At 42.5% G+C, this 72,089-nt stretch overlaps 1 protein-coding gene across 1 annotated transcript; it reads right to left on the reverse strand.

Annotated features, from left to right (window-relative positions):
• Nucleotides 1-6,025: 6,025 nt before the first annotated feature.
• Nucleotides 6,026-47,799, reverse strand: STMN2 (stathmin 2). The gene is made up of 5 exons (XM_075140639.1): nt 47,511-47,799; nt 20,775-20,870; nt 19,965-20,137; nt 10,163-10,354; nt 6,026-7,368 (listed from the first exon to the last, which is right to left on the reverse strand). The coding sequence occupies exons 1-5, from the start codon at nt 47,668-47,670 to the stop codon at nt 7,309-7,311; spliced, it is 681 nt and encodes a 226-aa protein (XP_074996740.1). The 5' UTR covers nt 47,671-47,799; the 3' UTR covers nt 6,026-7,308.
• Nucleotides 47,800-72,089: the final 24,290 nt, after the last annotated feature.

The following is a 72,089-nucleotide window of genomic DNA, read 5'->3' on the forward strand; positions in this document are numbered from 1 at the left end:
GTAGGAATGAGGGGCTCCCCAACCCTGCCTGGGACCTGCCAGGCACAGCAGCAGCTCATGTTGGCCAAAAGGGTCCCTGGCAACACTGTAAACTCTCCATGTTCCAGAGCTGTGGAAGAAGATGTTTGAGTTATCCACTTCTTGGTAAAACGATAAGGTAGGGAAGATGATATTAGGCTCTTTTATTTTTATTGTCTCCTCCTAGTCCTCCACAACTAGGTAGGTTTGAAAGAAAAAAAATCTCTCTTCGGCCTTGATGTGGAGAGATTGGCAATGTTGGATAATTATAAAAATAATGGGAAATAATGAGGAAGAATCTCTCTAATTTCAATGTTGTACATTTCAGCTTGGTTTGCTGATGAGCTGTAATAAAGCTATGGAGGTAGCCTCCTGAGAGAAGAGAGATGCCTACCTGCCTTCAAAGGTCATCATAAATCCTTTCATAGAAAAATACTAACTTTTTTAAAACTAGTCCAAGCATTTGATTATTGCATAAAGCAGGAGGGTAAAAATGCACTGAAAAATAAAAAAGTAGTATAATTTCTACAGTCAGCTCTAATATGGAGCCAACACCTGGCCAGGACATGCAGATAATGTCTGAGGCTGATGACCTGCTGTCAGCTGGGGTGCACAGGGCCACACACCCGTGCAGCGGTGTCAGTGCTGGAGAGCATCTTGGATGGTTCCAGAATGCAGCTCCCAGGACGCCCCGTGACCCCGTGCACAGCAGTCCTTCCCACAGGACCTCTCCTGAGGTCCCAGGGCTGGGGGGGAACTCAAAGCAGAAGCAGCATCCCCAACATCGCCCTTATCTTCCCCCAACTCGGGTGCTGCTGCCACATTTTCTGCTGTCTCCCAGTGGCAGCTGGCAGCGTCCTCCTTCTCCGCAGCACCCAGGGGATGTCTTCTCCTTCCCCTAGAGCTCTGTTGCAGGCTGTGGCTGGGCAGGCAGGGACCCGAACTGACATACCAGGCTGGGTCGCGTCAGGCCCCCTCCAGCATTGGTAGCGTGTCCTAGGAGTACAAGGAAAACTGAGCTATCCCTTCACGGCGACATCTGAAGGTCTAACAGAGATTGTTAATTCAGGCACAGGCTGTGTTTTGTGAGCAAGCAGCTATGCTGCTTCCAAACCTGTCTCTGGAGGCAGAAGACATACATTCATCTGGTGCTGCTCCCGAGCTAATACCTATGTCAGGGATAATCTGCAATCCGGGTAACTGGTTCATGGTTCACTGAGCGCTGTTCATATGCCACAGTGCTCCACCAGTTTTCTTCATCATTTGCAAACGTGTAGGTGTAAAACACAGTGCAGGAAGGGAAGTCCCAGCTGATGAGTCTGGTTGCTTCTGCTCTGAGCATTACCCTTTCCTAGTCTGCTCGAAATCCAGCTGAAAAGCAGTGAGGTTTTCCTACTTCCATCCTGCGCTCAGGAGGGTTGGTTCAGACTCCCTGGGGGGTAGGAACCAGCTCCTAAACTCCAGACTAACAGAGCAGCTAATTTTAATCTGTTTATTCATATGGCTACCTTATCCTTTAGCTTATAGAATGCCTGCCCAGTGCAGTATTCTTAAGGAAATCTAGCCAAAGTAATGAATTTTGCCAGAGAAAAAGTACTATCTTTTATGTTGCATATAAACCCAAATCCAGATTTTAAGGCAAATACAGAACATGCTCTAAAGCAGGATTTCAGGATAGAGCACAGCTTGACAGGCTTTTCTAAGTAAAACTTACGAGCTGTTGCCTGCTAAATAATCAGAGCTTGCCCTCTTCTGGTCACAAGCAGTTGTACACGGGGATTTTTTGTGAACAACTGTGAACCTGTGGAAATTACTACCTAAAAGACTCTTTAGCAAATTGTATATTTTCACAGTTCATGTTTTTAAAATGTATTTTATTATGGTGTACTTGTATTCCAAAGTTTGTTTAAAAGTCTGCTGCAACTATAATAGCTAAAAGAAATTTAACTTGAACCTCGGCTGTTTCCTTATATCATGCTTGTCTGGGCTGTATGGATAATGCCTTTCACATCCTCCATCTTCAGGAGCTGCCCAGGAGCTGCCTTTTCTGGAACCCATTTGACTAAAGCCAACCTGTTACACTAGGAAGACATTTTCCACCAGCCATTTACTACCACCCGAAAGAAAGGGAGCATGGCATCACATTGTAAACATGAAGAAGGTGGATGTTTCCCTACACAGATTATCAATTATATGCATTCCTATGGTCTTTGTGGACATTTGAATAGAAAAAGGAATCTCCATTTATTTCCCCAGAGGAAAAGTTAAAGCTCAGATGCTATCAGAGCATCAGTGTAACAGTTATGAACGGCTGAAGCACAGGCATTTTATTGTACATTGGAGAACCCCCTAATCCATGGGGAGTCCACAGCATACTCTGGTTTCTGCTGCCCACAGAGCTATGGGTTACATTTACATATATACTGTAGGCTGGATTTTAGGGTCCTCTGTCTTGTGCCCTAGTTCCAAGTATTGGGGTGGGTGTGGAGAAAGAGTTCAGTGTTTTTCAAGGGAGACAGCTTCAGGGGTGACCATCCTCTCTCCTCTGCTGGGAGATGAAGTCTACTTTTCAAATGTGAGAGTTGTTTCATGGTTCATTTAGCCCCTGATCTGCTGATGGTTTTTGATGCTAGCTTTTCTTGCTCTTCCCTATACTTCTGACGATGCTTTTATCATGTCCTCGGTCTTTCTTCTGATCTGGCTGCTGTGTATTATCTGTTGCTTTCTCGACATGTTTGAAGTTTCAATAATGCAGATATTCTCATAGTCATGAGAGTTTCTGAGGGTGGTGTTGCAATAGTTGTAATTCTGGCTACTCCTTGTTCCACGCAAAAATACCAGCCCTTTTTGGTCTTACAGCTATCTGTAGTGGTGCCACTCGTGTTACAGTGGAGTTAAACCTGAAAATGTCTGGACTCAGTCTTCAGATTTCAGAGGCACCAGCTACCTTATACAAAGACCTACTGTGTAAACTGTGCAGCAGACTAGATGGATATCCTTCAGAGGAAATCCTTGCGATCCCTGGTGTATTTGGAGATGATCCCCATTATTAAGATTGACCACTGCATGGCACTATTGCACCAGCATCACTCCGGCACCGGCCCTGGGGCATGGGAAAGATTATCTAAAATTCTCCCATTACCTTCCTCGCAATATCCCTTCTGCTGTGTGAACAGCTTCCTCCTTCCACCGCTGAAATATGCTCAGAATGGGGCATGTGCTGCAAGATGGAAGTAGGACCTGCCTCTTCCCGTGCAATCCTCTCTTCTCTCCACCAAAAACCTGATGAGAGGGTTTCATTCGACATGATGGGATCTGGCAACTGTTGGATGAGAAAGAAAGTGTTTGTGCTGCCCTAAATTTAGGTTTTAAACCTGTCCCTCTCCTTCTGGGAGACGAGTGAGAAGTACTTCTCTTCTTTGTAAGGTTTAGGGTGCTGGGAGTAAAGTTCTTTCCTACACTGCTCACAGAGCCTGTCCCTCCGAAAGGACTGCTGAAAGGCAGACAGACAACTCTGTGCGTGTGTACGTAGCACGTTGCTGTACGTCAGTGACGTGTTTGGGGATTCTGGAGTGAAGGAACAGACAGACATTGCTATTTGGCTATGGAAGGGTTAGGATTTTGCTCCAGTCATTCAAAAAAACCACCTCCACGTGACAAGAAGCATGATAACAAAGGGAAAAAAGGCATTGTTTTCAAGTTCTGAATCAGTGATGACTTTAAACTCTACATCCAAGCCTCCTGACTTTGGAAATGCTTGACTTTGTTTGAGCATAAATTTTGTGGCTTCAGTAGGACTACGTGACCTGTTTTGAGTCGTTCCTGTTTGATTACTCGGGCAGTCTCCTCGTGGCAGCCTTGGCACAACCGATGGGTTAGCTAACAGAAAACCAAGCCCTACCCACCCTCAGAGGGGCAGCCCTGGGACCTGCGTCGGCCACAGCTCGGAAGCGCCTTTCTTGGTGTGCCGCACAGCTCTGCCCTGCTGCTGAGCCATCACACGCCTCAGCGAGAGGAGGGAGCATCTGCCTGGTGCAAGGCCGGCGCTCCAAGCTCCCTCCTGTCCTTCGGGAGGTTTCAGGCAGCCTATGGAAAATGCTCTGCATCTCAGCGTCAGCTGCTCAAAGCTCAGGGCATGTAGTTGGGCATCTACAGTCAATCAAAGACGGGGCCCAATTTTTTTAATCTAAAAGTCCTTAGCACTCCGCTTGTCATTGAATTAAAAAATAAACTGAGATATTTTAAGTATCCAGAATGCTAATACTTTAAAAATGGATGTTTTGAATATTTTATTACTTTTCAAGGAGATCTTTAATCTGTAACTCCGCATGAGAGACCAATGGCGCCAATACGCTTTTGCTAGCACAAGCAGGGAGGAGCTAGGAAGGCAGTACTAAAGCGAAATATAAGGGAAGAATATAAGGGAACAGGAGTAATATAAAGAAACGGCCATGCTGCAGCTCTGCAGATACTTCTTTTTGCTATTGTAGATTAAATACGCAATGTGATTGCAAACAGGCTTTCAAAATATAGCTATAACTTAATAAAATGAACTCTAGACCTACAACTGTTAAAAGATCCACGTGAACAGGAGCAGAGCATGGGCTCTGACATGGGCCTACAGCGCTCACCCTGCCTTGTTCTTCACTCATTTCCCTGGTGCAGTCTTGGTACCTGTGGAGAAGCATTTCCCAGGCAATGCCCAGGTGCGTGCTGGGGTGAACACGTGCCAGGGACCATCCCAACCGGCCCTTTGCCTGTGGACAACACCCTTGTTTGTGGGGGGAAGAGAGTTTAGCTCCATGGAGGCAAGGCAGGCTGCCCTGCTTGGCCTCACATCAGAGCTTTGTCCTCGGCCTGTTCTCCAAGCAAGCGTAGCCAGCAGGACAAACAGGAAAAGGGCTTGATCAGAGCTTGTTAAGTCAATGGACAGGGAAAACTGTAAGTGACTTGCCATTGGGAAATGAAACCAAAATCCAGGAGCCCTCAAACCAAGATCCTGGACCTTAAATTGAAATACAAGCTTGGCTGAATGACCTTTTTTACCGGGGTTTAGAGCAACATACAAACTTTGAAGGCTTGGCAACGTTGAAGCTCATGACATCCAGATTCAAAGTTTGCTATTTGGCTTCTCTGCCAGGTCTACTTCTGGTAATTTTGCTAGAAAGACAAGGAATTTAGGCAAGGAAACCCAGCTGCCATAACAAGTTGGAGTGCTCCTCTCATTCTGTGGTACAGAGCTCATTGCTCACAGAGATCTGAGCTTGCAGCCTTGCGCCTGGATCAGCTTCTGCTGCTTTTTGACTGCAGCCCAAGTCTTCCAGGGACAGAACTTGGCTCTGAAAGAAACTAGGCCGCATGGGTCAGAAATGGACTGTTGCAGATCTGGACCTTTTGGCCCATCTCTCCGAAAGAGCAAGTAAATGATTCCACCTTCATAACTTTAAATCAGAAAACTAATCCTAGAGGTAATTTTCGATCACCTGTCCAGTTCTAAATGGGGTCAGATCCAATTTTATATCTTAGCTCTGCAACTCAGCAGCTTCCCTAGCGATTTTATGTTTTTCAATAAATCCTGTAAGTGAATCCCTTTTACTCTGAAAATCAGTGTGTTAACAGCCAGAATCTTGCTGCAGCTATTGACGTATGTACCCAGGGCTACATTATTCACTTTTCTTTCCCCAAATTCCTTTTTTTTCCCCAGTATTGAGTCAGGATTACGGGGTGCATGTGCATGTGTGTGTAGCTAGCTCTCTTTTTTAATAAACTCAGTGCTAGAGGCCACATTTATAGGCCTGTATTGCTGTAATCTTTAAAAACAACCAGCCTAAGCACTGGAAAACACATAGCAGGGGTTAGTCCTGTATTAGCAGAGAAATAGGCTTGGTTTATTAATAGGTCTTATTTAAGTCTCATTTCCATGCTTTTAGGACTACATTAGATTTTCACCTCACATGGGCACATGTCCGAGAAGTAATGGGAGCAAGAGAAGAGACAAGCCCTTTTTCAGTTCACAGAACCCCAATTCTTTATTAATCACAGCTTGCTCACAATGACATACAGGAAAATAGCACTAATGAAGAGTAGAATATGCAGGCAGCAACCTCCAGGGGGGTAGGGACAACTTCAAAACTGCAGCTATTTTGGGGACGATGTGTTAGGTTTGGTGATACTGTACTTGGCACAAGCACCCTGTCTAGTCATTCCTCCTGCTTCAGCCCTCTTAGTCCTAGATGTCTGTCACTAGGTAGGGTTGGCTAACACTGAAGAGTAAAGGTCATGATGAATGGAAGTCAGCAGTGTCAAAAAAGAAGGTAACAACTGGCTCATGGGTTCCAGGTGAAATATTCGGTAGCCTCTTGTACTATTACACATGTCATGTGGTAGCATCAGATAAGTATCATAGATCATGGCATCTACAGATAAAGCCACTTGATGCTTTTAGTTGCTCCACCAGTAAATTTTCAAGTGGTGAATTAAGCTCACTTTACAATTAGCATTTGTATGGCTGTTTGGCATCATCCAGAATTTGTCATAGCTTGATGGTTACAATGTGCCTCTTAAATTTGCCTCAAACTGATCCCACTTGCTCTCATTCTGTTGCACAGCTGTCTTTGTTGCCTCTCACCTCGAAAAGCAGAAGCAACAAGTACTGCACGTGGCGATTTAACCCCAACTATATAGCCCACTACAGAGTCCTGTAGCGTTAAGTTGCATTTGAAGAAATTACATTTTAAGAGGCTTTTGCCTTGAGCTGTACGTGAAGTCACGATACCTGTGATCTAGTCACTGTTTCAACAAAGCTTATTGATGGCAAAGCGGTCTAGGTTATTAGGCAATGACTGGTCTCTAGCACCATAGAACTACTACTGACCTCATGGTGGTTGGAATGAAAGTCGCAGGGAATGGAAGTAGACGTGAGGTGCTTCAAATGAACAGACCCAGCAAATTCAACTGAGTGGAAATAGACAACATCAGAAGCCTGTTACAGGACATGTAAGATTATGAAATAACTTGCATAATGCAATACTTGTATTTTTTAACAAAAATGTAAGTATTTACAAAGTAAGATCCAAGTTTTTTAAACATCAAGCAAATCATTCTGCAAAGAGACCGCATTGTTTTTGTTTTTATTTTTGTTTCTTTTTTAAAGTTTTTTATTGAGTTCTTGATTTTTTTTTTTTTAAACCATGTCATACATTTCCCATACTGATATCGCATGATCCATAATAATATAGGCAGGGGAAGTTTACTAATGGTGGGGATGGGTCACATCCACCATTGCTGTTTTCAGCCAGACAGTTCCACCTGGAGCTCCTTGTTTCTACGGACCTCTGCAGCATGCCTCTCCTGGAAAATATCAAGAAAGGAAAAATCAAACCTCTTTCTCATTCCGCCTGCCCAGGGAGGCTCCTGATGACAACCTGTTTAGGTTGTGCATTTGATGCTTATGCAAAATGTGTTTCACAGCACAACTATCTTTAAAGGCTGCAACTCAGGAGAGGTGTCATCCACCAGACCAGCCTGAGGCATGTTTGATGCTTACATTCTACTTATGCTCTGGAGTTCAGCCTTTTACCTGATATGGCCTTATAATCCTCAGCACCTCACAGAGTTTCATGTTAAAGGCCCACATAGAGAGGTGCTCCTTGCAGCACAAAATGTGCCATGTGCTCCCATTTGCCCTTTGAATTTCTAGATGTTAAACTAAATATAGGGAAGGAGGAGTGGAGTTGAATTAATTCCTTGCACACTGTATGCAGAAGTGTTAGTTACTGTGTTATCTGTAGCATTTAGGAACTATAAATAAAGGTCCAAGAATTTAGTTCCACCAAGATGGGTCAATCTGAAAATCTCAAACATCGCCTTAGACCGAACAATGAAGCTAGCTGTCCCCTCCATTCTTTCTCTGGCTGTGATGGAGGAGGGACGCAGTTACCAAAGTCAATGCTAGGCCCTTCTGTCCACTTTCAGCCAGCTTTTACAAAAGCAGTCATAATTAATTTAGACTTATTTGAGGCACTTCTGTGGAAATGGGCCTGTGGTCAGGAACAACAGCTGTCAAATGAATTTAGGAATGTTCTACTTGGGGTGTTTATGAAACGATTATTTTTGGCAGCTTCTGGGTTTTAGGGTTTGTGGTTTATGCCTCTCTCCTTTCGGCTGTCAAACTATCAGACTTTTACCTCTTGTGTCTGATCACTGAAAAAAATCCCAGACAACCAAATGACAAGCACACGGTGACTACAGAAGCAAACATCCATCCCTAGCTGACTTATGGTCAAAAATTCACCAAAGTCAACAGTTATCTTTTTATTGTCTGAGTTGGACTATGGATCACAGGCTAAGACAGCTTATTGCATCAACTGACTCTGTAAATCACAGTTTCTTATAATTCTGAATGCTAGATTTTATATGGGACTTGTTCCTTGCTCCCATTAACTGCAGTATACAGAAGTTATCTTTGATTGTAGGTACTTCTAGATACCAAAACCTCAGGGCGTCCACAGTTTTGTGTAACTTTTGAAGATTTGGACCCAGATATCTCATTACTTCTTTTTCTGCATATTCAGGGTTCACTTTTGTGTTGGCAAAACTGTATAGTCATGCAATTCTTAATTACTGCTCTGTACAAACGTTCGCAAATGAGTTATTTTCATCCTTGTTCAGAAGCCTTCTTTGGATTTCATGCACATATGCCATCATACTGCTGTGGAAATGGAGCTTAACAGTCTGTTAACATTAACCTAGGACAGAGAGATGCTTCAGCTGTTCTTCCCATTTGCTTTTGGGCTTCAAGAATGGCTAATTGGCTTTTCTCTTTGTTTTCATAAGCTTTGGGATATGTGCCTGCAAACCAATCTAATGCAAAAATGTCAAGTATCTGGGTACAGTTCTTAAGCTCAAGAATTATCCCGTTTGTGTAGTCACTTGTAACATCATCCTTTGGTTTCTGTTGTTTCTTTCCTGCTCTCTGAGACTTTTTTCTCCAACAAAGAAGCAGAGGTGCTTATGGAGAAGGTCTCACTGAAAACTACTGAGAGCTATTTTCTTTCTGTTAGTCAATTTACTAACATGTTAGAAAGTTCATCATTGAGAGAAACAAGTGATCACTCATGCAGAACTAATTAATTTTTTCTTAACACTTCTAAATCTTTATTCGCATGTTTCCCTCTCTTGTGTGGAAGGGTTATTTTGGAGAAGGGCACACTTGGTCCTGCATGGTGGGGGTTGTGATTTACCTGTTTCCTCTGACTGTACCAAAGATCTCCAAAAGAAAATTTACTCTCTTTTAGTTGCAAGACTGATGGAAGAACAGGACCCTTTTGATGTACAGGAAAGATTTTTTTCCCGTATTTTTCGTCTTTCTCCTCTGAGAAACCAAGAACTACAGACACAGGATAACCGTTTGATTTGTTCAATGACTTTTCTTAGCAGTCGAAATCTAAACACAAGTGACCTTTCATTTGTTCACAGCACTTCTTAAAAGCTAGAAAATCAGCCTTTCTCTGGAGACAGTCCAGTGAAGGGCCATGAAGATTAAGGAACTGGAGCATCTCTCAGCCTCTCCTATAAGGAAAAGCTGAGAGAGCTGGGACTGTTCAGTCTGGAGAAGAGAGGGCTCAGGGGGATCTCATCAATGTGTAGAAATACCTGAAGGAGGGTGCAAGGAGGACAGAGCCAGGCTCTTCTCAGTGGTGGCAAATGACAGGACCAGAGGCAATGGGCACAAACTGAAGCACAGGAGGTTCCCTCTGAACACCAGGAAACACTTTTTCAGTGTGAGGATGACTGAGCACTGGCACAGGTTGCCAAGGGATGTTGTGGAGTCTTCATCCCTGGAGATATTCAAAAGCTGTCTAGACACGGTCCTGGACAGCCTACTCTGGGTGGCCCTGCTTGAGCTGGGGGGTTGGATGAGATGACCTCGAGGACCCTTCCATCCTCAACCATTCTATGATTGTGTGATTATAGATTTTTAGTCTTTTTCAAAAGTGAGTGGTGGTTTAGATAGGCACCAGGGGCTCTGACTTAAAAATTGCTCAAGTGTAGCAACTGAGACAGGAGCTACCCACAATCTCTCTTCAAAATACTGATTAGATTTTCCTCTCTAGTCTAGGGTGAGGAGTGATGGTGTGGTTACCTTTTCTTGGAGACGTTCAATAAGAGCAGCTAAATTAGCTTCACGGTTTTCTTTGATCTGTTCCATTTTCAGTATCAGCTTTTCCTCTGCCATTTTGCTGAAGTTATTGTTCTCCTCCAAAGCCTTTTGAAGCACTTCTCGCTCATGTTCTCTCTTCTCTGCCAGATGTTTCAGCACCTGGGCCTCCTGGGACTGGAAACAGAGAGACATGCAGCTGAAATGAAATACTCATGTGGAGCAAAAAAACACCCATAGGGCAACTCAGTTCACCGAGTTTGGAAACTGCGTAAAGTTGTTGCTTTGTTGTGACATGCACTGTTTGGAAAGATCACTTCTGTGCATAAAACAGATTAGCTTCCATAACAGGGGCTTAAAGGCACTGGCTAAATGTGAGGTATGTGCCTGAGGCAGCAGCAGAGAAGTGTCCGAAGCACTTCTGTTAACAAGAAATGCTGTCATGTGTTACTGCCCTGGGTTGTCTGGGTTACTGCAGTGGTTGCTCAACCTCTGACAGCTGCACTCTTTTAGCTATGAGCATTTTATTTATAGAGATATGGGATTGGGGGCTGAAGCTATGTACAGTGTTAAAAAGGAGGTTGCTGACACAGGAGAGGTGCTTTTTTCACCTAGGTTGGACTATCCTTTAATGCGCTTGAATAGTTAATAACAGGCTCTGAAGATTACTGTTGTGAAAGACAGAGGAATCAATTCAGACAACGTTTTTTTTTTCCCGTGATATTTATGTTTGGCTTCATCTCGCTGATTAGGAAGGGAGAAAAGGGTTTTATTCTACAGAAAACAACGAAAGAGATATTTTTAGTTAAAAATTCACATTTTGCAAGGAAGGTGAAAACTGCAGATAGGAATTAAATGGATGCAGCTTATGCACAATACTATGTTATTCTTCTTTGTAAACTCACTGCTCAGAAGCATAAGCTTTGTTATTTATTTTAAATCGAATTACTAACATGAAACCACTAATCCTAGGAGAGAAGCCAAAGAACTTACAGCATTGGGCCCACCCTCCAGGCAAGTCTAGTCGAAAAGGCAATATGTTTCAGAGGGGTTATTTAGAAATGATAAACAACATTGTACGCTTTTGGATAAAATAAATTAGAGGGAGCATGAGAAGCAAACAGAAAACAGGGAATGAAATATGGCTCCAGGAAGCTAAGTGTGTATTTCAGTGCAGATCACAATACACTGTTGCCATTGTTATCCATAAAAACGAATTAGTTTAAGGCCTAAATTAAGGGGTTTAACCAATAATTACAGTTAGTGATAATGAATCCTATTAAATTCTATTGTGTGGCTTTAAATGGAGTGAAAAAGGCTGCAATTCTTTTACATGAGTGAGGTCCAAGTAGGAGGAGAAAACAAGTATTTTAACGAAGGTAAAGATACACATAAAGCCAAATGCACTGATGAGGCAAATTAAACAGGTTCTAGAAAAGGCTGCAAAAGCCAGGCAGAACATCTTGCAGCCAGTCACTGGAGTAAAACATATCTGGCTTTGAAAGGCTGTAATGGCTTGCTTGAGATCAGAGGAAAAAGCTACTTTTGTCAATCTTGGCCACTTAATGTATTTGCTTTCACCTCTGGCCTGGCTGCAGTTAAGAGTTCATTTCTCAAACTGTAATCCCTGGAGCACTTGCTCATGGGAATGGTCTACTGAAATGGTCGGTACCTTACAAAGGCTCTTCCTTGCTCTTACCTCCATTATAGCATATGCTGAACAGAGAGTAATAGAGCAAGCATTTTTCAGATTTTTGACTCAGAGAAAATAACTGTTGTGCAGGCCAAAAGATGTTGCAAATGGGAGCAAGAAGTCCCCAGACAGGCGCAGCCAAGAGCAGAGGGAGTTTCACTGGTGGAGAATTGAAGGACAATAAGCCAAAGGGAAAAAGAGCTGGGCAAAGACGGAATTTTGTAGACTAATTGAAAAATCATAAAAGCCCCATAAGTTTAGCAAAAACATCAATAATTTTAATAATCATATAGTAAAAATAGGTTATTTTGAAGCAAAATATTTGAGTTCAGATACTTAGCATTTAACATTTCTTTAACTGTAGGCTATTTCAAAATATAAAAAAGTTATTTTGAAAGATTTGGTACAATGTAAAACTGAAATAATTTAACATCTTCATCTTGCTTTACCATTTTTGGACCAACTTGAGTAGCTCAGTTTGACCAGTGCTTGTGAAGTTATTCTGCATTTTCTGTTTAATTTACTGTTCAGTGGCAACCTTTCACCTAATTTTGGAAAAGTTATTGCCATTAAATTTTGGTTGCTGATATGAATTTTGTGAACCCTTTGCTTAAGTGATCTAAAAGTAACTTTGATAATCTAAGAATCTATTTCCCTTCCTGTTGGGAGTTTGAATAGAAAAGATACTATGATACTAATTGTAATGTCCTTTCCCAAGAAATGTTTAAGAAGTGACTTGTTCATTTGGACAGCTAACATTTCATGGTGTTTAAATATGTATATATAATGTGTTATAAAATCAAGCATTTTCAGATTTGGAAAACAGACATTTCCAAGGACATATCCAGGGCCCATGGAGATACTTTAATAAAAAGTAAGATTTGGACTGTGCCTACAAGCAGCATTTTTGAAAAGAACATTGGCTTTCAATAGGAGGTAGGAAAATGCCTTTGAGACTTCGGGGCACTTGCCCATTTTTCAGGATTTGTTTTTTTTCCATTCCAACCACTTGCCTTCTGGAACTACTTATTATCATAAATCCAGGAGAATAGTGAAAAATTAAAGTTCCATATCAAAGTACACACAGTTCTGGAGGCTATGCTGACAGACAACACATTCAAAGTAATTTGTCCACTAACACATGATAAGGAAGAAAATCTTTATACTCGAATTCAGTATTTACTGGATGCAAATTGCATTGGCACCAGTAGGCCCTGAATGAACGCTAAACCAGGCCTCAGGAACCGACTGCACAGCCCTAATGTGATTTTCCTTTACAATATGCCTTAAATGGCATTCCTTTTCCTTACTCAAAATGTTCAGGAACCCAGGACTGGTTCAAAATAAAGGGACACCCCCCCCCACCCCGCCACAAAACATCCATGGGGTAGTCTCATTTAGACTGAAGTCCCTCTTCTGATGCCGTTGTACCCCAGCTGTAAGTCTCGCCCGTTTCCCTGGTGTTCAGGCCATTTTTGAAATCCCCTTACGACAATTTTGGGAGGCGGTTGGTATGTTTTTGTACTGGATTGTCAAACAATTTTCTGTTTCCAACACATTTGGCAAAAGAACTTGGCCACCCTGTCTGCTCAACATCGACTACACATCCAGAAACGGCTAAATGAATGACCCCAGATACCTAGTGGGGCTGGGATTAATAGACTCCCTTTGTTGTTTGTGTTGGCTTTTAACTGCTGCGTTTGGACTCTCGTGGTCTTGATACAGGATTCCAACATCCAAATATTGAAGTCATTTATGCGGAGATAAAATTAAAGGATTAGTTTTAAGCAAGAAATGGGCTCAGACAACTGCTTTTAAACTGGGAATTTCAGCTTGAATGCCTTCACCCGACCATCGTAGTTACTAGGATGTATGAGGCACACTACCAGTCATGAGAGCTCCACCTTCATAACACATTCATTCACTGGCTGGATTTTTTAGAATTAAAATGTTCAGCAGAAGCTGCACTAACCTTGGTATTCTTCAGTGTATTGTGTATTTAAGAGATACTACTAACGGAGCAGAACGTGAAGACAGGATTAAAGGCTCCTACTGAAATGTAAATGCCAAGGTGAAGCCTAGGTATTAGTCAGAAGGAAATGGTGAGTTGAAGTAATGATGTTTTCAGAGGAAGTAATTGAGGTTGGGACTTTTTCCATGTAAAAGCAAGGGAATGGACTCAAGTTAGACCTCACTCATGATACTTGCTTCCTCAAACCTCTGTATGGTTACATCCTATTCATCACTGGGAATGATGTGAATCATTTGTATTACATTAGAATCATAGAATCATAGAATCATAGAATCATAGAAAAGGTTGGAAAAGACCTCTAAGATCATCGAGTCCAACCGTCAACCCAACACCACCATACCCACTACACCAGGTCCCTAAGCGCCTCATCTACACGTCTTTTAAATACTTCCAGGGATGGTGACTCAACCACTTCCCTGGGCAGCCTGTTCCAAGGCCTCACCACTCCTTCAGTAAAGAAATTTCTCCTAATGTCCAAACTAAACCTCCCTTGGCGCAACTTGAGGCCATTTCCTCTCATCCATTAGCACTTGTTCTGGCTGTTGTGAGGACTCGCTGTCCCAGGCAGTGTGCAAATACACAGGGAGAGGCAGTTCCTCTCCCAAAGTGATGACAGTCTAGAGAGACACGAAGAAGAGGAGTATGATCCTGCTCCATGGGGTCACAGAGCAGAGGGGTGAAATGGCTATATGGCAGGAGAGCCAGAGACATCTGAACTGTAACCGTAGGTGAGGTCCTCCTTCTACTGAAACCAGATGGTGCACAACTTTGCTTGAATTTAGATGAGAATCCTTTTTCTTGTCCGGTCTGCCAAGGGACCTTTGGGTCAGGGCTACTAAGAATGTAACGTAGACTAAAAAAAACTAAAGAGCCCATCCACAATGTGATTCAAGAAAACTCACTGTCTTTTCCTCAGCTGGCACAAAATTGCTGCTCTCAGGGTTGTGACCCATGGGGGTGAACAATGCATCACCTGAGCTCTGGTCAAGTGGTATCACCTGAGCTCTGATGAAGCGGTATCACCTGAGCTCTCTACCTGATGTTCCCCTACCTGCTCATGAGGCATTTCTTGATCTGCTGCAGTCTGAAAGTTAATGAAGATCAATGTCAGTTTGTTTTATGATTGCTCATTAGCAGCAAAGCCCATGGTAAACTGTGGGGAGAAGCTTTGCCAGCATTGGGATACATCTGTCTCTGCTCATGATCCCACATGCTCGGAGACAGACCCTGGTGCCTGTCCATGGCAAGGGGGTTGGACTGGATGACCTCTGAAGGTCCCTTTCTAACCCAAACTATTCTATGATTCTAACAGCAAACCCTCTCCTAGCTGGTAGCAAACATCCTCCTGTGGGCACATATCCCATAGGCTTACACTTTTTGGAGGAGGAGCTGCAGAGTGGCTTGTGATTTTGGCTATCTTCGGTAAAAATTAGGGATGAAGCACCACGTATGGAAACGCTATGGTGTAAATCAAGATGGGGCAGAAACACCTGGTTGCGGTGCCGATTCCACACGTGTTGCTGGGACCTTTACATGGAAAAGCATTTCATGCTGTATCCCTGCTCTGCACAAGCACATGTGCACAGCTGAGGGCCAGCAGTAACAGAAAGGGGTATCAGTAGATGGGCAAGACGGGAGGCAAATATCTCGGGCAGTGCCTGTCCTCCCTCCCAGCCTGCTCGCTTAGAAATTACAGGAAACCAAGGAGGGGAATAGGAATGAGTTGGAAGAACAAAGAAACCTCCACTTTTGCCAGTGCCTCATAGACACCAGGGAAGGTGCTGATCCCTTCTTTGCCTCTCCTCTTGCCTGGAGCAGCAGTTTTATAGGTCCCGCACAATTTCTAGGAGGGGGCATTTGTCCCCCAGCTCCGCCGTCTTCCACGCCTTGGTGAAGCCTCTTCCCCCAACAGCCTGCTGTACTGTGCCATAAAGCACGGGTGGCGTTTTCAGTGCCAAAGGAGAGATGGATCAAGAGTATTAAGAAGTGCCTCTGGGTAGGCTGCGGGGCTGGCTCAGAGGGGCAGCGAGTGGGGTGCTGAAGCCCGATGCAGAGTGCGGCCGTGATGCTGGCAGAGGAGCCCCGGGCTGCCTGCCTGCTGCAGGGAGAACAGCAAGCCTTGCCCAGGCTAGGCTGTACGGGGGGCTTATCTTGCAGCACTTCATAGTAATAGTATTAAAAACTCATGTAGCTATAAGTCTACATCCAACAGCATGAAAGTTAAAAATTATGACTGTTCTCCTGCATTCTTCGTGGCGCTAAGCACTAGGGATGAGCCAGATTCAATTTCGTCCCAATACAAAGCCATTAAAAGGATTTAATTACATACGATTTCTCTCCCATAATCCAAAGTCTAGTAGAAATGTGCATCCCTTTAGTGTTTCATTTTTATGCTAGTAAGTTGAACATGGGCAATAAAGATATATAATTCAACATATGGCTCTTGAAGTCTGTACATCAAGTGTAATAATAGCTGAACATTCAAGGCCAATGGATAAAAATTGATAAATGTTAAAGGTTCTCTAAGAAATAAATTTCTGCTGCTTATAATGTCACTGTGCTCTAATTTCTTGAGTGGGAAGGATGAAAAGATCTTTCTGATTATCCACCGAGGTGGGAAAATATAGCACACATATGCCAAAAAAATAATGGGATAATAACGACATGCTGTAAAGAGGATTCTATAAATGGAAAGGACAAATCTGTAACTAGCCCAAATGGGTCTTGCTGTGTGGTGCAAAAGGGAAAAATGCCTCAGGTGAAACGCTCGGTTTGGTCTGAGAGTATGAGGTCACAGTGACTATCAAGTGAGGTAGAGAAAAAGGGGGAGAAAAGGAAAGAGCCCTGCAAAAGCTTATAAGAGAATAAACAAGAATGATAAAGAGGAGACTGCTGAAGGGCATGTATTGCTGTAGATGTTCTCATGAGTTTGAAAATTTATTAATGAACACTGCCTAATTAACAGAGCAGAACCTAATTCCTAAACAGTGTGAAATCAATCAGTATTTTTTCTGAAAAGGCAATTCTCATCCATTAGTTATACTTGATTTTAATTGGAACTGTGCTGGAAAGACATGATCTAGAACCGTCATGCCTGACAGCTGTTGTGCATAGATTGAAAAGTATGATAACAAACGCCATGCTGGATGTCAGAAAGTCTGCCTGGTTTGTCTAGCAGCAGAAAGTGTAGATGAAGTTGGGCAAATTTGCTTGGTCCTTTCCTTGATATCTATATCTATATCTAATCTATACCTATATCTACATCTATATATCTCCCTAGCTTTCAGCAGTCACCAAGTTATGTATTTTCTGAGCCAGCAGCTGCATTCATATAATCATCTCCTACAAAGTAGTGCTCTATAAATTTTGCTATTATCTTTTTGAAATAAATAATATTTTAATAATCTCTAAATAGTCTGTGATAACAAACACAGCTTGATTAAACAATACATGAAAAGGTGATTCCCTCTTTCTGTTTTGCAATTGCTGTCTGATGATTTCATTGAGTGGTTTTTCCCCTTTGGATTGCGTGAAACAGAATATAATCGTTCCTATTCATCTTCTCATTACCATTCATGACTTTGTAGCCTTCTATCTTATCTTCCATCTGTTGTCTCTTTCCAAGCTGAAAAGTGGACTATTTAATTTATCTTCTTATGGAAGATGTTCTGTTTCTCTGATTGCTTTTTTATCCTTCTCTGCAATATACTCTTTTTCAGGCCAAAAATGAAAGCAATAGTTGACATGTGGGAGCACCAGCGACTTTAACAGTGAGGTAATGAAGTTTTCTGCTCTGGTCTTTGTTCCTTTCCCAGCAATTTCTGCTGCAATGCTAATGTGGAGTATCTTGTCTATTAAAATAACTCAGTTATATGTTCACTTAAAATGAATATAGTACCAAGGGGAAGAAATGGCAGGTGTCTGTATTGCTATCACTGATTACCAGTTTATTGCATAATGAGTTTTTCTTTAGGAAGAAATGAACAGTAATGAAATCAATGAAATGAAATCTCTGGGACATTCAATTTATATTTCCCACTAAGTATATGCATAATATCAGGCTTCTTAATTGCTGCCATTTCATTCTGTGTCCATATCTTTACTTGAGTATTTGTACTTGGTACAAAGGCAGTTCACAGATCGAGTCTTCGGGGCATATCATCATTTGGGTGTGTGAAAACTCACACTTCTGGGCAGGTCCTAGTGCAAATGTATATTCCTTTCACATAGAGTCATGTCCTTTTACTGAAACGAATACTCTGGCAGAAATATTTGAAAGAAGCAATAGTGCTAATGTATGCGCGTTAGAAGCACAGAGTCTTGTCTTAGCAAGGCAGCAGAAATGGCAAATGTGGCAACACTTCAGTGTTCACCTAAATGAATTGTTCAAATTAGTGAGGTCCAGAATAGTCAGGTTTCACTGCAAATCAAAACTGAGGGACAGGTTTTAAGACCTGTCAGTAATCCAGATCTACTGACTTTAATGGACTCATATCTCACCACACACCAGTGTCACCACTCCATTGGGTTTCTTCGAAGTGACCCTGATCTGGTCTGACAGGAGTGAAAGGAGAATAGAGCTGCTTCTGTTGGAGCTGCTCCATGTGCTATCATCTGGCGTATCTGCTGTCCCTGGACTTCTGAATACATTTTTGTCCATAGCTGGAAATGATTATGTAAATGTCAATTTTAGAAACAAATCACATGGTTTACGAGATAAATGAAAGGCTTAGAGACATCTAAGCTTGTTTCATTTTCAGATACACTCTACCAGGGACTCCATGAGCAGGTGGAAGGGGTTTCTAACTCCAATTTAACTGGTGCAGGCAGATTTGCCACAAAATAACATTGATCGCCTGGTTGAAGGACACAGAAAGTCCTTCTATGGCTCCTGAGGCTTCTCTGGCTTCTGTGGCTCTCCTTTTGTGCCACAGCAAAAGGAAACATGGATTAACCAGGACAATATATTACCACATCTTGAGTTTTTCTGTGGCCATTGCAGCCAGTCATGACTTTTCTGAAATGGTGCAACACAGCATAAACACTGGGCCTATAGAGAACACTGCTAATTTTCAGACTGGCAATTCAGGCTGGCAATGATGAGTGTCTCATTGGCTTTGCCTGTCATACTCCGACTTAGCTGATCTGGAATTTGGCCCTTTATCTTCTGGGGGAAAAAAAAAGCAGTATCTCAGCTAGCTCTGACTTAGAGCAAATAAAGATCTCTTCAACACATCAGTCATGATGAAAGCCAAATAAACAGTTAATGTGGTCTTCCTGCTGCATGCTCCCTGCATTTGTGCTAAGATGTGCTTCTTTGTGAAGAAGGTGTAACAACCCTTCCAAACCCTATGTGACAAACTTACTGATTATGAAACAGGGTTTTACCATTATGGGTAAGGTCGTAAAGAAGGGAAGACTTAGTCTGTAGATAACCCTACAAGGCCAACTTCCAGCACTATTGAGACTGTCTGCTAGAAATGCCTCTCCTTAGCAGCTGTGCTATGCTAGCGTCTTCATCCAAGTGTGTGGTGAATGATCCAGAACGCTCTTTATTCAGGGCTGACATGCCTCTATACTGCATAAATAAGACATTTTAGCTGCCTCAGGCAGGCCTTTTGAGTAATTTCCATGGGCACTACAAGGAGTCAAGATCTGGTAGCCCAGACAGTAGCTGTTTGAATTGCACATCCATCTTTTAAACTTAGACACCAGAAGAATTGCACTGGTTTTCAGCAACTGTTACAGATGCTCTGAATGAATCACTTACTTACACTCACACAGTAAGCATGCATATTTGAACCCACTTGGGCCTCCTGTCCAAAGCTATCTGTGTTTTGTGACGCATACTTCCCAAGCATCAAAGCCAGTGAGGTTTGTCTGCAAGCTGCTGAAAGAAAATAAACTCATTTGTTTCTTTAAACATGTTAGTAATTTTTGTCCATGCAGGCCACTGTGAGTCAGTGATGGCAATGGAAAACATACCAACGGACAGGACACTTGGCTGTTATTCTGTACACTAAGTCAGGTCTAATTACTAGCATTTTTTTAAGGAAAGATACCTTTCTCCTCTCCTCTGCAGCCTCCAGCTTTTTCTGGATCTCCTCAAGAGAGAGTTCTTTCTTCTTTGGAGAAGCTAAAGTTCGTGGTGCTTCTGAGACCGGAGATGGCGGCTTTAGGATCAGTTCAAAGGCCTGGCCCGAGGCACGTTTGTTGATTTGTTTCACTTCCATGTCTGCGCAATAAAGTGAGAAATGGTAAGTCCTTCAATACCTCAGCGGTATTGAGGAGAGAAGCAGCAGAGACGTTAGTGTAGGATCAGAAGTACAGACAAAAGATTTAGCATCTTTGCCTTGGGCATTTTAAATGCAATGGCAGATTATGGGCTGAAAACTGTTCTTAGGAGAAGTACATTCCATTTTATCTGTAATAGCTTAATTATACCTTAATCTCATAAAGATAAAAATGTACAGCAGTTTTGGAAGCTTATTGGGGTTCTGTGTCATTTCACACCCCCTGCCAGCAGTGCCCAAGCTGATTAATTTTTTAAGCATGCTTTCATCTTTTCTTGGTTTCCTTGGGAATTATGTCAGCTGTGAAGAGCTGTAATTTTCAAATGGGTAGCAGGAAAAGTACAGCTCAGTATGAGAGGGCTAGCTTTAAGAGTTTAGTTAGCTGCTATTAGGAACAATATCCAGCATCACGGGTAATGCACAATCAATAGAACGTAATAGCCAAAACCAGCAAATGAATTGTTAAATCAGCAAAACATCCACTGACTAACATTAGGGACTGGGACGGTGAACTGAGTCATTTCCCAGCAGTAGCACATTATCTGACCTGCAGGATGATTTCCAGTGAAAGTCACTCACCATCATATTTATAGATGTTCATGTTGCGAGGTTCAGGGTAAAAACAGGAGCAGATCAGAGAGAGCATGGACAGCTCCTTCATCTTTTCCTTGTAAGCTGAAACGAGAGACTTTGTTAGCTCCTTCTTAGCGAATCTTAGTGAATCTCTGACTGAGGTGACTGGCTGGGGACCAGCAAATCTGCTCCATCACCCACCTGGCAGATTTCTCTAGAATATTTACTTTCAACTATTTCTTCTGCATTGAGCCTTTATCAAATCACACGAGATGCTCAGTACTGCAGAGATTGCTTCTTATCTCCTACATGACCTCAGCCTTGGGTGTAACGCAGACAGTTCTCTCTGGTTTACAGAAAGTTAATCTGGCTACCAGGAACTCTATTTAGCATTGGAAGAGTGCCATGACTCCACTCTCTCCTGGCAGGTGGAGAGACATGAAGCTTTTACAAATTCTCTGACGTATCCAAATGCAATTGAGAACAGCTCTGAAACGCTGCCTGTGTGTTGCCATAGGCAGATGCTAAAGACATTATCTGTTACAAATGAAAATGTCAACCAGATAATTAAAAATAAAACCAGAAATGGGGATACATTTATCAAATCCTTTGCATAATGTCCTTAATATGCACAACTACTTGAAACAAAGCTTTTCCTTCCTCACTTACTGGCCAAAATATGTTGCTTGCATACTCAGGTCTAGTGTATATCAACTGATGCAACAAATACCCTTGTAATTTACCTTTACGGTGTTACCTTTACTGAATTTGTAATTCCTATAGGTCCCAGTCATGGACTGAGGAGTTGGTCTAGAAATGGTGGTACCAATACCCAACCATTAAACAATGATGTCCTGCATTCACCCCTTCTAATTGCTATCATCCATAGGAAAATAGTCTTGTATCTGGTCGCTTGGCAGGTCAATGACAGAGCTCAGACTAGAGCCAGCTCCTGAGTCCCAGGGCAATACCCTCGCCACTGCCCACACCGCATGAAGTATATATGTTGAGGGGAGGTTGCTTCAAAATTCATCTTGGCACAGACAAGTCCCTGCTACTATCAAAATCATATCTACAGAGGCAGACACACATTTGCTGCCAGCATGTGAAAAGATGGCTTAAAATATAACTGTGGCTGAAAGATTGTACTTAACCAATTAGACCAAATTAATCCTTGATCTTACTAAAGGCAAATCAGACAGGCCTTTGATCTTCAAATTGTGGATACATATGAAATTGTCATTCAGTCTTTCTCATGGATGCTCTTGTGCTTTTTGAATTTGATTTTCCTACTCAGAAAGGCCCCCGAGGTTGATGAGGGCTTGAGAGCCTTTGGGCGCTTTTCAAAATGGTGGGATTTGAATGATCCATCAGTTCAGGAATGGATTTCTAACTGCCAGTGGATGATTAATTAATCTAATTAAGCTTTGCATGGGGGCCTCTAATAATGGACACTAAGTAACCCACCTAAAGAACATACAACTTTTCGGAAACCATTGGTGAAAGCCAGCATCTCACGTCAAAAGTGTACTGAAGATTTTGCTTTCTGTGAACTGAGGTCGTCAGCTTGGACTTGACAAGTTTTTTAGTTTGAAACATAAGTACCAACTTTCAAGGAATAACTCAAAAATCCTCTGAAGAAACAAATCATGTCTAACTGATGTCTGTTAATAGTCAAACATAATGATATGTTCATTAGGCCTCCATCCAACAAAGCATTTAACCACATGCATAATTCTAAGCACACAGGTGTGGTTGTCCAGACTGTCCTTTGAGGTGAGCTTGCCCGCACCACCAAAATTGCATCTTTTTCAGGAGGGAGGCTGTGGAGTGGGCGCACGCGAGACCCTGCATGCTGCCTGGGAGGCTGTGTGTTCTACACAGAAAATGGATGCTGGGTTGCGTGTTAAAGACATGGCCATTGACGACACAGGCTGAAAGCTAAACGTTCTTATACAAGGTCTGCTGAATCACTGCTACAATGTATAACTTGAAATTTCTTTTTAGAAAGAGGCAGGCAAAGCAGCATCCTGGGAATCCTGCCTTTTGGGGCCTTTGTTATTATTCCTTATCTTTGCTTGACATTGAATATGTCTTGTTTTCTAACAGCATTTAAAACAATTAGAAAAAGGTGTTTGTTCTCCCAGCTTGTCATCTGCAAACCATGGCTGGAAAAAGATAAGAACGCGCTCAGCTCTCTTTCCTGTCCGCACAATAGCTGCACTGAAAGCACGCTGGCGAAATGATTTCCTGTTTCATTCTGGCCACTGACAGAATTAGGATGACTTTTTATGCTTTAAAAGCATTGCATTTTCTTTCTTCATGGTATTGGTCTAGTCTCCATTTGCCCTAGAAAGTCCTTCAACTATAGTTGGAACTTGGCTTGAATAGTCCCAGCAAGTTCTGGAGGCTGCTGCGACCCTGGGAACCAAACAACCTGCTGTGTTGACAAGTACTGTTTTGCCTCTTGGAGACTTAAGGGCTGAGGCCCTCAAAGGAACTGAAGACCTACACACCTCCTCAGGCATCCAACATCAGCGTTGTGATGACTTGTCCCCCTTGACCAGGCAAAGAACAGCTTATTTGGCAGCACTGAGTAGCAGGAGCCCTGCTTTGCCCAGCTGTCTTTTCCTTAAACTGCCATACATTAAAAGAAAAAAAAAAGCAGTAATGTTAGTCCAGTTAGCGGTCTGATTAGAGTGGCTGGACCATGTCACACAGGTTGAACAGGGAGGTACTGTGCTTTCCCAAATCCTGAGCAGTTAGTGTTTAGCCATGGAAGCCTGTTCTCTCAAAAAGAAACGTTTTTCTATTAAAAAGGCAGCACACTTAGGCCAGAAAGCCAACAGCACAGCATTTATGCAATCTGCACAGGACCTCTTGTGTTAACCGAAATAGGCACAAAAATTATCTGTCTTATAGTGGAGCTCTTAAAAACCCTTGAAGACAAGCAGTGATTGCAACAAAGTTTATTTTCCAAATGTGTTTCAACTGGCTTGCTAATTATATAGCTCCTTGTGCAGTCATGTAGGGTACATATCATTCCATTACTGTGCAAGTTAAATGAAGGAAAGTAAATGATGGTAATCGTAATACTACAAAAGCTTTGATAGGGAAATTGCTAGGAAAGAACAATGTTGACAAAAGACAGCAACAGAATCTTCTTAGTTATATGCAGCAAGATTTAAATGCTTAGATGCATTAAAACCTTCAAAGTTGAGCAAGAGCAGAACACTGATTTTTGCTAAAACCAGAAGTGATTTCAGTATTGCAATTCTTGCAATTTTGCTGTGAATATCCTAGTGTTTACAGGTTGTCTTAATTTCCGAAGCTATGAGATTATTTCAGAACCTCATCTACTTCTTTTAAAATAAATCCTCATCTTCAGAGTTGCAGAGAAAGCCTTAGAAATATTATCTAATGCCCCTAAAAGCTTTGACAGCTTCAGAGAAGATGAAACTCAGACAGCTTTGAAACTCAAGAACGCATGATTTTTTTCTGAATGAGTCCCAAATGCACCTTAATATCATTGTTTTAAGACCATCTCACCATTTTCTCAAACTTCAGGCATTATTTTTAACAGCTATGTTTAGAAACAGTGAAACCACTCCCTGTGTTGGGTGAACATTTCCATGCTCTTTCTTTGCTGGTCCAGGTAAGATCTCCCGGAGGCTTTCAAGGCGCCAGTGCTACGTCTGCACGAGCAAGTAGGGAAGCACAGCAGGACTGGATCTCTGGAGGGAAACAATTCTAAGGACTCCATGCCCATGCTGTATATATTTTGGGGTTCTTTTCTTTAGACTAGTTTGGTCCCGTGGTTTGAACAAGCATTAGTGCCTGGAGGATAGCAGACGTACTAATAAAGCACATATTCCAGTTTCATTACCTATCAAGTAAACCAGTTTGTGCACTCCGAGATTGCTCTGCAGTGTGAACCAAAGCACGGTCAGCTGGGGTGTTTTGATGATTCACTTCAAAAGTGTTCTCCTGATCTCAAATAATATGCTTATTCAGATACATCCCATATTCCTCCACTAATGACAGAAAATTAGTCCATCGCCAGTCCTGCAGCTCACTTGCCCATTGAGTGAACCTAATAAGGAGGAGTGCTATGGCTGCCATTAGAAGTCAGCAACTGCGTATTTGTTGCTGGGAGAAATAGGAAGATTAGGGAAAACACTGGAAAACCACCCTGTCTGTTCTCATCTGTTATCCAATAGCTATAAGGAATTTTTTACAGTTTACACTGTAAAATTAAGGTCTGTCCTGACTGACGGGCCATGAGCAATTTGGGTCACATTTTGTTCCTTGGCAAAGCACAGCCAGGACAGATTGCTGTGTCACAGCAGAGACCATTATTCATAAGCAAGACTATTTTTAACACATGAAAGCAGAGACATAAGTGTAAATGATGCTTACAATTAACATCTGATGAAGGCAAATCTGTTGATTCCTTTTGCCTTACTGAATCTAGTCTGCATAGAATAAAGTGTTACTGATTTTTGACACTTCAAGTCCCACTAGCCAACTACTTCTTGAAGTTCTGCACACCTGGAAGGAAACAGAAACTGGCACGTTGCCCATCGTCAAAATGGGCAACCCATCACATGGCTCAGCCCCGTGTTCCCTTGCCAGGTGCCTGTGAGACCGTCAGCTTTCTGAGACTGAACTGAAATCCTGCTTTGTCTTCTGCTTTGGAATAGACTGCAGGAGTGAGAAGTAAGATTAGGTGAAGCATGAAACGCAAGGTACAGAAGACCTACCAGAGCCATCCTTTACATCCATTTCTCACGGTTGTTATTGACAAAGCAGTTTGTTACAAATTTCACTTTGTTAATGCTCCTTTTGAAGTGCTAGAGTTTTTGGTTTGTCAAGACAATGCTTTAAGTCACGAAAAGCCATGTAATTTTGTGAACACCAACAGGCACACTCTGTTGGCCAGTATTTTTTTTTTTTTATAATCCATTTTAGTAGTGTTCTGCATCCTTTTCTGTCAAATGAAATGCTGTTATATGACCATAACTGCAATTTCTTCCCCATAGCTGGTGGGGTATTTGAAGAAGGCTGCAGATGAGTGCTGGTAAAGTGCTGAACTAGTATTGGGACTAGTACATGGGACTGGGGGAAGTAAAACTCAAGATGGTGCATGAGTGATAGGGATTCTTCATCTAATTTAATTTTTGGCATTCGTCTGAGATGTACGAGTCTGGGATTCACTTTAATTAATGCTGGCCATCTAATATCTAAGACAGCTAGTCTGCAGCAGTCACAAAAGCTTTCTTTTTAGTCATGGAGAGATAAGCACCACTAGAGAGTGACTGGTCCCATTCCAAGTGACATGTCGAAGATAAACGAATTAGGTTGTCTTAAGGCCAATGAATGTCCCTCCATTGTCAGAAAACCTAATGATGTTTATAGGCTTATGGAGTTGCCAGTAATGAAGGGAATGAAAGCAAAAGCCCCTGCAGTGAATCCATCTTATCCATCCCTTATGCTCAGTCATGAGTGACATCTCATTTTGGTGGTTCACACAGGTGGGCCTTATTTTGGGACTGTCTCTCCGAGTGCAAAACACTGTTCAACAGAGTATTTGATGTGAGTCCATCTCGTAACTTCATGTACATGTGTACTTGTTCAGTTTCCCCAAGAAAAATTAGATTTGCTTTAAATTGTACTAATGGCTCGTGGGCTCAGAGCAAAGGCACTCGAGATGAGCTGGACAGAACTGCCCCTTTAATGCCCTTTAGTGCTCATGTTTCACTGGTGGGATAGGTGGCACAGTACCCTCATTCACTTGGGGCCATTCTTTGGTGACCAAGTCTCTAAAATTGCACTCTTCATATACTGCAATGCAGTATATAGGGACAGGTATAGAGTTTTGGTCACGTCCCCTGCCCCTGAATTTTGTGATATTTCTGAATCTAGGCCATAGAGTAAGCAGGTACTATGAAAAGGAAATGGGAAACAGAAAATGAGGAAAAGAAATTGTGAATTGCTGCGTTTCCTCTGTCAATAGCGACTCTAGCATTTCCTACTATATGTCCAGAAAATGAGAAAGAACAAACTTGGACAGATCTAATCCGCTGGCAACTCAGAGTTTTAAAAAGTAGTTTTAGGCATTAATTTCTGTAGCCCTCATGACCATTCTGAAGTCACTAAAGCTACCTAGGTTTTGGCAGGAGTATTAGCAACTTTATTCTCTCCAACAAGAGATCCTTTTAACAAACGGCTTTGAAATGGCTTGGGATGGAATCAAGCATTAGTGTCATTCATAAAAGTACAGAGTGAAATCAGGGAGCACTGTAGCATCAATTCTTCAAAACACAAAAAAAGATGCAAGCGACAGATCTGATCCTTCAGCTTCCTATTAAGACTGTGTCAAATTGCACCAATAAACCCTGTCCTCGAGTGCAAGCCCTTGCATGCCACTTCTACAGCATAGTTCAGGTGATAGCACAGGATCTGGCTGGAAAACCCATCCCAAGGAATACACAAGCAGCTGTTTTCTTATGCAAAGACTGCCCAATAATGATTTTCTTGCATCTACGGTGTGTCGATGCAAACACATGCAAACATGCAAATTGGAGGCTGGCACAAGTCTGACTGAAAATTGCCCCTAAATTTACAGCTTAATCACTGATCATGGGTTTTTGGACTAAAATGGACTACTCCAGATGCTGTGTCTATGATTTTTACTTAATGTGTGTGATGATTGGATTCAAATGTCTTTGCTCACTTTATTTTCTGATGTCAGAATGTTAAGATGTGAAGTTACTATTCTGTATTATTTCAATTTATGTAATTTTCACTGCTGAAGCAATGAGAAAATCCATTTACTGAACCCTGGCTGTTATGGTCATCTGTGACATGAGTTAATGGGACTATTTTGTCAGGCTAATGAAACCGCATTGTCAAAATGAGATTTTAATGGAAAGTTTTTTTTTTTAATTTGTGGAAAAAAAAATCTTGTCATGGTTACTCGAAACAAGCAGATGCAGATGCTTTGCCATAGTCACTATTAGAGAGTCTTGGGCCAGATTGTACTGTCTGTTTACAGAAATGTAAACACACGCATTTCCTTCCCGTGTGGAAGGAATACAGAACCTGTGCCTGTCCAGAGCCTGTCAGTGCACTCAGGGACCTGATAGCCTCACCACATCACATGCTGGTGGAAACATGGGAAGAACAGAAGTAAGCCAGACAAGAAAGCTATGGGTAAGCTTCTCCTCCTTCTCCAGCTCTGCAGAAACTAGTCCGTAGCAGTGGCAGAGCCAGATGCTGCACTCTCTCTTGTGAGCCAACCCTTTGGAGAGCCAGTGCATCACATCAGCTTGAGGAAGCTCTCGGTGGTTCAGTTCCAGCAGTCCTCCGGGACTGAGGGGAAGGCAATGGAGCCCAATGCTAATACAGAGGTCTGCAGCCCTCCTGAAATCCATTTGAACTTCAGGGAACTTCAGCCAGGGCAAAAGCAAAAATTCCAGAGATTTTTTTTCCCAGGGGGAGAACACCTCCTTCTTTAAGGTCTGTCTTGTCTTTGCAATTTTTTTCAAGGCATCCCCCGTATATTTCCCTCCCTACCTCCACACCCCACCTCCCTTCCCCCAGTTTTCTTCCCATAGAGGTTTTTATGTAGGAGAGGATGGGAGTTATTAAAACAGACTTTGAAGACAATGGAGAGGATGAACAGTGAGGAATGAACTCAAAAGCTACAGTACTCCTAACATAGCTTTAGTTCCTGCTGGTTAAGTGAAAACAACTGTTTAATTTTTTGTGGTGAGAAGTTCTACCCCTGTTCTTCAGATGCTTTGGCAGGCTGCTGGTGTTTAAGACGCTGAACTTATGCCTACCTTCCTAAGAGGCCATCACAGCCACAGATAGTTCCCGATACACTATTATCACCTAAGTGTGAAAGTCATGTAAGCATCAATAGTTTGCAAGTCTTTAAGGCAGCCTCATCCAGCAACCATTCTGCTATCTGCTGTCTCCTGTATTCTGTGGAAGCACAAAAGATTGTGGAAATTCAGCTATGGGATGATGTAAACAGAAGAGATTTTCCTGAAAGTGAACTGGATGGAAAAAGGAAATAGGCGGTAGCAGCTGCACCAGGAGGAGCTGCGCCCCTCCTTATTTGGCTCACCTTACCTGCTTGAGAACTGCTGTTGGTTTTGTTACATACCTGCACACGGGGAAAACAGTCTCTTTTGATTGGTATTGTAGCAAGCTTGATTCTGTCATGTCTTACAGAAAATCCTCAATTTTACTTTTAGTTTAGGACTACTGATAGAGTAGTAGTAATGACTCTGCACGTTATCATTCTCGGTCTGATCCTATCATTAATTTTCCCGTTCTCAAGAAAAATCCCTATCCCCTGAGCTATCACGCGGAGACTTACATGAATGATTTAAGGATCAAAACCTTAAGCCCTGGAATTTCTGAATGGGCGGATTTGCTTTCCATGATTTAATGTTCACTGTGTGTAATGTATTTCCTTCGCATTGTATGCGTCAAGGGTTGTGACATAGCCTTTTGCCAGCACACAAAGCCATTAAACTCTTTTACTTCTGAGACAAGTTACATATAAAACGGCTTAAAAACCCAGATATTTCACTCCAAAATTTCCACCAACATGATTTTGAAGATCCCCCCTGGTAGGCAGCACTGAACCAGAATCTCAGTCTCCACAGAGGCGAAAAGGAGTGTTTTCAGGAATGCTAATGTTCACGTGTGAAGGACAGAGAAGCAGGCGGCTTCTCAGAGACTCTCCTCAGCACACTCAGCACAGCCCTGCTGCACACAGGTTATCTTGTCTCAGCATTTCGGACATTGGGGCTACCACCTCTACCAGCCTGCTTTAACAGCAGCGTAGTGCAGTTTTCTTCAGGACTTCCCTGCAGCAGGACAACCCCCAGATTTATGATCTTCCCTCAGAAGTGGCTATGTAGTGCTTATGAGCCCGCCGAGCCACGCTGTTTCCTGGGTGCAAAGCTGCGGTCTTGGCTTGGTCCTGGGTCCACGCTGGTGGCTGAAGCACCAGGGAAGGATGTGCAAAGGAGGTGGTACTTCTTCAGTGTCCTCGTAACAGATAACAAGTGAGGTGTGGGGTGGACTGAGTCACAGCTTGGAAGGACAGACGTTGCAGAGCCTGCAGGAGCCTGCTTTCCCCCGAGAGCCCTGGCGTGCAGGTATCAGCCACCACAATGGCAGCGTGCCTACAGCTTTCTGCTTGCTGGTGATCCAGGCACTGGTGGGAAGTGCGATTTTGAATCCTTGTGTTGAGCACACTAATTCTCCCTGGAGCACCCAGCAGTCAGGGACTAGGCTATCGGATATGGCTACCGTCTCCCAGCACGCTCTTAAGGTCATCTCGTTATTGTATTGCTGGATGACACGGAGGCCCAGCTGAGATCTGCACTACTTTCTGTACAAACATGTCGGATATGAACACCCTGTGCCAAAGAGCTTATGGTGTAAGTGAGAAAGACAGGCAAGGGATGCTGGGGGGTGGGAAATGACCCAGAGGTGAAAAAAACTGCCTCAGGTCACAGACCCGCTCTGTAGGAAAGCTTCGTGGAGAGCACAGGTCTCCTGATTTCTGGATGAGTGACACCTCCGTGGGTACAGGCTGTCTCAAATTGAGAGTGCTGCAGACAACACGGGCGCTGGCTGCTGAAACAGCCCCTAGAGTGAGGATGCAAATCAAGTATGATGAAATAGGACGGCAACGGTTTCATGACAGCCTGCTATGATCAAACAGCATCTTCCCAAGGTATGAATCGTGCTGCGGGTTCTGTTTTAGCACAGTAAGACTGGGTTACTAGAGCAGGGTGTGACAGAGGTGGCTGCCAGCATTTCGTTTATTTTTCTGAATCTCGCCCTCAGCCATGTGTGTTTGGAATGGTGGCATTTATTCAGTTTTTCCTAATGATCTCTTCAGAGGCTTCCACTGACTTAATTTTGCATCACCCTGATCCCTTTATGTAGGCTCAACAAACTCTTCCTGGTCTTGCATCACCCGGGCACGTGTCATCCACTGACACTGGATGTCATTTTAGTCCATGGTGGCTGTGTAATATCATGCTTAGAGAGTAATGACATAATCCTGGCATATTGTCAGTCTTCGCAGTTGAAATATGAGTTCTGTTATTGTTTCTTTTCATCTGGACACAGTAGATCTTTTCTAGACTTGTAATGATATTATTTCAATTATGTTATGAAATCCCTCCTCATCATCTTTGGACTGAGGTTACAGTCAAATTGTTTTAAGAGCCATACTGAGCTTCTCAGCAGAGCAAGTTTTAGGAATTAATTCCATGTTCTGAAAGCAAGCCATTGATACAACATCAAGCAAAGGAATAGGCCAAAATGCTTCAGCAAAGAAGGCAATTAAGAAAGAATGGGTAAAGAACCCAACTTTTTCTGTTTTCATCATTCAGGGAGCCTCAGCTGTTGTGGAATTCCTCCATCAAGGGAACAGAGCTGCATTGCTACCACAGAGAGTCTGGTCCTTGCCATTTTTCTGGGATCAGATATACATGTGGTTTTAATAGAACTGTAAGTCAGATATAAAATGTGACTTTTTTTTATAACTCATATAGGGGTTGTAACCACAACCCTCATTAGTACACATCTTGTGCCATTCCAAATGCAGATATCTTTGATGTCTTCCAATATTTTAAAAATTGTGCTTTGAACTGATGAAAGCCAAAATATTAGTTAGTCATAACTTAGGGCTCAGAAAACAATAAGCAAATTCAATTGCAAGGTCCATTTTTTTTTTGCTTTAGGCAAAGAAAATACTGAGGGCAATCAGCTAAGTAGAAATTTGTTTATATTATATGGGATAAATGCAATTATAATTTGCAGTAGGCTTGGACTCTTCGTCTTTATATTGCAGTAAATAAACATATTCCTTGCTTGCTGAGTCATTTCACTGAGTGCAGGACCTACTGCAATTATTTTCACACCATAATTATCAGGAGAATCCATGTTTTTTTTTTTAGAGACAATATGCTGCTGTGAGGGCTATGGAAGGTACCCCTCAAACTAATAATTTCATATAGCCTAGAAAACCCATTTTATAGTGTCTGAACAGGAAACACATAGAAGCATTCATTATTTAGTTTTTATATATGTGTATACATAGAATTGTATATGTATAAAGCTTTTTTTACATAAGTTTATTGGTTGATTTTGAGCAATCTGCATGTATTTAATGTATTTAACCCAGAGCCAAATATGTGTAACTGCATCTTTATGCTACACAATCACTCTTTCTGGCTGCCATGACTACCAACTAAATGTCAAAATGCAAAAGACAATGAAAGCAGACAGTTTGAAAAATCCAATTTTCTTTTGGGTTTTGAATGGAATTTTAATTTCGTGGGACATTTTAAAATAAGGTTGTCTCATCAGTTTGAATAAAGGCATTAGTTTGCTTTCTGTACACAATTGCAAATGACATATGTAAGTCGATTACTTAAAAATGAAGGGTTCCTCTCCTTGCAATAACACAAACAATGGCATACACATTATAATTGTGTTAATTTACAATAGCATTTTAAATTTGAATAGCAGAACAAAATAAGCTCTTAGTAAATGACTTTTAAGTTTCTGTATAAAACTGTTTGGTATTAGAGTTTGCCTGTCGACGTAACTTGTATTTGTGGAGGATTTTGCTTTAAACCCAAGGAGGTGTGATAATGGAAATTGTGTTGCAGATGCCCTGATACTCTGGTTTATACTCTGGTGCTTTATATCCTATGGCTTAATTCCCTTTTTTCATAACAAAGACTATAGAAATTTAAATGCTTTTGTACAAATGTAAGAGTCTACTCAATTGGGTATATGTGGGAGCAAGGGGCTGTATCTCTTTAATTACAAGATAATCCAAAGGACTGAATTTCTGGATTTAGAGAAATTTAGTCCCTAATTTAAGAAAGTCTCCCTATGTAGGAAGCCCATCAAGAGTGTGTTTATCCTTGGAGAAATCCTTTGGTTCAAAAATAATTTCTTTAGGTTTTGAAGGACTTTGAAAGCACTGCACAGACTAAGCAAAAATGACAGCAACTCCCTGATCAACCATATTGATACAAAGCAGATTCTGTAAAACTTTTCCTTTGTTGTTATCTCCTAACAAGTGGGCAGCAGAATGACTAGGAAAAATATCTTTTGGCAGGTCCCCAGATCTTGAAACTTGGGCTACTTCTAGACATTTCAGTGTTCAACATGTTCACCGTGAAAATCTATTTTCACAGCATTTAAAGACATAAGATAATTTTCTGCTAGACTTCTACACAGTCCTAAAGAGAGTACAAACGCCCTAGTGAGATTTCAGATGATGTTTCAGTGTGTGGCTACGTAAACCTGTAACTGTCAACGCGAAAGATGAAGTCTAAGCATCAAAATAGGAACGGATACTGGGGCAGTAACTTCTTTTTAAAATAAATTTACAGAAATAAATTCAACATATGTAGTTGGCTCTGAAGGTTTCACAAGGAAGAGGTTTTTTTTGCTATTTCTTCCACCTTTCTTTTAAAGGGGTCAGAATGGGAAAAAGGAGAGAGGAAGCAGGCCAGAAGCAGAGGTGTGTGTGTGAATCAACAGGAGGGGAGGTTGTGTTCACCAGTGGTTGAAGGTATTTGGTGCTGTGGAACTGCACCTGAGGCACTGCACCCAGTTGTAGGCCCCCCAATTTAAGAGGGACGTGGAGGAACAGGTGAAAGTCCAGTGGAGGGCTACCAGGAAGGCGAGGGACCTGAAGCATGTGGCCTGTGAAGGGTGGTGGAGGGGACCAGGTTTGTTTAGGTGGGCAAAGAGGTGGCTAAGGGACAATATACTAGGAAGGAAAGACCAATGAAATGACAGACCCAAACTCTTCCAGGTAACAGAAGAAGGAATAACAGCCACAAATCATGGCTTGGGAAGTTGTGAGATCATCCATTCAGAGGCTGGCTAGACAAAGTGGTGATGCTCCTTCTTCAAGCAGGAAGACAGGCTAGATAACCTCTAGATGTCCTTCCAACCAGTTTCTCCATGGTTCAGTTCCCAGAGTGAGCTCAATTTTATGTGTGCTGTTGGGGGAGGGAGGGCTCGCTAGCAACTTACAGCCCCAGCTCCACTCCTCTTTGTTATTCACATCTTTCAGTGCTTGCTATCCCAACAAAATGCATCTCATCTCACTGGACCTCTGCACTATTGCTATCATTCAGGATTTGTTCATTAGCTGCAGACTCTCGGTGAGCTCATCCCCAGCACATTAAAGAACCAAATCCCTCAGGTTCTTTTCCTGGCTCTTCCCCCAACCACTCACTCGCTCGCTGCCCTCCATCCTAACTCCTTTCTTGCCAAAGAATCTCAGAGTTTCGTTTTTCCACGTTCCAAGAGCACCAGGGTTAGCACCTGGGGTAGTACCAGGAAGAGACCCCAGCTGTTCAGCTGCTGGGCTTCAGATGTGGCCATCACCATAGGCCACTTCCCCAGTCATCCTACCTCTTTTTTGAAATGCAGTCTTCCAAGTACTCTTTCAGATTTGGTAAAAACTCTCTCAGCACTTAAGCTTGCTTCCAAAGCAAGCAATAAGCCATACAGAATAGACACAGGCAATAAAAAAGATACATAAAAGCAAATAAAGAGAATTAGTGTCAGTATTCTTTTAAATTTTGGCTTTGCCTCACTAGGAAGATTTTGTATAGCTTGCAGAGACTAAATGATCATGCCATTCTTGGAACTGTTGCAAATAAAATAGCAGTCTGGTCATCAGTGAGTATTAACTTATGTAGCACAACAACTCTGGGGTCTCTGCAAGTTTTGTTATTGAGCAAAACCATAAAATCGTATTGGAAACGGAGCATGTGGACATAAACATGCCCATTTTAAGCAGAAATTGGCACAACTGAAAACATTAATATAGGTCAAACTTAAGACCTAATCCAGACCATAAAATTAATCCAAGAGATTTATTTAATTGGACATTCTTTGCTTTTTTTAGTAAAACTGATTTGGGCAGTGACAACAATCCGTGAAGTGACTTGTGTGAAGTGATGGGATGAAATCTTCAATAATCTTGACTCCTGTTAGGGACAAGCATTTTCCAACTTGTCACATCCTTTCTTAGCGTGAGAAAAAATACATGCAAAGCATGTATGCTAAAATAAAGCTTCAACTTGAGCACCCACTGAGCTGTGGCTATTTATTAGTGGTCCTCTACAAGCCCATCTAGAAGATATAGCCCATGTCCTACATCATTCTACTGTCGTAAACTTCTCCTAACTCCCAGTAAAATTAATTACAATAGTTTGAAGTTTTTGTCAGTCCTGATCTTGAGCTGATTAATATTGGTTTACTAGCAATCAGATAATTCGTGGATGAAATCCCAGCCTTGTTTTAAGTCAACCACAAAGTTCTCTTTGACTTTGATGCATTTAAGTTTTATCCAATAGATGCTTTGTGGGGGGTCAAGATGAAATTTTTGCGCTATTCGTCACAAGTCTGTTGTTCTGTGGCTTTCAGATTTTTCTGTATGATCATTAACTAAACTATCTATGCAGCTATTATTACTAATTACCTGATTTATACTTCTACTATTGTATCCTGGCATGTCTTTATGCATATATTCAAACATTTGATTGCCTCCATTAAGAAAGTAATGATACCACTCAACAGTATATTGCTAAAATTTATCATAGTTAGGCATAGATTATAAATATTATTGAGTACTTTAATCAGAACATGCATAAAATGAATGAGAAAACAAGAAAAATAAAGAATGACAGCCTCTTCTTTGAAACCATGCTGATGGTTCAAAAAAATTAGTATATTATTCAGAATTGATTAAACTGGCTGAGAGAGAACAATTGCTGGTGGGATATTTTTGTTACAATTGACGCTACAATAAAACTAGAACAAGAACCACTGGTCAGAGAAAGTGACTTGTGTTTTAAGTATCTTCACTCAGATTTGCATAATAGAAATACATTGATTTCTGAAGATGTAAAATTAATGCATAAATGTCTACACTATAACAATTTATATGGACTTTCAGTAATGTGACTGCTCCCAATTAAGTCTTTCATGATCCACCTCTGTTTTTCATCTTTCTCTTCTCCTTCCCTCTTTTATACTGTTTTTCAATTTAGTGATTTTTTTTCCTGCTCTGAAATATCACTGAAGATTTCTAGAATTCATTTGCTCTGTCAGTCTATTTATCTCTCTGTGGCTATCCCTCTATCTGTCTCTGTCTCTATTTTTCTGCAGTAGTGGCCTCCACTTACACAGAAGAGGATCCTGATGAATTCAGAGACACCGCTCTGCTACTAAATCAACCACAGGAGGAGTCGATCCCTGCAGAGATTGATTTCTGTGGGGCTCTGGTGTGAGGGTGCTTGGCTCATTTCAAATAAAAAAGGATCTTCACCTGCAATAGCGAGATTTTCAGGGCACTGTGCACCAGCATATCCCAGCATCAACAGTCTGTCATTAAAGGCAAATCAGAACAACTTCTGTGTTGTTCAGCCTGTCCTTTATAGCAGACTTACCAAACTTCCAGGACTGGCTTGGCTGTCACATTTTTCAGTATGTTCTAAAAGTAATGGGAGCTGGAGATATCCAAATGTCAACTTATAACGGCCTGTTTTTTCTCTTTTGTTGTATAATCAAATTCTTTTTCCCATATAAAGAAGTCTCTTTTCCTGTATAATCAAATTCTCCTTTATTAGTGTAGCTGGCTTTTATATGACTTTTCAAAATAATAAAGGAGATGTTTCCTTCCTAAACTGCTGCTTTGGGAGATTTAAAGGGGAAAAAATGGATTCATCAGACATAAATCAACATGGGTCTACTACCATAGATTTGCACTAGTTTAGTATCTAATTCCAGCAAAATTGGTGTTCCTGGCCTTTGCACATCTTAGTCACTCAAATGTGTGACCCATACACCACCACGAGCCATTGCTATTTCCCATTTAGGGCCACTTTTTTTACTTCCACTGCATTAGAAAATACGGGAGTCCTTCTTCAAGTGAGTATCACCTTGTTAAACTACAACGATTTGGCCTACAGTTTTCTTGGCTGGAGGGCTGCCTCTTGCTGAATTTTGGAGAAGCTTTTAGCAAAAATAATTTCACTATTTCCGGGAAGATGACTAGGGAAAAATACATAGCTTGCATGTGGTAAACTAAAGAGGTGCTTATTGTATTTATTTGAAAGGCTCTAGCACTTTGTGCCAGGAAATCATTCCTCATCTGAAAAATCTGCCCAGGCCTGGCCATGGAATAAGTCATGGAAATATCTGATTTCAGGCTTCAACCGTGGCTGGGAGAGACACGTCCAAGCTTTGCAGCCAATTTCTCTGAAGACGCTTTGTGCTGGACATGACTGATTCCACATAGGCTGAAAGTGATGCTTCAAGCACTGCTCCTCCTGGTCGCTGTGGACCAGAGGAGTGCTGGAAATTGGAAAAAGAAGAGGAAACAACTATCCTGTAATCTTAATTCCTCCCCTTCTGGCCCTGTAGAAGTGTGGAGGATTATTAGAAGGAATGGGCTGCATGGAGGGACGAGAGTTGAATCTGCCTGGTGGAAAAAATTGCTGAGAGCAGACGAATTAAAAAAAAGAAGTAAAAAAAAAAAAGATAAAGTCAGTCAGGGGATGGGACGATTGAAACTGGACCAAGAATGAGGGTGACACTATGACTTGCTGGATAATGAGGCTGTGTTAAGAAAATGAGGGAAAGGGTACCAAGGAAATGGATTGGGACTGGAAATCAGTAGGTGGTAGGGATGGAGCAGATGGGAAACTCTGATTAGGATGGCAGATTGTTCACAAGAAAGATCAGAGTCATCTGAAATCTTCCTGACTGCTAGTTCAGACTTTCCTCTACTATGTAAATGACAGTAAAAGACTATGAAAATAGAGTAGCAGTTCAGGGACAGACTGAGGTCCACCTGATATAATATTCTGTTTCTAGGATACTTTTCTTAATTTTTGTTTTAATCTAGGAAACTATATGCATATAACCATATAGAAAGGTACTAAATGCAATTTTGTAACCTTTGTATTGCAGATTACTCCTATTTGCTTCTCTAAATGCCTTGAATTTTCTGCCAGGGTTCAGTATTTATTCTTACTATTGCAATTTTCTACCCTTTACGATACTGTTCACATCTTTCGTGCAGAAGAGACCAGGATGGCAGCAGAACTGAGATCTCTAGAATGGCATTGGCAAGCTATGCAAACTAATAATTACAATTTTGCAGAGCACTTAAAAGTACCTCTATCATATTTAATCCTGTTTTTCAGGCCTCCCACCACTAGAAGGTGAAATTCTTTACACTGTTAATCTAATGCAGTATGATTCTCTAAGTAAGGTATTTCCCTTCTTAATGTTTCACTGCAAAAAAATGTGAATGCACTTCAAAAGGGAATAATTTGAATCCTCAATGCAGATTAAAATAAGTATCTTACTATTACTTTTCTTAAGAAGTCCTTATTGATATTTCACTTAGAAAATAGTGATGTTTAGAGGGAGAACATTGTTTCCCCAGCAAGAAACTATTTGCCTTGAGAACAAGTGTTTTGTTGACAAATATTATATATTTCTTTTTTTAAACCACAAAGAGTATGGGTTTCTTTCCTATCTACAACATATAATATTGAAAGCTCCCTGACTGCAGTCTTGACAGCGTCAAAAAATGTCTAAAAACATAGAAAAGATATTAGCCTAGAAATAGTCTTTTGTATTACATCTACGTAATAAATTGAATAAATGCCAGTAGCTGGAGACAAAGACTGTATACCCAAGTGACTATAAACATGATGGCTGAGTGACATCAGTTGCTCTTTCTTTTCACATGAATGATGTAAAAAACAAATATATCAAAATAGTTAAAAGTGATATTTAGTAAAGGCTAATAAAATGAGTTACAGAAGTGACTTTCACTTCCAAAAAATGTCTTTGAAAAATCATAGAGCTTGATTCATGCATTCATTTGAATTTAAAAGATTTCCTAGGTGCGTGCAAACATTTCTTACAGCTCCATTCAGGTAACTGGAGGATTTGCAGTAGAAAAATACTAGTAAACCAAAAAATTTAATTTTTGCTGCAGTTTTATATATGAATGTAGGTAAAAATTTTTGTGCATCTTTGACCTGGCTGTGATCTCTACAGTGTTTTGAAATGGAAAAAATAATAATCGTAATAATATTAGACAGTTCAGGGAGCCCTGCCAATGATATCCCATCAGGACCCACCCTAGTGGAAACCAGAGGATGAATCTGAACATGTGTGTATCAGAAACCTTAGGCCAAGAGGACAATTCGTGTTTTCAACAACGTTAGAAAGGACCAAAAATGGTATCAAGATCAGAAGTTATAGTTAAGTAGTCACTTAATGACTAGTGAAAATATTTAAATTTAACATAAAAAACTGAAACATTAGAAGGCACTTTAGCTAGCTTCAGGTAAAGCATATCTTAGCTTAAGTTAAATTCTCAATTTGTAGACTTCTATGCCAATCAGTAGTAAAAAATATATGCATCATTATTTTTTCTTTACCTAAGAAATTCCCTAAGGATTATAAAAAGTACCTGAATAGCACAGAATGCTAATACAGCTTTAGAAGGTAAGTTGCTCTGTTTCCTAATCTGATCAGTATGGATTTTTGCAACTTCTACAACATTAGAGCATTGTTACGTATTTTCATGCAGTATGGAAAATAACCTCACACCACAACTCTGAGGTAAGTATATAAGATTATCCCCATCTTAATGAAGAGAAAGTCAGGTCATAAGATGATTAAGGGACAATAGAGGAGCTAGGCACCTAAAATGATATTTAAGAAAAAATCAGGCTTCTAAATTCAAAATGTGGATTCTGCAAATTCCCGCACAGCTGCAGAGAGGTCATGAAAATCCATAAATACCACAATTTGTGCTCTTCAAATTGGTGGTTTATTGTAGGGTGCTACTTTTTTCTACAAGCAAGGGTGCCTCAGACTTGAAAGGTTTAATCCCCTAATATTGGGCATTGGGTGTTCTTCCAAACCAGTCTCCGTCCTCTGACGAAATCTGTGTAGCCTATTTTCTGAGAGGATGTCGCACACATAGATAGGACAGGGTCCTTCATAAATGCAGGGGCAGGCACTGCTTTCTTTCAAAATGCAGCTGAGGAGACATGTTGCTGGCTCTCTTACTCCTGCCCTTTGGTACAACTGTCTACAGTGAGCACCTTGGACTGGGAAATGCCAGAGCTGGGTTCAACCTCTTTCAGAAATGAGGGGATTCAAGCTGAAGGGTCCTGACTGTCACCCAAAGAAACTCGAGTTTTATTTTCTGCTCCCACAGCTGTTTCTGTTTTTTATCCAGTGGCTGTATCACACAAAATCCAGCGATGGTCCTATACACCAGGGCTTCCCAGTTACTAGGTGGAGGTCATGCTGCCTCCTGTGTGCTCTCCTGTCCTCTCTCCAGCATGATGCCATTCCCATGGGAGGGTGGGAAGGGGCCACAGCTTGGTGGCTCTGCTGTTGTCCGGGGAGGGAGGACATGCAGGGACAAGGGCCACCACATCCCAGTGCCACACTCCGAGGTCAAACACCAGCTGTTTGGCTGAGGGGGAGGCCTGCACCCGTTGCCACCTCTTCTTCCTCCCACCACGACGGCGAAGACCAAATCAGGGCTTCTCTGTGGCTGTGGGTGAAGTGCCCAAGGGATGGCTGAAGTGTCACCATTCCCCCCTGTGTTCCCCTCCGGTCCCTGAGTGATGAGTACATCCACTCTGGGCAGACCTCACCGACGTGCTGTTCAACCATGGCCAGAGGTGCTGACCTCTCCCCACGTGTTGTGGAGGTACAGTCACACCTCTATCCCACCACAGGTGCCTTAGAGCTTTACTAACTCTATCCTCAGTCACCTCCCTAAACTAACACCCTTCTTGGGGCAAAACTGGTGAAAAAACACCCACCAAACCCCAACAACCCTGTTTTGTGATTGTGTGCGTGAAAGATCACAATTTCTCCACATAATAACTGCTACAACAGTGATGAGTTTTGTGTATTAGAATGAATGCATAAATTATAATTTATTTATTAACTTCTTGGATTAGACAGCTACACCTACAAAAAATAACATTGCTAAATGTATTCAGCAAAGCCTAATGTTCCGTGTAGACGCTGTGCATCAGTTTAACGGCACATCCTGGCAGAAAGAGCTTAAATTCGCTTCATTTGTTAAATTATGTATTAGCAGACAGGAAAAAGAAAAACATAGTAAGTGGAAGAGAAAATGAAATAATTACAGAGCAGCTTTGTATGCTGGTATTGCTCAGACACACGATGTCTTGAACATTTTGTTCCCAGGGGCCAGCATTTCTGCATTAGTCCATTTTTTCGACTGAGGATGCACGTCTCTGCAGACTGAGGTCTCGAAAGCAATTTTTTCTGTTTCTGAAAAGTGCTGAGCAACTAGAGCTACAGATACTGCCTGCACTGTAGCCATGGGTGCCCAGCACCTTCCAGGGTCGAGATAATGTGTCCCAGGTAGAATTGCTGGCTGATGTTCACAGGGGGACTCACACATCCAAGTGGGATCAACAGTATTTTTAAACAATGAAAATCAACAACACCTCAGACTGTATCCACAGAATCCATAGCCTGAGGATTATGTGTACCCTAGGGAGAACTGTGAATAGCAGCCATTCCTCCAAATCAGCTACCAATTTCTGTGTCCCCATGGGCTAAGGATCAGCCGATTGTGCTGAGGCCAGTGGCTGAACTCCATTGATTCCAATGAGGCAAGACTCATTTGCAAAGTTGGTTCATCTACCAACCATTTTATGGATACTGCTGAAGAAGACATGTTCTCTACAAGCCACCTGACGACAGCAACAGGTTTTGTTTATAAAGGTGGCTTGTATGGAGAATTAACATTGGATTTTTGAAGGTATTACTACAGAAGTAAGTAAGCACTGCGGGTTCATGATGTGACATCTTTTTCTCCTTAGAGCATTGGGCAGAACTACTGAGAGTGCCAGGATAAAGAGTTTTGAAGCCTGATAACCTAAGTTGAAAGACAAATGTACTCAATATATATATAGCCTGGGGCGAGCACACTCTCTGAGAAGACTTGTTGGAGGACTTCACTTCCAGCTGTGTTGCTGCCTGCTGGTCAGTGGGCTAGGAGCCGCCCTCAGTCCCTTATGTTCAAGTGGTGGCTTTCTTGCTGCATAATCTTTAGCAAAGCTTTTAGTGAGTTCATTTTCCAACTACATCAATTATTTGGCATGACACCATTTTAGAATGCCTAGTTTAAGACACCCAGGGCTTGATGTTTCTCAGACATCAAGTGCTGAACATCTCTTATTCCTTTTGACTATGAACTAAGGTAGTTAAATTAGACCTACGTGAAAATGCTGCACAGGTCAAGTATTGCCTAGATCTACCTGTCACTGTGTTTCAGACTGATCTCTGTGTTTCAGACTACGTAATAATGCCTACTTCTCAAAGACAGCTCTTAGGAGAATTAATTAGTTAATTTTGTACAGTCTTTGAAGGCTAAAATGTTATCTAAACATATTGCTGGATATGAGTGATAGGATAAGGGGGAATGGTTTTAAACTAAAAGAGGATAGATTCAGACTAGATCCAAGGAAGAAATTCTTTACTGTGAGGGTGGTGAAACAATGGCACAGGTTGCCCAGAGAGGTGGTAGATGCCCCATCCATGGAAACATTCAAGGTCAGGTTGGACGAGCCTCTGAGCAATCTGATTAGTGAAGATGTCCCTGCCCACAGCAGGGGGGTTGGACTAGATGATCTTTAAAAGTCCCTTCCAACCCAAACTATTCTATGATTCTATAATTCTATGATCTCTCTTCTGTAATGAGCTTTTTTAATTAATGCTATTTATTTGAAAATGGAGATTTATTTTCTAAAGGAATGAATATAAATGTCACCTGAGAAAAAGCTAACCATAAGTTAGATTACACATATATTTATAGTAAAAAATAGGTGTGCAAATTGTGATCTAGAGAAATGTACTATTGTAGCACAAATACCAAAGAAATGGGGGAAAAAAAAATTTCCAGGCTTAATTAATTAATTAAAGGAAATGCAAATTGCCAAAATCAATGTGAATGAATTACAGGAATCCATTATTAAACAGGGAAGCCTTTAGTCTAAATAGAGCTTATATTGGGACAAAGAGGTGGAGGTGAGAGAACATTTCGGAAGTGTTAGAGCTGCTGAATTTTATTTTTATTTCCTCAGCATGTTATTGGGATCTCTTCTATAAGATGATGGAATAGATGACGCTCCATCCTCCTGCTTGTACACTTCACAGGGTAAGTAAAGAACTGCTATGAGGCAATATAAGTTCTTAGCCATATGGACTGTTTTTTAAATTATTACTGCCTGAATTCTCAATAGCAGGAAGAGTAATCCACTCTTTAAAAACAGGAAAAGAATGTGAATAGGTGTTAACTTTCAGTTCTCCAGTGAACTGTACTCACCAGCAACTTTGTATTAGTTTAGTAATCAAAATTCTCAGAAAAATAAACTAATTGAAATGTTTCTTCTGCTAGATCTTGACAAAATTTGGAATAATGGTGTCTCAGTCAAATCACATTTCTGCTAACATTATGAGACAATAAACTCTTTTCTGAATCTTGTCTACATTCATTCTCATCTTAAAGTAATTTCCTGTTTGTCTATTCAGATACGTAATTTTCTGACAGTTGAAAATAATTCAGTCCTGACTTGTGTTCATTTCTTCATAAAAGAGGAAGAACCCTATTTATTTACGAAACGAGAAGGTTAAAACCTTCTGCTAAAAACTGCATAATACGGAAAGGAGCATGTTCAGTCCAAATTCAGCCTGGCGCTTAGCCATATGTTGTTTAATTTGAAGCTTGTCGCTGCCATTGATGTCCAGATGACTATTCATGTGCAATTGTTGAAGATCAAGCAATTGTTTAAGTGTACTGGCAGATCAGCGGCAGAATGCTTACCCCTTTGCAGTAAAAAAGCCTAGTTATTAAAATAATTGAACCAGTTAAACTCAACAACCATACACATATTTATGACTTTGTATGTATGTTTACAGACCAGATAAAACAATAATGTAGTACTCAGTTAACAGACAAACTTAGCAGTGACATTGCATCCATCAAGCTAAGTATCGAGGTCTGAGCTTGCAACTAAAATGCAAATGACAAAATAGAAAAACAACTCTGAAGCACTTTTGCAACAGTTTAATCAGTCTTACTGAGATATGCAAAGGAGGCAGCGCGGAGCTGCCCGAATCTCCGTACCCTCATAAGCCCACACATTTATCACCTCACACAGTTCCTGACTATCTCAAAAGGAATCTAAATTAAAACACTTCTTTGACACATTATTCACACATATGTCATGTATTTCTGTTAGACAAATTCCTATAAAATAAACAAGAACCACAATCAGGACTGAGACTTTCTGTATGATAATTGGCTGAAGATGTTTTCATAATAAGTATTCTTTAAATTAAACACCACAAGGGAACAATGAAATAATGGTTTCAGACACCTTTTTTAGTTCCAGTGGCATCACTGACTGCTTCACCCTCACGCTGCCACGTGCATACCCTAAGGAAGTTTACCCATCCAGGTACGTGGCCTGCCAGGTCTGTAGTGACCCCCCCTGCAAAAGCTGCTGATTTATGTAACACACATCCTGTGCAGTCGGGAGCATAACGTATGAAGGAGTCCATCCACACAATCCAGATTTCATTTGGAAGGTGGCGTCAAGGGGAGGATGCAATTTAAAAGCCTCCAGAATTTCTGTACCGTCGTCGTATATGATATTTTAAAATAAGACATGCTTAAATATAAATAAATAAATAAATAGATGTGTATGTGTGCCTGGTGTGCATCATTCATATACTATGTAAACGAAACACAAAGACGAACTTCATGGGCATTCAGGGTGTACTGAGCTTGAGAAGTTCTTGCAGCTGTTGAAATCCCTATGTAAGTCAAAGGAGCTTTCCTTGAAAACCTTTTATTTAACAGCGCCTAAGAGAAAATAAGCCTTATTTTTGCCTTCTATGGCAGAATATAAACACAGGCTTATCAAGGTATTTAGCATCTGCCTAATCTGAATAATGTGAAGAGTTCTGTCCAAAGCCAGTAGAACTATTCACATGCTCAAACTCAGACACCTGCTTAAGTGCCTTGCTGGACCAGGGCCAGAAACATAATAGTGGGCCAGCTTAAGCTGATTAGAAATGTTCTGTTGGCTCCAGTGGCAGCAGGATCCAGCCTTTATTGCCACTTTGCGAAATATGGTGCTCAACAGGGGAAAAAAATCAGGCACTCTGTAGTTCTCTCAGTGGTCTGTTGGGTAAAGCTTGAGTACAAAACAAATGTAGCTTATTTAGCACTAACTGGAAATGTGTATGACTGAGAATGCATCTATTTTTCCACATGAAAATAAAATTTGTTGCCTTGAAGAAACTCTCGAAATGAAGTGGCTTATTCTAATATGCTGTCTAGATCCAGATTTTCTCTACAAATAAATACAGCAAGGAAAAATAAGGTTCAAAGAAATGGTGAAGAGAATCCTTAACCTTTGTGAGTTTAAAGAGGGAAGATGCTTTTAATAACGTTTCTTTCATTTTTTAATTGAATGCTGTGGTAATCGGTATTTTTAGAAACCTAGGTAGTTACACAGTGCTTTTTATTGCTTGTGTATGTAGCTTGTTAACCAGGTATTAATAGGCAAACTGGCGTGGCACAGCCAATCCGACTCTGGGCAAACCTAATGATTCCAGGCATCTCTCTTGCTGCGGAAACCGTTGTATTTGTGTGCTGCGAGATCATTAATCAAAGGCTGAAGAGCCCTTTCTTCCCTAGTGACAGAATTCCTAACAGGGCCTTCTGCAGTGATAAGTCTCCGACTGACTACAAATTATCAATACCGATTACCAGATTGCTGCAGTGGGGAGGGGATGGCGTGCTCGGCACTGCAGGGCTGGCCAGACTCCCACAGCCCTTGTCTCCCTCTTCTATTTGCATCTACAGCTGCCTCATGCCTTGTTCCCAGGGGTGCCACAGCCAGGTTAAAAAGCTTTCAACCCACACCGATTATTCCTCGGGAGCAGAACATCAGCATTCAAATAAATAAATGTATAATGCATCGGTTACAGCCAGTGCCAGGAGGATTCCGTGTAAGTTTGTGCAACATGATTAAGAGTGGTAACAGAGTCTGCACAGAATGGAAATTTGAATGGGATTTGCTTCTTGGGGAAGGATAATAATTGCGTTGGGGCTCTCCATCCTTATTCTGTGGGATTTGTGTGTGCATGACTTTAATGGTGAACGATTGTGAAAACTTAAATTTGAATGCGTCAAACGTAGGTCCTGCCTCATTTACCCCCCCCAAAAACGAAAAATCAAGGAGTAGTAGGGTTTGGATGCTTTCAGCAGCCTGACCCCTCGGTTGTTCTCCTTCTCTCGCTCCCACACCCTCCGCTGCGATTTTCCGCTCCCCCACCCACTTCAGCAGCCTCCCTCGAACAAAGGGGCCGGGGCCGGGCTGCCGCCTTTCGCTCCCGCCGCTGGCGACAGGACAAGCGCCCCGTGGCCAGAGGGGACCCGACGGCAAGGGGCTCCGGGAGACCCGAGGGCTGCGGCGGGGCCGGGGCTGCGGCGGGGAGCGCGCAACTCCCGCGGCCGCGCCCCGCCCGGCCCCGCCCGGCCGCTCCCCGGGGCCGAGGAGGGGGAGGCGGTGCGCCGCGGCGGCAGGGCGCGGGGTGCGGCTCCCGGCCGGGGGGGGGGGGGGGGGGGAAGCGGAGCGGGTGGGAGGATGCTTTGCTTGCAGCTGAAAAAATGCCAGATAACAACAGCCCGGGAAGCTGCCCCCCGGGAGAGAAAAACAGGGTGGGAGCTGCTAGCAAATACCAGCTATCCATGATGCAGTGACCTACTTCAGCCCCCCCCGTCCCCGTCCCCCCCCGGCAGACTGCAGGTGCGGGCAGCGCCGGGGCAGCAGGCAAGCGGCGGCTCCTTCTCCTCGCCCCCCCGCAGCCCCTTGCGCCGGGCTGGGCGCGGCCGGCCCGCAGTGCGCGCCGCCGCAGGTGCCCGCCCCGCTGCAGCCCCCCCCCCCCCGCCCCCCGCCCCGGCACCACGGGTCCCCGCGCCCCCCGCTGCCGGCCCGGCCTGGCCCCCCGGGGCCGCCGCCCGCAGCCGCCCGCAGCCCCCCGCCCCCGCCGCCGCGGTGCTGGGTTTCGGCCGGCGGTGCCTTTCCTCCTGCCCTCCTTTCTTCTCCCCAGGCGGTTCGCGGTCCGTTTCAGAAGCAGAGGGCAGCGCTGGCCCCGGCCGAGGGGGGCTGCGGGGCGGTGGGAGGCATATTTATAGCGGGGTAACTTTTCGGTTCGTTTTCTCTTTTTTTCTTTTTTTTTTTTTTTAATGCCATAATATATATATTCATCTTTAAAATAATGGGAGCCGTTTCAAAATTAGGCTGTGCTCATGTGCCGACCTCACCCCTCAGTAAATAATTAATCTGATCTCAGGTTAGGACGTTAAAAGAGCCCCGGGATCCCACACCCCCTCCCTTTTTTTTTCCGATCAAAGGAATCAAAAATATCTTTAGTGTTGCCTTGATTTTTTCTAAACTTTAGGGACACTGAGAAGAGCACCCAGTGTAGGCAGCGGTCCTAGGAAATAGTAGCCGTTGTAATAGTGGCTGAAGAAAAAGAGATGTGGTTTCTTACCCATTGCTGTTTTAGCCATGGTGAGATGTGCAGGCTCTCGGAAGTGGTGAAGGCAAAGGGGTCCAGCTACAGCAGTGGAGAGAGGGAGAGAAGACTGAATAAGGCACTGAGTCAGCAGAGTGGGGCTGTGCAAGAGAAGGAGCAAGAGGCAGGAGCCCATGAATAATTATCACTCCTCTACCCAAGCAGATTGGCTCTAGAGGTCCCCTGACATGACTCCTGCAGAGCCAGAATCTCCGGGCATTAAATATTGATCCACCAATGGTGCTGGAGTACAAAGTGCCAGAATGCAGTTTGAAATGGAAATCAGTCCTTGAATGCCTCTCCCCCCTCGGTCTGGCTTTAATAGTACATTCCATGTCAAATGTTCTATGTCTGACATGAAAAAAGCCTATTGGTGTTGAAGGCTCTGCTGTTGCTACCTGCAAAACATGCACAAATTCATTTTAACAGATTTTATTCCAAAGATATGACAAAAAAGGGACCAATGCAAGGGATTTTCTAAACCATTTCGGTAAAACAGCTGCTCAGATGACTTTTACCTCTGCATCCCATTTCCTACAAATGTATACAGATACCATATGCAATTGTTTTATACTGAATGTTTCTGCATTTCATTATTTGTTTTAGTATTCCCAGACCTAACCCTGGACATCTCAAACTGCTAAAACTTAGGGAATGGCAGCTGGACCTGCTCACACTCTCGGAGGAAAGCCAAAAACAGGATAAATGTGAAAAGAAGTCAATAACTGCTTCCCTGATGTGCTATAACAAGAGCCACTGGGAACTTGCAAGCTTGATTCGCTTGATAAAGTGTGCAGAATGGGACCTGATATGATATTACATGAAACGGGATGGACACATTCTAAGGATTCTCTACATTAATTTTAAGGTTTCTCTATCCCCAGCAAGAGGAAAGCCAGTGACATGACTGACAGCCACTAGACAAATGTGGGTGGTTAATTGAAATTCTTGCTAGAAACATGGCAGTGATGGGACCTATTTGTACACCTCCTAGAGCTGGAAGCAGTTGCTGGCCTAGAGGAGACAGTATCCAAGACGGTGGTACAAAGAGGAGGACACTCCATCTTTACCTTCTCATCCTTATGCTGTCCAATTGGAGCTCATTTGCCTCTCCCAGGGGAAAATCAGCGTTATTGTCAAAAGCTTGCAGTGATAACAGACTCCCGCGCTGCTTGCAGACAGGCAGGGCATAGGGCAGATGTTCAGCTTGGAATCTGGAGGACGCTACTTGTGGAGTTGTTTCATGGTGCGTATGGGTGGGTGAGAAAAGTAGGAGAGCGGGCAGAGGTCTCCAGGGTGGAGTTGTGTTCTCCCAGAGCAGGCAGAGCATTGGCACCGTTCTCCTTCCCTCAGCAGTGCCATTTGCAGCTGCACAGTCCACGCAGTCTGCCAGCACTAACTGCGATGCTCTTCCTCCGCGTGCGCTTCCCTAGAACAGGTAACACGGGATTATGCTTTTCAAGCTTCCCTGAGGTCAGTGAACAGCATCTTTGAGTAAAGCAGGGCCCAGAGCACGAGTCTGAGGGCAGCTTTCTCTTTAGAGTCACTGTTGATGATTTCTGAATTGCAGGAACTAGTTTTTTTCTTTAAATTTAAAGTCTGGAAGTGAGTTTGGGGAGAGAAACATCCCCAAACTGTACAGCGTCCACAGAGACGTGTGTGATTCACCAGCGTGTGAGCTGCAGCACGGCAGATGCTGTGATGACTCCCTGCTGAGGCAGCTTTGGCTCGGTGCGGGGGGGGGGGGCTGAGGCAGGTTTGCTGGGATGCAGGGAGCGAGCTGCCTTCCTGGAAGGCCCTGCCCTCACCGGGAGCAGGAAGGCGGCCCCGGGGGCCCTGCGGCCTTTCGGGGTGAAACACTTCTGGGCCGTCAGCTGTGTGGCTGCCTGTGGGGTGGGGTGAGCAGGGGGAAAAGATCGAATTGTGCCGGGATGTCTGTAGTGAGAGAAGCTTATTCGTGAAAGGAAAAGGTCAGAAACGACTGAGTGCTGCGCCTATATGGGCGGAGGGAGGGGACGCCTCACAGGGCTGGGGAGCCTCGCCCTAACCGAGAGACACCCCCCGGCCCCCAGCACCCCGGCAGGGATGGCCCTACCCCGGGCTCGGGCGAAGCATGCCGTGGTGGGGGGCTGGCCCGGCGGGGCAGCGGGCGGCGAGCCCGGCCCGGCCCGGCCCTGCGCGGCGCGGAGGGTGCCCGGGCGCTCTCCGTGGTGCTGGAGGCGGCGGCGCTCCCCGGGGCGGCTACGTGCCGGGCAGGGCGGGCAGGCGGGGTGGGGGCCGGACAGGCAAGGAGGGGGCAGGCAGGGAGCCGGACTGGGGGCAGGAGGCAGGCAGGGAGAGGCAGGGATGGAACGAGGAGGGGCAGGCAGGGCAGGAGGCGGGCAGGGCGGGGACAGGCAGGGTTTGGGCGCGGTGCGCGGGGCGGCTGCCCTTCCCCCGCGGGCCCTGCGCCAGCCGCAGCGCGGAGCGGGTGAGGGGCCGCGGTGCCGGCTCCGCCCGACCCGGCCGCTCCCCGCCGCCCTGCTGCCTTCCCGGCACGGGGCGGCACCGGAGAAGCGGCTGGGTTCGGCTTGGCTCTGCGGGCCTCAGCTGCCCGGGGCGGGGGGGACACCCGGGCTGCGCTGCCATAACGCATCTTGGCTCCCCATCCCCCGCCGCGGCACGCCCAGCAGGCAGCAAGCCCGCCCTGGCATCTGTCTTTTTTATTTGATTCTGGTTTTTCTCTCCTCCCAGCTTAATCAGCAGCGAAGGGCGGCCGGCAGAGCGGGAGGGTTCCCGTCGGCGGTGGGTTCCCACAGGCTCTGCAGGAGGGAGCTCACGTTCGGCCCCCCTGCAGCCACCGCCGCAGGGACGGCAGCCTTTCCCGCTCCCCTTCCCGGCGGTGCGGGAGCGGCTCCTCTGCCCGGCCCTGCCCCAGCCGGGGCCGGGACCCTCCGTAGCCCCTTCCGAGGGAGCCGGCGCGGTGCGGGCGCGGGTTGCCAGGCCGGGGGTGGGAGGGGGAGCTCTGCTTTCCCCTGGCAGCGGGTACCGGGCTCCTGGGGCGGGGGCTGCCGGGGAAGTGGTGCAAGAAATTGCATGGCGATCGCTGTCACGTCAAACCCTTGGCATATACGGGAGCACTTATTAGGCACTTATGTCATTTCTGATCCGCTGCCACCTTTTGATGGTGTGTTTCACATAAATTTTAGAGCAGCATGAATTAAGCTCCAGCAAGGCCTAGCAAGGCTAGGACTTGTTTTCTTTCACAGGCTGGGCCTTCTCTTTATTGGCATTAAAATGTGTTTGCAGCTCAACCTACCTCCAGGTCTGTGGCCGTACGGGCTGTAAGGACGTGCTGCTGAGCAAAGCACTCCTTAACTGCTTCTAAATAGCAGTGGGATATAACTGGGGCTGTCGTCCCGCTTTTGTTGGATACTTCTTCTGTGGCCTTGGCCAGATCATTGAAAAGCTTTTGTTCTTTTTTCCCATTTGTTCTTTTCTCCATTTGTTAGAAAGGATCTTACTTTTTGCCCCCTTGCAGACAAGGGAGAAGGGGAGGTGGTACTGGAAGGATAAATGTTTGTGCAGCACTTTGAAGACTATTGTTGCTAGGTAAATGAACTACATCGGCACTGAAATAATACAAATAACAGAGATGGGAGTGGGTCATGAATCTCTCACTCTCTGCCTGTGCTTTGTGTCTCTGCTGCAGAGGCTGGGAGACCATGCAGCCTTGTTTAGCTCTCTTAAATAACTTAAGAAATTCAGCTTTTTCTTACTGATTTTTGGGTGACTTGTTTACACTTAGCCTTTGTCATTAGGAAATGTAATGGACCTTATTTAGAGTGGTTGATTTTTTTTTCTTTGGTCACTCTTACTTCTTCTTTAGGCCTCCAGGAGTGATTTCTCTTTGTGTCTATGCAATTTTAGAAAATTAATTAGTAATTAGTTAATGATTAGCTGTTTTCATCCCTGTTGCTTCCAAACCCTCACTCAAACCTACAGTAAAAGATATTATTCAGATTGTATGATGGAGTCCTCAAAAGCCAGGGAAGAATGGTGCGTATGCAACCTTAATTACCCTTCTTATGCACATATATCATGATACAGTTTTTAATTATATACTCACATGCTATTTTTTTCTACCAGATTCTCCCTCCATGCATAACGAGATGGATGGTACTCCCTTGGCGAGAACTATTTGATATTTTATTTTCATTCTGTTCTCATAAAACAGAACCTTGACACAGTCCTCTGTGCCCTTGAAAGCATGGGTACAATAAAGATTTTCTTATAGGAATGTTTGCCAGAATATTTTCCTAACATGGGTGAAAAAATCTTTTGTCTAGCCTTATTCTTCACAGCAGGTTAAGTATAGATTAGAAGATGTTAGCATAGCTTGTGTTTCAGCAACTAAACCCTGCACAGTTTAATGTGAAATTTAGAGAGAGAAGACTACAAACATATGCATGTGTGATTTTTAATTTTTGCAATGTTTTGGCTTTTTTTGTAACTTTTGGAAATTTTCTGCAGAACGCTATAAATATACTGAGCAGATGAAAAGATTAGCTGTGTACTGAAAGCATAGAGAGAAAGAAAGAGCACTGATACATATGCATAACTCTGTCTTATATCTGAAGCATGGCCACCATTTTCTTCTTGAATTATATTTTTCTTACCCTTTCATTTTCCTGTGTAACATTTGAGTTATAAAGCAGTAACATGCTGTTGCGTTTCTCTGCTTCTGCAATTGTGCCTTTTTGCTGGGCACAGCGTATCTAAAAATCATCTTGTTAGAGCTTGATAGTGGCTTGATAAGCCAGCTGCAAACAATGTCACCATTAGTGATTTCAGTTGCTGCTCATTCCACACACACGTTGGAATAGCGCAGCTTTGGTGCTCGCCTGGTTTCGTGCAGGCTTTATACTTGCACGGCTGCACATGGTGTTCCTTTCAGCAGCATTCAGGATCACCGTGGGGAAGCTGAATAATGGTATTACAGTATTTGCGGATATTTTTTTTCCTAGAAGTCTGTAAGCAACGGCTTAATGCTAACATGGGGATTGTACATAATGAGATGTCCATGAGATGTGAGCTACAGCTGTGCAAGGCTGCAGGATGGGAGTGACTTGGTTGCATCTAGACTGTGTCCTGTGCTGCAAATACATAAAACACCATAGGCCTGGTGGGGGAAGATGGGGGGAATTGAGGCGGGAACCAATTGTGTGATTCTGAATGAGGACAGCATGTTCGTGAGACCATGAGAACCGTCATGTGGGATCAGTCCAAGGGGCCATCCGTCCAGTCGCCTGTAAATTGTATACCCTCCCCTTCCAAGGCCCCAGCAGATAACAGGATTTTCTTGTCAGTAACGTTCTTGCCTTGGGTCAACCTGTCATCAGCGGCTCTTAGAGAAGGCAACTGGCAGGGCAATCCCCCACAGTGCCTGTGGGCCTACTTCAGTTTTCTCACCCTGACCCATCTCCGGTAGGCCACCGCTGGGCAGCCTCCCCACATCCTCGCAAATGTTCAGAGTGCTCACAGCAGTGCTGTTAGAGATGCTCAGCTTGATGTCCTCCTATGAATCCCTATTTTTTCCATTTGCAATCCTTTGACTCTCCCCTGCCTTCTTGTTTCCACTTGCATATTCCCCTGCATTTGTTTTCTCGGATTTTCTTCCTCTTCAGTTCACTGTTCACAGGTAAAGTTTTAAGGTTTTTTTTTTTAGGGAAGAGCTGACACCTGTCTCTGAGATGGGAAACCATGTAGGAAGAGCAGCCATAAACACAGGTCTAGGAGTAGCAGCAGAGGGCAAGTGTGTATGATAGAGCTCCTGTTATTCTCCCCGCATATGCAGTTTGAGACCTTCCTGTGGTTTCTACACGTTCAGTAACGCCCTCGTAGTCCAGCCTCTCCCTATTATCGCTGGCTGTAGCTGAACGCTGGGGGAAGACAAAGAGTAGGACAACACGTGCCACACTCCCCCAGGGATCGTTCCAGCCACTGACTGCTCTCAGGAGATGCCTGAGCCCGATACAGTTTTCCTACTCAGTAATCCTTGATGGATCTTTCTTTCTTCTACAATGTCCACGGGCCGGATCCTTGCTGTGTAAAGACGCATCTTCTTTTGCTTATTTTAAGCATCTGTCCTACCAAGACCTATTATGTTTATCTAGGTGTGGGATACTAAGTACTTGCTTTCAATCCCAGAATCAGGGTTCTTCACTCTTTAAAGTAAAAAGTAATGGAGGGAAGAATACCAGATCCAATTCTCCTTTTAAAATGGGAGGAGTCAAGTAGATGATGCAGAAGGAGTTAATTAGACAGATGGGGGACAACACCATCCGCTGCACCTCAGAGGTTCACAATGAAATTTTCTTAGAAAATTAAAAGTGCCAATATTCAGCAGGTCTAAATCACAAGTCATTCCAAAACCAGGAGGCCTAGTTTGAATGTGTCCTCCAAATGTCCTGTGGAAATGAGGTGTATACTGGTTTCTGATTTGGTTTGCTGACTGCAGTCTTCTGAACGCAAAATGTCTTGTGTAACAAGAAATAGGCAACAAAAGTATGCTGCGAAGTGCCTAATTCACTTTGCTCTGTCTCCCTTACTGTTTGCAGTGACATGTACACGATTATTTTAACTTTCTTTTGCTATTTTTGCTCTTCTTTGGATTGACTAAATTTATTGTGACTATTTGCTGATTGTCAGCTGTTTCATCATGGCTTTTGTCTCACACCCCTTGGAGAAGACCAACAGACCATTTGATGCTCCAAGTGTATTCTAGACCATTTTTCTCTATGTAGTCAGGCATATCCATAAATATGTGTGGTTTAGGACAGTAAGTGTTACGTTATTGCTGTCTCTCAAACAAGGATCTAGTTCCTGATATCAGGCTCATCATCTATTCTTTTTGGAACTAAAATTTATTTTGACTTACTCGGTGATTTATCACAGTAAAGACAACAGACGATGATAAAGGAAAAATATGCTGAGGATAGATAAAATAGACTTTGAAGATATTAGTTGCATTTGGGTGAAATTCACACTTAGAGGGAAACAGTGGCAGAAAACCACTTTGAGAATGAAGTGTAGGAGAACTTTTTTATTTCTAGTCTTGCTCTTAGCCCATTAAAAAGTCTAAAGAAAATTTCATTTAACAACTGTTTTTGCTCACAGCTTTGCCAGATTTCATTATCTTCATCTGACATTTTCAGTGTTGCATGCCCATTGATTATTGTTTGTGTTTGAAAAAAGTCAGCTGAGATGTCTTAGCTGATTTTGAGGATAAACTTTATGCAATATGACAATGTTTTGCTCATTCTGGTGATCTTTTCTTGGAAATGCGGTAGCATGCCCTATTCTGCAATAGATAATTGAAATCTGGCAGGCAATTGTTTTGGTAGCAGAGGTGGACTGTCTTTTCACTGTAAAAATCCACTTGAACTTGGCAACATTTTAATGCTTTAGAAAAAACTGTGCTTTATATTGCTTTTGGAGACACTTGCTAAAATCTCTGAAGTTTCTCTCCTCACTGAGCATGCTTTATTTTTTTTAACAGTGTCTGTCTCATCTTTTGGGATTGAGAGCTGGTCAGGGAAATAGGAAATGGGATGGACTAAATGCTAATTATGACGAACACAAAGAGAATAACAACTGGAGTAATGAGGGAAAGCTGGTACTGGCTGGACAAAGAAACTGCAATGAAGAAGCCTTTGGGAGCATGGGTAATTAGGGTCGCAGAAGCAGGCTAGGGGAAGAGCAGGGTTGTGAGGCAGGGCCTGGCGTTTGTTTGCTGAAGAGATGAAGGACAAGGATTTGTGGCATAATGTGGGGAGATGGTTGCTTGGCAACCTTAATTCGGTCCCCTTACGATACATGTGTGATCACATATTGTTTTTATGCAGGATTTCTGCCTCAAGCGCTGTGCAGGATGGACCTGCTCTAGGGATGTACTAGGGCTGTGCAGGATTGACGAGTGATGCCCGCGTGTGACTCCTGCCTCGTTTATTGCTTGAGCTGGGAAGTCATTAACGAGTGAAGCAAGGGAGGGTAAAGGACAGTCATGTGACTGAAATAATGCACTGTTGCACTGGACTTTTCCTATCTGGTGCTAATATAACCACTTAAATAAGTTCTGTGATCGCTGTATGTGGAAGCTCTAACAGTCTAATAGCTTCTAATTATCTAATTTTTAATGACCACCTTTAGAATCCTAAATCCAATTTGCTCAGCAGTCACATCTGCGACTGACGCTTCAACCTCTGTGTTTGAAATTTTGTTAAATACTTTAAAATTATCTCTATGATGCCTCAGACCAGACATCTAAAATCAGTGAATACCTCTGCGTTTAATTTTTCTGTGCCTCCACACCCTATATTTTAGACAGCAGTAGTACCTTTTCTTTGCCACCGTGGATTTTTGTGATGCTAAATTAATTTGCATTTGTGCAGCACTCAGATATTGAAGTGATGAGCACCATTGAGAAGCCCTGGAGAAAATTAATAATTCTGCCATCATAACACGATTGAATAATGGGCAGTAAACAAAGCATGGGCCACACAGTGAGTTATGAGGTGAAAACAAAATATTGATTAGCTGTTTGGTGAATGAAGCTGTGGTCCTATGCAAAAATAGTGATTAAAGATTGTGTCAGAATACATAGATGTAAGATGTTATTATCACCCTTGTACAGGAGAGATTTCCAAGAGGGGGATTAAACAATGTACTGATGCCTCATGTGCCTTTTTCTGTCTCTAGGGCAAGGTTGGTTGTTTGGATAGTATGGGGTTTCAGGTTTGTGATGAGTACTTTAATGGCTATACTCCTATTTTAAATGTGTAGGGTTCATGAATGCACTTTGTGCTGAGAGTACAAGGTGATGGAGTTCTTGGAGGTTCTTGTCTCTTGTGGGAATTTGCTCCACACTATGCCCCACATGGTCACTGCCTCCGAGTAGTATGGTTGGGCACACTAAGGGTAAATAGGGCTTAGGTAGATATTTAATTGGTCCTGTGGAAGATAGTTACAGTGCATTAACAGCTTGTGCCTGGTTGGAGATTAGATAAACATCTTTAATGCAAGGAAAAGGGTGTTACAGTAAGAGTTCATGCAGGCAGAGAGCTACAGGCTTAGTAACTCACAACAAAAATTGTTCAAAGAGAATAAAGGATTGTTTCCTTTTGTATTGACCTTTTGTTCTGATTATTGATATACACAAAGTGGCTTTTTGGTAGTGTCTGCTTGCAGGTACTGTAGGTATGGGGCTCAATAGGAATCTACTTTTTGGATCACATAAAATTTCTCCGCATGTTTGTTGGTTCAGCTCTGAACTTACAAAAGCCCATGTCCCACCTGAGTTCCAGCTCTGTGACATGGGTGATGGTTCTGCTTACTGGCATACATCTGTTCTGTCCCTTTTTGCCTTTTCTTGTTTTTAATTTTATATGCAGCTCTGCAAAGCCTGTATGGTGCAGTCCCATGTCATGAAGTGCCCCCTCAGTTTTTGTCCTGTAGCATAATTAAAACATACCTATGTGTTTGCCACATGGAGAAGATGGTAAAAAAACAGTGCTACCAGCAGCCTATACTATTTATGCTTTTTGCTTTGCATAGCTGTTTCTTTTTTTCATGTCTGGAGTTTGAATGTAATCACTATGTCCAGAAGGAATGAATCTTTTCAGTAAATCTTCAGACAAAGAAGTATAAGGGAGTCTTATTAAACCACAGAACTTGAAAAGACCGTGAGCTATTATTCATATGAGCTAATTCAACAGCCAATTAAAGCAGTAACTCACTTTTATCTTTTCTAGGGGTGAAAAATTTCTGTCTGACTTCTGATTTCCTATTCAGTCAAATGCTATTAGATTCAAGTCATGTAAGGGCTCTAACTTTAGCCAGAAAATGAAAAAAAAGAGCAAAAGTTGCCTGCCTGCCTTTGTCAATGGCTCCATAGTATGTAGCCATTGTAATAACCAAACATGGAAAATCACATTAGATTAAAACTTCCAGTTCAGCAGCTGGATGGGACTGGCTAGGAGTGCATTTTCATACTGTTTTTTAAACTTAAATTCAAATTGTTCAAAAGTTCTGGGATTTTGGAGTAGCCTTCTTGTATTCCTCTAGAGAAGCTGGTAGGTAGAGAAGTCTGGGTGGGTCATAGTGTTGGTAACCTACAGATTACTGCTTCACTCAACACATGAAAGCTGTTTTTATCTGAAGGGTGAAAAGGAGAGATGATTGAGGGAAGTTCCTGGGGAACAAATGAGGTTGTAAGCCGAAGAGTGAAGCACTCCCTTTCTAGGGAAGATTCAAATAGGAGTCTACACTGGCAGATGAATATGTACTGCTATTGCTAGCCACAGTTGTATTCTGTGCACTACTTTAGGATATCAGCTTCCATGGCTTTTAGAATTAAGTCAATTTTAGAATTAGAAATATTTCATACCCAAAATTTCAGAATTTAGAATATCACATTTATATGATGGTTTGCAGTAGAAAATCCAGCTGCTAACCCAAATCTTTTTGCTGTCCTTGGTATTCTAACACATCTCTAAAGCATAAGTAACATTTTGGTGCTGACTGAAGCTCACAAAACCAAGAAAAGGCTGTAAACTCCACTTCTTTTGAGGCTGTTGCATTAAAATATAGCAGTGTACATGTAACATGAGATCATGTAATATGAGGAGGGTACTACAAATGTAACAATTTGACTTTCAGGATGACAACTTTAAGGTCTTGGATTTATACATTGAACAGTTAGGCAAGGATCAAATTCCATTCTTTCAAGATGTGGATCTTCTGGAAATTGCTTGTTAGATGCCTGGTTAGCAGTGAAATTCTGGCAACAGGACTCATTGAGCCAGAAAACTTTCATCTCCTTTAGCTGAAACCCTTGCTCCAATTACCCTTCTACCTTTGCAGATGGACAGAACAGAATAGTAAATCATAAAGTCTTTTCTTTCATGTATTGAACAAATACGCAGTTACTTTTACTTTCTAAGAACTATTTGGCAAAATGACTCATATTTTCCTAAATATTTTCTAGGAAGGTATCTAGTCTTTACCTGAAGCCACTGAGAGATGAAAAATCCACTAATCTCTGTGAAAAATGATGTCTAGTTTTTAATTTGAATTTCTCTGCCTTCTGAGTCCATCTTCTGGTTTTCTTTTTGTCTTTTTCTGTTTTAGTTTCCAGTCTCTTCTCAGTCCTCTTCCAGAAAAACCAAGATGATCTGGCCCCTGAAGTTTCTTGCTTTAAGGCATTATCTTAGGCCTGAGCTTTATGGCTCTTCTTATTCCATTTCTGTCCTTCTGTTTTAACATCTTTTAAAAAAAAAAGGGTAGTAGACAGGAACATGTTATTCTAAAATGATCTCATCAACAAGCAAAAACTGCCTCTCTGCTTTTGCTTATTTCTTTTCTTTTAACGTAAAATTTTTTTCAAAAATTGTATTAACATTTCTTGCTGTAATGTAGCTGCTTAAGAGTTCGTGCCATTTCTCCACTGGGACCTGCAGATCCCTTCGAGACTCCGCTTTCCAGGTTATTGTTCTCTGTTATGTTAGACTACCTATTTCTGGATCTATACCTTTGTATTGGAACATATTAAAATACAAATTTATATTATTTGCAAAATATAACAAATTTATTTTTCCAGATCTGTGACACAGGTTCCAGTGTGTTGCAGTGACCATCTACATCTTCATCACTATAGTAACGATTTAAAGTTAACTAAGAGAAACAAACCAAGTATTCTTTTACATCTCATTTTTGACAGTGTTGTTTCATCAAGTATCAGATCCTGCAATTTACATGTCTCATAAGTAGCTTTATATTCATATGTAGGTAAGCATAAGATACCTGAAGCTACTGTGAAACATTCCCTGACCTCACTAGGACAAGCAGTAGGCTCCTCAGTAGGCCACTCCATGAACATGAAAGTGGTTGAATGTGGAGATGTTTGCAAAGAACTGGGGCATAGTGTCGTCCTGCTAAGTACTATGTTTAATTCTGTGAACAGTTTCATTAATTAGATCTATTGAAGGTGCAGTAAATGCTCCAATCAATAGAATGTCATCAGTTCATAAATTTTTAAGTCTGGAAAGGGCTATTACTTTCTTTGAGTCATTCTGCAAATAATTATTTATGAAGTCACAAATTTTATTAGTATTTGCATATCTATTAGCATCAGTTTAATAGTCACATTTAGATTACTGACAAATGCTGCTTCACATCTGATTTAAAGTAGATCCTTTTTGAGGAACCTGTTTAGAAAATACAACTTTGGATAAAGATGCTGTGCTTGCTATTGTGTTCTTCAGGCTCTCTGGTTAATCAGCCTTTAGACATTTAATGTGGTCACATTTATTTAGGGCATTTCCAAAAATCAAAACAGGAAATTAGTTCAAGCTGAAGTCTATCTTACAGAAATCTGTTATATGAATACAATGAATTTATATCCCTCGTGAGCTTTTTTATGATATTACTCAAGTTCTAATTCCTAAGACTAAATAAATACATTTTTTTAAATGGGATTCCTAGATATTAATATGGATCAATGAAGTATTCCTGCATTGCCAAAACAGTTCTGATTCCAGTCGTTGGATTTTACTTGCAATCCTTCCTCTGATAATGGATTTTACAAATGGAAGAAATTCAATTGTCTGAAAGGATGTTAAGAATCCTGAGCAGCAAAAGGAATGCAACATCCATCACTTCTGAGAAACCATGTATCTCTATTGCTAAAAAGGAATAATTTCAAAAGTAAATAAGGCACATTTTGGAGAGCTCAAATTTTCAATTCAGTAATGCATTTAAATTGGCATTATTAAACACCAATAATGGCAGCAGTGATTCTAAAGTGAGAATCATCAGTTAAAAGTTTGCAAAATTCAGTAGGTTTGAACTACCATAGTATAACCCATGCCCTTTTTTATCTCAATAGTCATCTATCTCACCATTGTAGCAGTAGGATAATAGTTTTTCCTATATTTATGGTGGTAATAGGGGCTAAGAATTTGCTTTGAAGAGCCGCTGGAGAAGAAAGGACTATAGCATAAAATTAATTTTTTAACATTAAGGTGGCATAATTATATGAAAATTTCAGTTGTGGTGAAGAACAGAATTGCTATGACAGTAATACAGCAAGCCAGCTTTTCTTTTTCCTGGTGTGTCAGGGTTAACAAGATTTCATTCTGATTTTATAGTTATGGAAGCTGAGGTCAGGTGGTAATGTGACTTTTGAAAGGCCACAGCTTGACAGTCAGCATGTTTCACTAAGAAATTTGTTTTCTTTACTCAGGAATCTGGGTTTTCAACTAAACCTTCATATATCAAAGATCCTTTCATATAGTAACTGTCAGTTTCGTAATATGATTTTATTTCATCCAAAGGAATCCAGTTTGCATGCTCCAATCAATAGTAGGATGTCCATTGATAAACAGATTCATGATAGGATTGTGGAGATGTCTTCTTTGCACAGAAAGGGAATATTGTATCCAGCTGATATTCATATTTAAAAAACTGTTGAAAGATTTGAGAGAGCAAAGGAAAGAACTACCAAAATGATTCATGAGCTGTAAGAAATACCTCATCCCATGAGAAATAAAGAAATTGGCATGTTAGTGAATTAAAAACAAGACTCAGAGGTGACCTCATTAAAATGCGTGAGCATATTCACAATAGGAAAATTCTGACTACTAAAGAAGCAATGGTTGGAAGCTGTCACCAGCCAAATTCAAATTAGAATTTCTGTACCCGTTTTTAACAGAAAGAGTGATTAATCATTGATATACATGATGAAGGGAAGAGATGGATTCCCCATCTCTCATTTTCAAATTAAGACGGGATGACATTCTGGAAGATGTATTTAAGTCAAACACAAAGTTATTGAGCTCAGTACAAAGGTAATGGCCTGTGATAAGTAGATCAGATCAGATGATCACAAATGGCACTTCTGGATTTAAACACTGTGACTCCATGAGATCACATCTCTGCCAAGAGCTGAGTGAGCAGCTGGTGGTTTTTTGCGTGGATCATAAATTGTACCACTTGTACAATGCAGGTTGCCCAGCCCCTACACTATTATTATTCAGTGTGTCGAGTATGCTCTAGAAAAATTTCTTTGTGATAATCCTGGCAAAATTAACTAGACCAATCCAATGACCAGAGAAGCTACTGAAGACTGTTGACTTTAATATATCTTGGATCAGGTGACACAATATTGTCTATTAACACCATATAAAACCTTCCATACCAACTGAAATCAAATGCCCATGTAGCCCTCTAACTTGTTTCTGAGAGCGTCTAGGATGTTAACAGTGTAAGAAAAGAGCATGTATAGAGGGACGCAGCACAATTCAGGTTGGAAGACACCTCAGGAGGTCTCTGGTCCAATCTGCTGCCCACAGCAAGGCCAGACTCTGAGGAGAGACCAGGATGCTCAGGGCTTTCCAGCTTCTGGCGATCACTGGTTGAGAGGTGTCTTAAGCAGCACCTGGAATGCTGTGTTCAATGTCCTGTCCCCCAAATTTGTCTACGGCTATTTATGTGTCGACTGCCCTGAGATCCAGTGATAACGAGTTCCATAATTTAATAGTACACTGGACAAAAAGCCCTGCTTCCCTTTACCTTCCTACACCTGCTCTTTACCATGGCTTATCCTGTGAGAAATAATGAATAATCATTTTTCTTCTCACACGGTCCACATTTTACTAAAGATCTAGCACAGTCTCCTTCTTTTAGCCTGGTAATAAAATGCAAATGTATCTTTGTGCTCTTCCCACCTTAATACATGAGATTAAATGTGGTGTTGATGACATTAAAAATAATGGAGCAAACACACGTTGTTCCTAAAGGTCTTAGCTATAATGAGTTTTGGCTTCACTCAATAAAAAATCTTCTACAAAGCAGAGCCTATTCAAGACTGAGTAAGCTGTGGAAAATCAATTTTCCGTGGCTGCTTTGGCCTTGTGCAAAAGCTTAGTGGTTTTTATAGTGAACCAAGCCTTTTGTTTTATGATTTGTTCTGCTTATAAATTGTGAGAATTGAGCTACTAATTTACAAAGGACAAACAAATCTTGTGTGACAGTTTAATCACCTAATTAATATCTTAAGTTAGAAGTTTTATTGTATGTTGTTGCATTTGTGGGATTTTGCACATTAACACCTGAGCAGGAACATGTAGTAAAATGTATCATGAATTTATCAAATGTCAAAACCCATGACACAGCTTAAAACTATAATTTTTACAACAAAATGATATTTGAATAATTGTCACGTATAACTGCAGCCCTGCGGAGGCTAATGGAAAACTGCATTTCAGTATAGTTCCTGAGGACTGCTCCCAATGCATTAATTAGGAAAATTACTACTAGCTTTGTCAGCATGAGAATGGGTCCAATTTCTTGGAATAACAATCTGATTCAGTTATGCACACTCATGTGCTGTAAATCCCCTGCACGTTAGGGTGTCAACTTTCAAGCCAAAGTATTGCACACTGTGAATAAGCTTGGGTTGAGTCCTGCAGATATTAGTACAAAGAGTCAAGGCCTGAGCAGAGAGCGTGTATTATTTGCTTAGCATGAGTGAAGCTGCGTTTCTGCGCTCTGCAGAAGAACTGGAAACACACACAGCCTCAGCAGGAGTCCATGAGCAAGCAGTAACAGGCAGCAGGGGCCGGGGAGGAGGAGAGACCTGGCTACACTGCAGTTCATTCACTGCAGTTGATGAGCACACTTGCCAGCCCCCAGGACTTGATTTCACCCCCAGTAGGAGGTGGAGGTAGCAGCCTCCTTGGCCAAGGCTTGCAGAGCTGATTGGTGAAGAATTTTGGCTTAGAAGGATTTTGGCAACAGCATCCCAAAAACCTAGCTGCTGAACATCCCAAGATGAATGCTAGGTGCAGCTTTCACAAGTCTCCTGCGTTTGTGTCCCTCATCTTATTGAACTGGAAACAATTAATTGTCATGCTCAGCAGCTCCACTGGTTTCTCAGTAGAGTTTTTTTTAGTCACTTTGTTGACTCCTTGAATAAAGGGAGTCATATAGAGTCATATATGATGGTTCTGACCAGCTGCAGTCAGCAGACACATTTCCATGGATTTGCTCTGGATTTATACCAAGGATTACACTTTTACAGGGGTATTTTACTTTTAGGTTAGAGCACTGTGATATCGATGTTGTGAACTACTTACAGTGGTTTCTGAAACTGAAAGCTTGCCTAACGTTGGTTTTTATTACTAACTTCAGTCAGCTTTCCTGAAAGCTTCACACAAGTTTACAAAACTCTGGGGTTCATGCCTGAAGGTCTTTGCTTCAAAGCAAACCCATATGAAATTCAGTGCCTCCCTCTGGGTATCGCTTTGAAATGTGAAGGTTCTTTTTGGTGCCTAACATGGGGCTCGAAGTGTTGAGATAATGACAGATCTGACCAGAGCATGTTAAAACAAATTTGTGATTAGGTTAATAGTCGCTGGTCGAAACATTGATTTATTGCTCTCAGAGTTGTTGTGCTTGTTCTCAGAGTTGTGCTATGTAACTTGCCGTATGGACTCCCTGCAGTGCTGTTTATCACCTCTGTGAGTTGGATTGAAGTTACCGCTTTGCTGTACTGTATAATAAACTACCAGAAAATGAGAAGCAATATGCCCTGTTCACTGATGGGTCCTGTTGTATTGTAGGAAAACATTGAAGGTGCGAAGCGGCTGTGTGGAGTCCTACACAAGTCGCAGAAACTGCTGAAGGAGAAGGTGAATCGAGTCAGTTTGCAGAGGTGAAAGCCATCCAGCTGGCCTTGGACATTGCTGAATGAGAAAAATAGCCAGTGCTCTAGCTTTATACTGACTCATGGATGGTGGCAAATGCCCTGTGGGGGTGGTGCAGCAATGGAAGCAGAACAACTGGCAGCGCAGAGGCAAACCCATCTGAATTATGGCAAGCCAAGCAGCTGGGATCCCTTTCTAGGGAAGGGGGCATTGACAAAGTGATTGGAAAAGGGGCACAAGTCCTCAGCCTCTGGAGGCGACTCCTGTCAGGTGTGAAGGAGAGGTATCCCTTCAAGGAACATGTTATATGTCACCCGGGCAGGTGGAGCACCATGGAGAGAGGTATCCAGTACCTGAGGGAATTAGGCATGCTGGAGGTGATTTATGATGACCTGGACAGCGAGCGGTTACCCAAAGATCCAGATGAAGTGAAGTGCACATGACCCATGTGGTAGAAATTTGTATGGAATGCACCATCATCATATGCCAACTCATTGACAGTAATGACCTGAAAAGATGGAGAGGGACAAACGGTGGATGAATTGGCTGGCCAACTCCAGCAATACAAACAAAGCCTGTCTTCCTCCCTCGTCTCAGCTGTGGAGAAACTGGTCCAGCAACTCAAAGAGGATAGATCCTACTCCCCACCTGTATGGACCAGTATCTCAGCCATTAGGAGTAAGTGTCTCTCTGCTCAAGAGAGAGGATATAGTGGGTACACACCCCGGGGCACCCTGTGGTTTTACCTGCGTGACCTCGGAGAGGACATGAGGAAGTGGGTAGAAAACCTACCTCGACCCTAGAGGCAACGGGTATGTGAGTTGCAAGGAAAAACAATCACAAAAGGGGGTTCTTCCAGGAAAAGCTCCAGTCTCTAGTGGGAAGTTCTTCAGATAGAGTAAAAGGGCTGATCTTACTCCTGGTCTTAATAAAGGGACTTCTGATTCGTACTTACAAGAATTGAGTAATGAGTACTATGACCAGGACTAGAGGGGGCCCTGCCTCCGGCCAGGTGGAGGAAAGGGACAACCGGGTTTACTGGACTGCGTGGATTCGATGGCCTGGCACATCAGATCCACAGGAGTATAAGGCTCTCGTAGACACCGGTGCACAGTGTACCCTGATGCCATCAAGCTATAAAGGGGCAGAACCCATTTGTATTTCTGGAGTGACAGGGGGATCCCAAGAGTTAACTGTATTGGAGGCCGACGTGAGCCTAACCGGGAATGAGTGGCAGAAGCACCCCATTGTGACTGGCCCAGAGGCTCTGTGCATCCTCGGCATAGACTACCTCAGGAGAGAGTATTTCAAGGACTCAAAAGGGTACCGGTGGGCTTTTGGTATAGCTGCCCTGGAGACGTAGGAAATTAAACAGCTGTCCACCTTGCCTGGTCTCTCGGAGGACTCTTCTGTTGTGGGGTTGCTGAGGGTCAAAGAACAACGGGTGCTGATCGCTACCAATATTGGCAATATTGCACCGATCGAGACTCCCTGATTTCTATCCATGAGCTGGTTCGTTGACTGGAGAGCCAAGGAGTGATCAGCAAGACTCGCTCACCCTTTAACAGTCCCATATGGCCAGTGCAAAAGTCTAATGGAGAGTGGAGACTTACAGTAGACTATTGTGGCCTGGATGAAGTCACGCCGCCACTGAGTGCTGCCGGGCCGGACATGCTAGAACTCCAATACGAACTGGAATCAAAGGCAGCCAAGTGGTACGCCACAACTGATATCGCTAATGCGTTCTTCTCCATCCCTTTGGCAGCAGAGTGCAGGCCACAGTTTGCTTTTACTTGGAGGGGCGTCCAGTCCACCTGGAACCGACTGCCCCAGGGGTGGAAACACAGCCCTACCATTTGCCATGGACTGATCCACACCGCACTGGAACAGGGTGAGGCTCCAGAACACCTGCAATACATTGATGACATCATCGTGTGGGGCAACACAGCAGAAGAAGTTTTTGAGACAGGGGAGAGAACAGTCCAAATCCTTCTGAAGGCCGGTTTTGCCATAAAACAAAGTCAAAACTGCACAGGAGATCCAGTTTTTAGGAATAAAATGGCAAGATGGACATCGTCAGATCCCAATGGATGGGATCAAGAAGATAGCAGCTATATCTCCACCAACTAGCAAAAAAGAAACACAAGCTTTCTTAGGTGTTGTGGGCTTTTGGAGAATGCATATTCCAGATTACAGCCTGATTGTAAGCCCTCTCTATCACATGACCAGGAAGAAGAACGACTTCAGATGGGGCCCTGAGCAACGACAAGCCTTTGAACAAATTAAATGGGAGATAGTTCAGGCAGTAGCCCTTGGGCCAGTCTGGGCAGGACAAGATGTAAAGAATGTGCTCTACACCGCAGCCGGGGAGAATGGTCCTACCTGGAGCCTCTGGCAGAAAGCACCAGGGGAGACTCGAGGTTGACTCTTAGGGTTCTGGAGTTGGGGATACAGAGGATCCGAGGCCCGCTACACTCCAACTGAGAAGGAGATATTGGCAGCATATGAAGGGGTTCGAGCTGCTTCGGAAGTGGTTGGTACTGAAGCACAGCTCCTCCTGGCACCCCGACTGCCGGTGCTGGGCTGGATGTTCAAAGGGAGCGTCCCCTCTACACATCATGCAACCGATGCTACGTGGAGTAAGTGGGTCGCACTGATCACACAACGGGCCCGAATAGGAAACCCCAGTCGCCCAGGAATCTTGGAGGTGATCATGGACTGGCCAGAAGGCAAAGATTTCGGAACATCCCCAGAGGAGGAGGTGACGTGTGATGAAGAGGCCCCACGTTGGGTGCCAAAAAGGACTGTCATGGTTTAACCCCAGCTAACTAAGAACCACACAGCCATTGAGTGAATACTCAATCCCTGCTGGTGGGATGAGGGAGAGAATCGGAAGCGTAAAAGTGAGAAAACTCATGGGTTGAGAGAGGTTAATAGGTAAAGCAAAAGCTGCACGCACAAGCAAAGCAAAACAAGGAATTCATTCACTACTTCCCATGGGCAGGCAGGTGTTCAGCCATCTCCAGGAAAGCAGGGCTCCATCACGTGTAACAGTTACTTGGGAAGACAAACGCCATCACTCCAAACGTCCTCCCCTTCCTTCTTCTTCCCCCAGCTTTATATGCTGAGCATGACGTCATATGGTATGGAATATCCCTTCGGTCAGTTGGGGTCAGCTGTCCCAGCTGTGTCCCCTCCCAACTTCTTGTGCACCCCCAGCCGCCTCGCTGGTGGGGTGTGGTGAAGAGCAGAAAAGGCCTTGACTCTGTGTAAGCACTGCTCAGCAGTGACGAAAACACCCCTGTGTTATCAACACTGTTTTCAGCACAAATCCAAAATATAGCCCATACTAGCTACTGTGAAGAAAATTAACTCTATCCCAGAGCAGCATTTGTGCATGAGTGAGAGGGAGAAATAGAGGAAAAAAGAATACTGTTTCAGGCTGAAAACATCTGCTTTTACACTTTTATATCCCTGGACCTGAATCGCATCATTCTTTTTATGGGGTAAAAACAGATTACATCTTTGTATACACATATGACCTCAACAGTGAAGTAAAATACAAATATTTGGTTCATTTAATGTTTTGTCTCAGATGGTTTTGAATTTAAGATGGAAGACCGTGATGTGTGTTTATACAATCATTTTCCAGGTTTTCTCCCTGAGATTGTCAGTAAATGTCTTCATCCTATTCACACAGCAATGATTGCTGTAGCACTCCCAGAGATCGCAGGAGTAATTGTGGGCCTGTTACCATGGTGTGCCCTGCTTCAGCTGCTGCAGTAATAAGCACAATTCAAGTGAACTATTATGTAAATGTCCTTGAGGAAACATCAAGTGGTGAAAACATCAACAGCTATAAGGACAGGACCCACTTACTAAGAAAATAAGGTCGACTAATCCATTGAGCTCCCTGAGGAGGAAGAAAAATGACTTCAGGGTAGTTTTACATGAGGAACAAAAGTTAGATAATGGGACCTTCATTTTAGCAGATTCAGATGTAAAAAAAGGTAGAGACTGGAAGTTGGAAGAAGATGATTTCAGCCTGTAAGTATAGTTTACATTTTTATCCATGGAGGTTACTAATCATCTCAATTATTTGTCAAAGGTTCTGAAGGTTTTACTGTCACTGGCATCAAGTCAATGTTTTCTTAGAGGTATGCTCTTATCCAAACAGAAATTAATTCAGGAAACACCTACAGTCATAGAGAAGATCATGTTACTTTATCCCAGTACTCTCAACTTGCTTGACAATTGCTGAATCACTCACAGTTTTTGACTACAAAAGGCACATGACATTACGTGCATTGACTTGTATATGGTCGCTCTAAACTCTGCCATGCCATGACTCACTTAGTTAAAACCAGTCACATAGAGAAGGACATTTCTATGTGCTGCCTGGATCCACAATAATTATTGTTTGCTGTGTAGCACTTTGTTGTGCCAGGGCTGTCTCTCTCTGCCCTTTCATCTATTTGGTTGTCCACCAGTGGTACCTCACTCTGAGGTCACTGCAGCCCCAGGTCGGGTGGCAGGGGAGAAGGAGGGCAAGGCGATCCCAGTGTGTGGTGGGGGGACCTCTTCCCTTCGTGCTGCTGGGACGAGGAGGCACACCTCCTCTGCAGCCTTCAGCTCCCCACAGCGGGTCTCTACCCAGTGCACCTGGGACTGTGATTTGGATAGCCCAGTGCTGGGACAGAAGTCAAGAGATGAAGATCTGAAGTCCTCTTACCTCCTCTCTTCCTCCTTGACCAGTCCATGCCTGTGAGGGTTCTGTATTATTGCTTAAATTTGACAGAAACCCTTGTGCTGTTCTGTGCTGCATAGTCCATAGCAGAACTGTGTCTTTTAAGACACTGGGATACATATAAAAATAACTATAACTTTAATAATTTCTAACACATTATCTGAATCTACTTCAGTGATTTTTTTTTTTTTTTTAGTTTAAAAAGCAGGATGGAAAAGTATGATCTGTCATCTCTGTTCCCATTGTTCAAATCGGGAGAGTACTAACTCGAAAATTGTAAGAGTCATTGAATTTTTTTTTTTTTTTGCAAGGCATATACTATTAAAAATGTATTATTGTATTCCACGTTACACTGCAAGTTCTAGCAAAGAGCTGGATATTTGTTTATTTAAATATATTTATCTGGCATGCTGAAAAGACCATACTTAGCAATTTTTACTTTCAATATAGAAACATTAAATCTTCCAGATAGATATAAAGGAAATATTTCTGCACAATGAGGATGGGAAACACTGGAATAGTTACCTAGGAAAGTTGGTGAGTTGCCATCCTTGGAGATACTTGAAACTTTCTTGGACACATTAAACTGGAAGCTGGCGCTGCTCTGGGAGGTCTGCTTAGATGACCTAAATTCCTTCCAACCTAAATTATTGTATGATTCTTTAGAAAACTTATAGAGCAGGAATACTTCTTGGTTTGGAGTTACAGAATTATGTCTAGGTTTCCTGCTAATAACTCTGCTCTGTGATTTTTTTTTTTTTCAATATCTGCATCATGGAGTACATAAATAAAGGAAAAGCCCTGTAGGGACTTCTGTTGTTTTCCATCATACAGTTTTATGAGAAATAATCATAGGAGCCACAATAAAAAGAACTGCTCACTGGCAACCACAGCACTGGTACAGCATATCATACATGTATGTCCATGCTGGGAAGCTCTATGAGAGGGAGCATGTCATTCCTTGCAGATAGGTATCCCTACTCATTGGACAGAGATTGCCACCCAGCCAAAGCATTTTCTGATTTCTTTTGCTCAGATACATCCTTCAGTTCTAGTTACTAGTAAACATTCTAGTTACAAAGTGCAATATTACATACCAAATGTAGGGGCATACATTTTTTCCATGTACAGGAGAAATGGTAAGGTTTCAATGCCCATGTGTTCGACCTTCAGCTAAAAAGATAACATAATAATAGTGATTGAATGTTCAGCCTATTTAAATTAGTGACAGCAATGAGAGATGTGCATTAGTCCACAATTGGCTTGATGGTACCCAGCAGAATATTCTTCCCTTACAAGTTCTCTTTCATCTGACATGATTGCTTTCCCTTTCTATTCTGCGGGGACTCACCCCCAGACCTGCTGGGTTTAGAATTAGTCCCATTAGTCTATTATTTTTCCTTTCAGCAATGACAGCCTCTTTAAAACAGGCCCCTTTTATAGAGATTTTAAAGGTTTTCTGTGGCTTTCACTGAAGCCTGACAATTACTAAACCATCAGTAAATTAGCCCTATTGCTCTTCAAGTCAGTGTGCCATTCTCAGGATTTTGCCTTCCTTCCAAGGTCTTTCAAGAATGACTTATCTTGTTCCCTTCCCCCCCAGCCAAACCCCTTCAGCTGTACTAAGGATTCCTCATTGCTGTAAACATAACGACATTTTCAGTGCAAATGCTTCATAGGCCCTCATGCGCACATAAGGATGTCTCCTCTCACCTGTGAGACCATTGCGACAAGGGATGTTTTGCTGTAAGTCACCAAGTACAATGTAAATATACTTGTTACGTGGGTTTTAATAGCAATAAACCCATAACTACAAAATAAAACCCTTTTGGCAAGGCAGGGGTTGAGTAAAAGCCGAGAGTCCTGAGTATAGCATCACCATCAAATCTTTGTCAGATATTTTGTAGCTCATCATGTGAGCTAGCTGTTTTTAGCTTGGTTTCTGCTGCACTTTCCTGTTTATTAAATCTTTCCTTTATTCTGCTTGTGTTCTTAGTCTTTTTCATTATTTTACAACATGGTGCCCATTATTGCATTTTGGGAACTTCTTCACTGTATAATCTGTGCAAATGGCTTTCAAGATTACTTTCAAGCTTATTTTGAAACATTTTCAAGGGCTTACCAATACTTCTGATTTTCTGTTTTCTTTTTTTCCCTATTTGATGTCAATAATGTTATAAATTCAGATGGCTCATCTCTTTACAGGTTCAGCCTCTGTCTGTGTTCAGTTTTTCTCCTAATGTTGCAATGGGATCTTGATTTTCATAGAATCATAGAACAGCCCGAGTTGTTCTGCCTTCTTCCTTTCCCTTTGTAGGGGATGGGCTGTTCCTGTGCTTCCAGGAGGTTGTTCTTGAATAATTTTGCGGAATGTGAACATGTGGTGCTGCCAGAATGTAGGAAGTTAGGAAGCTTCTTGCTGACATCAAATTAAACATAATTTCCCTGATTTGGACCCTTATTCGTTATTCTTCTACGGAAGACTATGATCCTTGTAGTTTAGTCAAAAATGTCTCTGCAGAAGGACATGGGGGGTTAGCCTTCACGTATACTTGTATAGAGCAATGAATGAAGTTAATCTTTCATTGCTAAGTAGGGAAACAGGAGGAATAATGCTTAGTTTTTCCAAAACAACATAGAAAACTTCTGATTTTTAGGTCCTCCTTGGGTCCTCATTAGCCATTTGACAAGGAGGGAGGTAATAGATATTAGCCCTCTCTTGGGGATCTGTAAAAATGTATATAGCCGTGAATGTCAGGAAACTGCAACTTACAATTGTAGCTTTAATACTGAATCGGTTGAAATCTTGATCCATTCATTTCCTTTTTTCTGTCTTGGATTCATTTTTGATGGTAAGATGGAATAAACAAAACCTCACAGAAATGTTGTGAACATTAATTAGGGACTGTTGACTAAACACTGGCTGTTTACCATGTGGACTGATAAATAGACATGCAATTTTTTCACATTAACATTAGAAGTAAATTAACATCCCAGAGGAGAACCCTATGGTAATTTTCAACTATCAGTAAATTGGAATTATGGATTACCAGAAAAACTTTA

This window comes from Calonectris borealis, chromosome 2 (genome assembly GCF_964195595.1).
Source record: "Calonectris borealis chromosome 2, bCalBor7.hap1.2, whole genome shotgun sequence".
Classification (NCBI taxonomy): domain Eukaryota; kingdom Metazoa; phylum Chordata; class Aves; order Procellariiformes; family Procellariidae; genus Calonectris; species Calonectris borealis.

Bases quoted from the DNA above. Each gene is read 5' to 3' on its own strand.
- STMN2 (XM_075140639.1), bottom strand. From the start codon at position 47,670: ATGGGCTCCTGCCTCTTGCTCCTTCTCTTGCACAGCCCCACTCTGCTG. The intron at 20,871-47,510 runs GTAAGAAACCAC...CTCTCGTTTCAG, and splicing joins CATGGCTAAAACAGCAATGG to CTTACAAGGAAAAGATGAAG. The intron at 10,355-19,964 runs GTATCTTTCCTT...CTCTGTTTCCAG, and splicing joins CTGCAGAGGAGAGGAGAAAG to TCCCAGGAGGCCCAGGTGCT.